The sequence below is a fragment of the Pelophylax lessonae genome (genome assembly GCF_965119305.1).
Source record: "Pelophylax lessonae genome assembly, chromosome: 12".
NCBI classification, from domain to species: domain Eukaryota; kingdom Metazoa; phylum Chordata; class Amphibia; order Anura; family Ranidae; genus Pelophylax; species Pelophylax lessonae.
In genome coordinates, this window is record NC_138779.1 from 2,797,453 (window position 1) to 2,869,541 (window position 72,089).

At 46.7% G+C, this 72,089-nt stretch overlaps 1 protein-coding gene across 1 annotated transcript; it reads left to right on the forward strand.

Moving 5' to 3' along the window:
- Nucleotides 1-6,584: 6,584 nt before the first annotated feature.
- LOC309567779 (coiled-coil domain-containing protein 27-like) lies at nt 6,585-49,953 on the forward strand. The gene is made up of 11 exons (XM_082273229.1): nt 6,585-6,919; nt 9,175-9,298; nt 10,518-10,681; nt 13,000-13,161; nt 16,514-16,744; nt 25,548-25,752; nt 26,073-26,203; nt 36,786-36,863; nt 38,393-38,605; nt 43,045-43,149; nt 49,811-49,953. The coding sequence occupies exons 1-11, from the start codon at nt 6,734-6,736 to the stop codon at nt 49,937-49,939; spliced, it is 1,728 nt and encodes a 575-aa protein (XP_082129355.1). The 5' UTR covers nt 6,585-6,733; the 3' UTR covers nt 49,940-49,953.
- Nucleotides 49,954-72,089: the final 22,136 nt, after the last annotated feature.

The following is a 72,089-nucleotide window of genomic DNA, read 5'->3' on the forward strand; positions in this document are numbered from 1 at the left end:
AAATATATAATGTTGGGTAGATATGTATACCATTTTCTTTCCTTATGTGTAAAGAACTAAATTGTGTCTTGAAACTAAATTACCTAATTTTAGTGCCGGTTCACACTTCCGCGCTTGCGGAGATCGCATGTAATTCGGAGCGCACTGCTCCTAAATACATGCAATCTGATGTGCAGATGCGAGTTCAGCCAAACACTTTGTATGGCTGAATTCGCACTGTAGCCGCACCAAACACGCACATGAGGCTTTTTTTGAGCCACAGTAGAATCGGATCGCATAGTGGTTCACACTTGTGCGATCAGATTCTGTGCGTACTTGCAGATCGCACTGCGATGTGCGATCGCAATTGGGGGGGGTCGTTAACTTTGAATTGACACCCCCTGCATATCGCATATGGCAGCATGAACTGCCAGATGTGCGGATGCGATGCGGGAACACGCTGCATATTCGCAGCCTTTCCGCATCGCAGAAGTGTGAACCGCCACTTAAGGTATGTGAAGGAGGGGTATTCTGAGACGTTGTGGTCATAAACTTTATCCAAGCAAACATAAATCCTACGAGCTAGACACTTTGCTTGACAGGATGGTGGCATGATGGTATCCCACACAAGATTTAATTTTTTTTCCTAGACTAAGGTCAAAAGGTTATCTTTGAGAAAATAATGAAATTAAATTCAATGTCCCAAATGTGATCGTAATCCAACAGTGCCCCCGGGGTGATTGTTCAAAGTTGTGTCCGAGTTATAGAAACTTAGCAAGTAAGCCCCTTTTTAAGGTATTTGTCATATAGGAAACAAGATCTCCTCCTACATTTCCTATAGGATAAAAGTTTTATGTCAGTTAGAGATGGGGGAGAATTGAACAGATCAAGAAAGGAGGGAGATGCTTTGAAGGAGGTTCTGGGACACTGATGAGTGACATTTGATGAAGCTACACCAGCGTGACATCCCAGGCAACAGAAATAGAAGTTTGTTTGGTAAAGTATACATTTCTATTTTTCATACAGGCAATTAATTTGCCTTATACACCTGACTGAACCATTCTCACACTTAAACTTGTAGCATCAAGATTTGAATTTAGATTATTCTAACTGCAGTATGATTGGGTTTAATTTTTCTTATCTCTGAATTTTAAGCTAATTTTGGCTTTAGTAAATGGTTCAGTTATGATGTATTCTTAATAATAGATTAACTTAATAGAAGTTTATTTTACCAAAACTATCTGGACTTTTAACAAGTCTTGATGCATGGTGTAACAATTTTTGTCCATGCATTTCTTTAAAACAGTGAAATTGTGAACATCTGTTGGCTGAGAGAAGTCACGTGTCAAATCTGTTAGAATGGTTGCCATCTTTTGTGTATTCCTGGTAGGCTATAAATCATATTCTAGAAGTCATTGGTTTTGGTTACCTTGCTATTTTGCAATAATATTCTTTGATTACATTTCTCACGTTATTTGTGTGATATTTATTGTATTTTGTTCCACATTTTGTGTTTATCACCAATTATATTTTTGACATTTTATTCTGCACTGAAGTATTTAATAAATATATATATTTGCACAAAATTGTATTCTTCTTATCTTCAGGTTAGTGCCACTTAAAACGATCTTGTATTTTTGTTGATTTATGGAAATAAGTTAAGAATCTCCTTACTTACAGATCTTTGCTTATTTGCATAAATAGACACTGTTTATCAGAGCAGTATAAACATTCTGATAACACACAGGCCAAATGTCAGGCGGATCTAGACAGAGAGGGATGGAGGACACTGAATGGAGGCCAGTGGAGGGATTGGCAGAGAGGGATGGAGGACACTGAATGGAGGCCAGTGGAGGGATTGGCAGAGAGGGTTGGAGGACACTGAATGGAGGCCAGTGGAGGGATTGGCAGAGAGGGTTGGAGGACACTGAATGGAGGCCAGTGGAGGGATTGGCAGAGAGGGGTGGAGGACACTGAATGGAGGGCAGTGGAGGGATTGGCAGAGAGGGTTGGAGGACACTGAATGGAGGCCAGTGGAGGGATTGGCAGAGAGGGTTGGAGGACACTGAATGGAGGCCAGTGGAGGGATTGGCAGAGAAGGGTAGCAGACGCTGAGCTGTTTGTAAGGTAGATGAGCCTGGCAGCAGCATTTATGATGCATTGAAGGGGGGCAGCCTATGCAAAGGTAAGGGAGTTGCAGTAGTTGAGGCGGGAAATAACTAGGGAGCAAACTAGAAGCTTTTTGGTGTCATTGGATAAGAAGGGGCGTATTTTAGAAATGTTGCGGAGGTTGAAGCGGCTAACTTTGGACAGTGATTGGATATGGAGCTGAAAGGATAGTTCAGGGTCCAGGATTACACCAAGGACATTGGCATGGGGGAGGCAATCAGCTGACCCAGGGAGAAGGTGTAGTATGAGAATAGGAGAGGTTCAAGGACAGAACCTTGGGGGACCATGATGGAGAAAGGAAGAGGAGTAGAATTGAAAGTGACACTAAAGTTGTGGTGGGATAGGTAGGATGAGAGTCAGCAAAGAGCACAGTCAAGGAGACCAAAGGAGTGGAGTTTTTTGAGGTGGAGGGGATGGTCCACTGTGTCAAAGACAACAGAGAGGTCCAGGAGTAGTACTGAATAGTGTCTGTTGGTTTTTGCTCTTAGTAGATCTTTTGTGAGTTTAAGGAAAGCAGTTTCTGTGGAGTGTTGAGGGGGAAATCCGGATTGAAGTGGAAGTTTGTTCTCAGCCAGATAGTCGCTGCATCAGTTGTAGACCAGACATTCAAGGAGTATGGAGGAAAAGGGGAGGAAGAAGATCGTAGGTTGTTAGGATTAGTGGGGTCCATTAAGGGCTTTGTAAGTGTGGGGGGACTCGTACATGTTTTAGAGAGTTGGGGAAGATGCCAGAAGAGAGGGAAAAGATTGACAATGATTGACAATGTGATTTAGGGAGTGCAGGATAGAGCCAGAGGGTGACCATAGTATTTGTGAGGGAACTGGGTCCAGGGGACAGGTGGTTAGGTGGATGTTAGAGAAAAGTTTAGCAACCTTGTCTATATTGATGGGTTTGAATGAGGGAAGTATTGATTATAGCTGTGGACATGGAGTGATAAGTGGGGGAGGTATCTGTATAAGGGTGATCTCCTCTGCAATTGTATCAATCCTATTTTTGAACTGAATAGCAATCTCCTGGGCAGTGAGTGAGATAGTGGGTGGAGGCAGTGGAGGACAAAGTAGAGAGTTAAAGGTAGAGAAGAGTTGAGGGGGACTGGATGAGGAGGTGTTAATGAGAGTGACAAAATGAGTCTGCTTGGCAGTGCGGAGGCTGGAATTGTATTTTTGGAGGGCAGATTTATATTGGTTGAAATCTTTCTGAGACGTAGTCTTATGCCTCAAGAGTGTGGTTAAGTTTTTTGAGACTTCTGATGTCATCTGTCTGGCAAAGTTGTAGGGATCGGAGCCTGATTCTGTGTGTAGTGAGGGGGGGTGAGTGTGTCCGGGAGGACAACAGTTGTAGATAAAAGTGGCCAGGTTGGGGCAGGAGGGGGTGAGTCATAGAGTTGTTCAGTAGCAGAGTAGAGTAGTGAAGGGTTAGGATGGGGAAGGTTTCTACGGGGAAATTGTTAGTTGGTTGGAGGGAGTCATAGACAACGTCTGGATGGAACATTCTCATTGTTTATGCTGGAAAATGATGATATAAATGTTTACAGACGGCCTGATAGAACTGGCATGTCCATCAGTCCTCTGATATCTTTTAAAGCCTCCGGACTCACCAATCACATCTCAGTGTTTGTTTTGCAGATCCAGGCCAAACACTCGGCATTATCTCCGATTAATGTTATGGAGACATTGAAAGTCAACAGCTTAGCGGTTGCTGGTAACTAGGTGGTTGACACGGAGTGTAAGTCAATCAAAGCACGGCTAATAGGTTTGGTGTTGGCAGCCTTGACTTGGCTTCTCCTATGTATTTGTTCTTCTTATCTTCTGACCTAAAAGTCAGAGCTGGATGAATGAGAGTGCTAATGACACCATATTCACAGACTGGATTTACACAGAGGGAAAAATTGCAGTTTATATATCAGTGAATGACATTTCCATTTTCTATAGTAAAACACGACATGGTGTAGATGGTTCATGCACCAGACCTCACAGTTGGGCTGCACAATAACAAGTCATTGGCATAATGGAGCAACACATAGGATCCACCCCACCTCAATACCCTTAGAGGGGTCCCAATGCTGTGTCTAACAGAAAAGTAAGCCGGCAGTGAAATATCATTTACAGGCACTTAACAGGTGTTTTTTTTCTTTGTAGATGTCAGTTTTGCTGTAGTAAATCCTACACAAGAATGACAATAAAACAGCATAGGTGCCCCCTTAAAATCCATACTGAACCCTTAATCTGAGCATGCAGCCTGGCAGGAAAATGGGGCGGGGGGAATGAGTGTTTGCCCCCTTTCTGAGCCATTGAAGGCCACATGCTCTCAGCATAGGGGGACACCCCAAGCAGAGCATTATGTCCCCATGTTGACAGGGATAAGGGCCTCTTCCCCACAACCCTTACCCAGTGGTTGTGGAGGTCTGTGGGCTGGGGGCTTATTGGTATCTGGAAGCCTCTTTAAACAATAAAGGGACACCGAGATATCAGCCCCCTTTGTAAATGATGAGAACTTGTACAAGGCTGACACATTGCAATCCTTTCCGCTCCGCATTGTTCAAAACAGGGCTTAACCAGGATCCCTTTCAGAGGTTGCTTGGGGTTCCATAAGCAATGAGCAATTTCTGTCCCTCAGATAAGTTCCCAATGACACCATTGATATTTTTAACTATCTTTAAGGGAGTATTTTTTCCCACTGACCACCGATGTAAGGAGCATTCTTCCCAGGTGTGGAGAATGTTCAGGCTCGGCATTGAGAGAGTTCAGGCTCAGTGTGGAGAGTGGCCAGGCTCGGTGTGGAGAATGTTCAGGCTTGGTGTGGGGAGTGGCCAGGCTCAGAATGGAGAGTGGCTCCTTGGTGTAGAGAGTGGCAAGGCTCAATGTAGATAGTGACCAGGCTCAATGTGGAGAGTGGCCAGGCTCGGTGTGGAGAGTGACCAGGCTAGGTGTTGAGAGTGTTCATGCTCAGTATGGAGAGTGGCCACGCTCGATGTAGAGAGTGGCCAGGCGCAGTGTGCAGAATGTTCAGGCTCGTTGTGGAGAATGGCCAGCGCTCAGGCTCGGTTTGGAGAGTGTTCAGGCTCAGTATGGAGAGTGGCTGGGCTCAGTGTGGAGAGTGGCTGGGCTCAGTGTGGAGAGTGGCCAGGCTCAGTTTTGAGAGTGTTCAGGCTCTGTGTGGAGAGTGGTCAAGCTTAGTATGGAGAATGGCCAGGTTCGGTGTGGAGAATGTTCAGGCTCGAGGTGGAGAGTGGCCAGGCTCGGTGTGTAGAGTGACAAGGCTCAGTGTGGAGAGTGTTCAGGCTCAGTATGGAGAGTGGCCATGCTCGATGTGGAGAGTGGCCAGACTCCGTGTTGAGAGTGTTCAGGCTCGGTGTGGAGAGTGGCCAGGCTCAGTATGGAGAGTGGCCAGGCTCGGTGTGGAGAATGTTCAGTCTAGGTGTGGAGAGTGACCAGGTTCAGTGTTGAGAGTTGCCAGGATCTGTGTTGAGAGTTGCCAGGCTCGGTGTTGAGAGTTGCCAGGCTCGGTGTTGAGAGTGGCCAGGCTCGGTGTGGAAAGTGGCCAGACCCGGTGTGGAGAGTGGCCAGGCTCGGTGTGGAGAGTGTTCAGGCTCAGTGTGGAGAGTGGCTAGGCTCAGTGTAGAGAGTGGTCAGGCTTGGTGTTGAGAGTGTTCAGGCTTAGTGTGGAGAGTGACAAGGCTCAGTGTGGAGAGTGGCCAGGCTCAGTGTGGTGAGTGTTCAGGTTGTTGTGGAGAGTTGGCAAAGCTCGGTGTGGAAAGTGGACAGGCTTGGTGTTGAGAGTGTTTAGGCTCCCTGTGGAGAGTGGCAAGGCTCTGTGTGGAGAGTGGCCAGGCTCGCTGTGGAGAGTGGCCAGGCTCAGTGTGGAGAGTGGCCAGGCTCGCTGTGGAGAGTGGCCAGGCTCTGTGTGGAGAGTGGCCAGGCTCTGTGTGGAGAGTGGCCAGGCTCTGTGTGGAGAGTGGCCAGGCTCGCTGTGGAGAGTGGCCAGGCTCGCTGTGGAGAGTGGCCAGGCTCTGTGTGGAGAGTGGCCAGGCTCGGTGTGGAGAGTGGCCAGGCTCGGTGTGGAGAGTGGCCAGGCTCGGTGTGGAGAGTGGCCAGGCTCGGTGTGGAGAGTGGCCAGGCTCGGTGTTGAGAGTGGCCAGGCTCGGTGTTGAGAGTGGCCAGGCTCGGTGTGGAGAGTGGCCAGGCTCTGTGTGGAGAGTGGCCAGGCTCTGTTTGGAGAGTGGCCAGGCTCTGTGTGGAGAGTGGCCAGGCTTGGTGTGGAGAGTTGCCATGCTCGGTGTGTTCAGTCATAAATCACTTCCTGGCTCTCACCTTCTGCCATTCCTCCAGTGTAATCCTTTTATTGCTGGGTTTGTATCTGACAAGCCTTTCCTAATTTCAGGTTGCACATTGAATTGGGTGTCACCGGGGTAACATGACGATACAAATAGCTTTTAGAGCATTAGATTCAAAAACCTTTCCTCTAATGGAAGCCGGAAAGCTTATCTGGGAGCGTTTAATGGTTTAATTTTACCTTTGTCTTCTGTCTTTGCTGTAACTACAACACGCTGCATAGTGGGGGCGTTTTTTTCTCCTTGCAGGCTGGGATGGTGACAAAACCTTTAGGAGACATGAAAGATAAAACAGAGTGGAAAATGCAGAGTTTTAATGACCTGCAATTTACGGGAGTCCGGAGACCCCAGACTGCAACATGGAGGATTCCCAAAATCAATTCCAAGAGAGAGAAGTACAGCAAGTCAGCCCAGGAGCCCATCTGTACCTATGAAGCTCAGGTAATATGTGTGTGTTTCTATATATAGATAGTATATATTATATAGTATACATGGAATACATTTAAAGGGACCGCACACCTATCGCTCATACACAGGTGCCGTCAGCTAAAATCGTCTGCAATCCCAACATACAAATGATACATAGGTGTGCGCAGCCTATTGCATTTGGGTGTGCACCCCAAATGTATTAAAACATGGATGGTATTACTAGGGCAGTGGATGGTGTCAGTAGAGCAGTGGATGGTGTCAGTAGGGCAGAGGTTGGTGTCAGTAGAGCAGTGGATGGTGTCAGTAGGGCAGAGGTTGGTGTCAGTAGGGCAGAGGATGGTGTCAGCAGGGCAGAGGTTGGTGTCAGTAAGGCAGAGGTTGGTGGCAGTAAGGCAGAGGTTGGTGGCAGTGGGGCAGAGGTTGGTGTCAGTAGGGCAGAGGTTGGTGTCAGCGGGGCAGAGGTTGCTGTAAGTAGGGCAGAGGTTGGTGGCAGTAGGGCAGAGGTTGGTGTCAGCGGGGCAGAGGTTGGTGTCAGCAGGGCAGAGGTTGCTGTCAGTAGGGCAAAGGTTGGTGGCAGTAGGGCAGAGGTTGGTGTCAGTAGGGCAGAGGTTGGTGGCAGTGGGGCAAAGGTTGGTGTCAGCAGGGCAGAGGTTGGTGTCAGCGGGGCAGAGTTTGCTGTCAGTAGAGCAGTGGATGGTGTCAGTAGGGCAGTGGACGGTGTCAGTAGGGAAGTGGACGGTGTCAGTAGAGCAGTGGACGGTGTCAGTAGGGCAGTGGACGGTGTCAGTAGGGAAGTGGACGGTGTCAGTAGAGCAGTGGACGGTGTCAGTAGGGCAGTGGACGGTGTCAGTAGGGCAGTGGACGGTGTCAGTAGGGAAGTGGATGGTGTCAGTAGGGCAGAGGTTGGTGTCAGTAGGGCAGAGGTTGGTGTCAGCAGGGCAGAGGTTGGTGTTAGTGGGGCAGTGGACGGTGTCAGTAGAGCAGTGGATTGTGTCAGTAAGGCAAAGGTTGGTGTCAGTAGGGCAGAGGTTGGTGTCAGTAGTTTTTAAATTTTATTATTTTAATTTACAATTTTTTAGAAGTCCTGTTAGGGGGCTTTGGTGAAATATCAGCAGGGGTAATCTTTGCCTCACAAGGTGATTAAGGCATGCCCAGGCACACCCCATGAAATGACACAAAGTAGCTGCAGCACTCCTCTTCTTTATTAATCCATAGATAATAAAAATATTTAAAAAGAAAAAAAGAAACAGAAACATTTTTGGGTCTATTTGCAGGAACGTTCCTCAGGTCTTTTATCTAACGTTCAGCATCTTACTTCAATTATCCGAAATATGCGCTTTCCGAAAACTGATATTAATTCTCTGACATCTTCCTTTTTTACGGGGGACAAGTCACACAGTAGATCTGGAAGACGTTTATACGTTTAGACCCTGTACCGGTATCTAGAGATTTTACCTATAACAGCAATATCTATCTATCTATCTATCTATCTATCTATCTATCTATCTATCTATCTATCTATCTATCTATCTATCTATCTATCTATCTATCTATCTATCTATCTATCTATCTATCTATCTATCTATCTATCTATCTATCTATCTATCGCAGGGTTGGTGATAGGGTTGGTGATAGGGTTGGTGGTAGGGTTGGTGATAGGGTTGGTGATAGGGTTGGTGGTAGTGGTAGGGTTGGTGGTAGGGTTGGTGGTAGGGTTGGTGGAGGTGGTAGGGTTGGTGGTAGGGTTGGTGATAGGGTTGGTGGTAGGGTTGGTGGTAGTGGTAGGGTTGGTGGTAGGGTTGGTGGTAGGGTTGGTGATAGGGTTGGTGGTAGGGTTGGTGGTAGTGGTAGGGTTGGTTGTAGTGGTAGGGTTGGTGGTAGGGTTGGTGATAGGGTTGGTGGTAGGGTTGGTGGTAGTGGTAGAGTTGGTGATAGAGCTGAAATAGATTGGTAGAGCTGAAAAAGATTGATAGACAAGGAGGGGTTTTGTTATAGAAGAATAAAGTTACTATTTGTGATTCGGATTACAGAGGACACACAGTCACACAGACCTCTTTTCCATATAAAAAGGGCTGGCAGGAATGAAGGATAGTTCCACCCAAAATTCCATTATCTGAGTTCTCTGCTGACATTTTAAATCTCCCCACTGAAAGATCCGTGCCTCTGAGTTCCCAGCTCCGCCTACCCGTTCCCCACCCATTTCGAGGGGGTCTCCACCTTCTTGTTTTTATTGTTTTATGTAACAGAGAATTTTCTTCTTCCTGCAGTCTCCGGGATTTTCATCCAGCGCGGCGTTCTCCTTTGAAAGCATCATCTCCTCTCAGGTCACCGACTTGCACTCCTTTGGCGGGTCACACCACGGATACTATAAAAATGGCGGCTTCCCAATGGGTAACATTTTCCAGATTATTAATAGTGTTCAGTTTTCCTTCTGTCTTCTCTATTTACTGACTCCAGAACTGTCTGTGATTCTGATGGTTTAAACTCCCAAACATGGCGCACGCTCCAGAACGGCGCCCCTCTCGCTAACTGTGGACACCCGGTTGCCGGTTTAAAAAGCTTGTCTCTGCTGGCCATCAATAGACTGCCTACCAATCTCCAATCCAAAATCGATTAACTGTGATATCAAACTGTTTAGCTGCACATGCCTATTCCCCACCCCAGATGACTCTTTCTCAACGCGTTTCAACAAATTATGCATAGCTTTTCAGAGGGGTGGTAAAACCTGACACCCGTGTTAATGTACCCTATCAGAATACTTGTTGGTTCCCATTGATGTTGGTGTAGAGCTGCACATTTTTGGGCTTATTCATTAAAACAGTAACAGCAATGATAATCAATACTGCGATAATTCCTCTGTAAACTGTCGGCTATATCCACTTTCTAGTGCATGCTATATGAATCGCAGAAGTTAGACTCCCTAAAGAGGTACCTCCGAGTATGGACAATAGGCAAAGTTCTTGTGAAGTGGCTATCTGAATGAGCAGTCTTTAGGCCTAGTTCTTCAGCCAGCTAGCACTGGGGCCTAGTCTTTAAGGTGGTGCACATGAGTACAGAGTCCCAGTAAAGTCTGCATGCAGTAAATAATGCTGCTAGTTAGATGGCCATTTCCTTTGTGCTCAGTCTCTGTTAGCAGCAGCAGGTTAATAGAATCTGTGTCTTCTCACCAGTCCCAGCAATACAGCAACAAGGGTCGGTCTCCTCACAGCAAAGAGATTAGATAAATTCAACTCTCTCTCCCCTTATACCCAGCTCGCTTTGGGAATTGTAGTCCAATGGTCCTTAGACTGCCATAGTAAAGTTTCTTTCCCAAACTTCATCTCCCATGAGTCAGTGCTGCCAACCATCAAGTGTCTTGAGCTCCTTTTACCTGTCAGCTCCCCCTGGTGGATAGAGGTAGCGTTACCCCTAAGTTGAAGCCCACTAGGAGCACAGAGAGCACTGCAGCACGGTGGCCTACATCGCTCTCTGTCTCTAGCCAAGCACCTGGCTACAACTATACAGAAGCAGATCTCTGAATTTGCTGATAAATATCTAATTTTTATCCTTTGATACAATGTACCATGATGTGACTTTGTTTCTTGTGTTGCTCTTTATTATAACTTTATAGACCGGAAGCTCCCTCACATTCATAGCTCTGCTGATCACAACAGAAGCAGCATTTGGGACGGCTCCTCGCCGATTCTCCATCACAACGGAACTCAGGGCCCTCAGACATATCTCACCTCTGTAGAGATAAAGACTCCATGGTATATGACGGTGCTCCATGAGAAGGTAGAAGTCATCAACCTCCATGTGTGTCTCCCTAGGGGCTCATAGATGTGACCAAAGTGTGCCCACCAGACTTTGTTTAGATCCAAGGATGTTCATATCTGGGGCCAAGTGGGTCACCTCCAGCTTATTGATGATGGTGGATTTAGCTCTCTGCCATGTTAGTAACTTCAAACCATTTGCCTTTGTTTCCCCAAAGGCAAGCCAATCTCTGGGCATGTCTGTTCATTCATACCCATCCCCTCCAAGCCTTCTTGTGAGGGGGCTGTTTGATTGTGCAAGGGGAAACTCTGCAGACCCTGATGTAAAGGAGAATGCTGCAGACTTTGAGGTAAAAGGGAACTCTGATGTAAGATGGGCTCTGGTCACTAGAGCCCCCCCCCTTGCATCAGAGTCCGCAGCGTTCCCCTTTACATCAGGTTCTGCAGAGTTTCCCTTTACATTATAGTCTGCAGGATACCCCTTTACAGTGCAAGGGGGAACTCTGTGCACCCTGATGTAAGTGGGAACTCTGATGTAAAGGGGAACGCTGCAGATCATGATGTAAGGGGGAATGCTGCAGACATTGTTGTAAAAGGGAACGCTGATGTAAGGTGATCTCTGGTCAGAGGTTACATCAGAGTCCGCAGAGTTCCCCTTTACATCAGAGCTCCCAATTACATTAGGGTCCACAGAGTCTCCCCTTACATCAGGGTCTGCAGAGTCTCCCCTCTACATCAGAGTCTACAGAGTTCCCCCTTACATCATGGTCCTCAGCATTCCCCTTTAGATCAGAGATCCCACTTACATTGGGGTCTGCAGAATTCCCCTTTGCACTGTAAGGGGGAATCCTGCAAACTCTAATGTAAAAGGAAACTCTGCAGATCATGATGTAAGGGGGAATGCTGCAGATCCTGTTGTAAAAGGGAATGCTGATGTAAGGTGATCTCTGGTCACCAGAGTCCCCCCTTGCATCAGAGTCCACAGAGTTCCCCTTTACATCATAGCTCCCACTTATATCAGGGTCCACAGAGTTTCCCCTTACATCAGGGTCTGCAGAGTTCCCTCTCTTTATCAGAGTCCACAGAGTCCCCCCTTACATCATGGTCCGCAGCATTCCCTTATACATCAGAGCTCCCACTTACATCAGGGTCCAGAGAGTTTCCCCTTACATCAGAGTCCACAGAGTGCCCCCTTACATCATGGTCTGCAGCATTCCCGTACACATCAGAGCTCCAACTTACATCAGGGCTGGCAGAATTCCCCTTTGCACTGTAAGTGGGAATCCTGCAAACTATGATGTAAAGGGGAATGCTGAGGACTCTAATTTAAGGGGGAACTCCAGAAACTGATTGGGGGGGGGGGACTCTGGTGACCACCTTCTGCAGAGTAAATACACTAAGGTAAAGGGGGTTACTGATATAAGGTAGAACCTTTATATCAGTGTCCCCCCTTACCTTGGTGTATTCATTCCCTCCCTACATCAGTGAACAGAATCAGACAGTTGGCAACCCTGCTAACATTTAATGTACAGATGTACAGAAAGTCTTCTTTCAGCCTCTCCCCATCCTAAAATAGCTAATACCAGTAATGACACAGCTGAGAAAAAACACAGAGCTTTATCTGAAAGTGAATCAATTCCTCTTCATGGAGTTCTTATTATAAATGTCTGTCCAGCCTCAGTCCATCTGGATGTCAAAGCATATCAATTGATGAGTACAGTTTATTAGAGAAAATATGATTTGTTTAATATATTTTATTTTAAGTTATCACATAGGAATGCATTTAGAAGAAATAGGTATAGCTTTTCCCCCAATGAACCTGCATATAAATTAATTCTGTACAAATGAAGCAAAAGCGAATGTTCTCAGGCTAAATTTTCTGTAGTCTGAATGTGTGAATGCAGGAAATACCCCAGTATGGCCACTAGATGGCACTGAGGACCAAATGTATCTCCTATGGTAGTCAATGACATGTAGCAGTCAATCCGCATTATCATCAGAAATATGTGTGCTTCTCAGCGCCATCAGGTGGCCATAATTCAGTATTCTCAGAATGCACACATTCGAATGACAGAGAATATAACCCAAGAGCATTCAAATGCAATTTGTACCCCTTTGTCTATTATTTTTTTTAAAATTCAGTTTTATATAATACAGTGCTACAAAAATGTCTTACTCCAACCAAAACTTTTTTTTTTTTGCTGGTTTTGGATAGAGCAGGGAAGAGTTAGCGCCCCCATCAGGTCTCTATTGCTGTCTGTGGCCCCCTGTTAGCATTGTTTAAATGACCTCCAGGTCCCTGTATGTGATCTGACGCCAACACCATGCATGTGTTTCTAGGAGCGATGCCTTCTAAAGTTGGGAGAAGAGATCAATCGTCTCTCCAGGTTCGAGGTGGAGACTAAGCGGAAGGATCAGATCATTTCAACCCTCAGAAACGAGATCTCCAAACTGCAGGAGGACCTCCAGCATCTGAGCCGCCCACATACCAGCAGAGAGGAGGTCGGTCACATTCTGGGACATTGTTAGTATTATCCTCCTAATATGGCTAAAGGGAGGAGCCAGTAAGGATTCCGCAGCAGTTGGTGAGAGATCATGTGACCCATTCCATTCCTTAATTTTATACTCCCAGCTGCTGCACATTGGCAGCAGGGCCGCTGATAGGGGGGGGCCCAGCCCTCTTTTAGGGGGCCCGAGCACACAGGGGGGCCCACAAAGAGAGAGGGATTAGTGATGGACAACAAATACAGAAATCTTCCTCCAGCAACTGAATCTGATCTGTCCCTCTGCCTGCTATAAGCTTTTATCTGCTGAGAAAGAGACATTCGTCCCTTCACTAATCCCCCTCCCTGTGTGGGCCCCCTCCCAGCACTGGCTCTAATGTTATCTCTACTCAGGAGTTTATTTGTAACTTTGTTTCTCTCTCTGTGTCTCTTTGATCACTGAGCTCCAACTGCCCAGCCTGTATTTTTTTCTCATATCATCTTCATTTTTATTTAACATCATTTTTTTTCTGGATTTAGCAGGAATTATGCGAGTTATGTTATATTTGTGTCTGCTAATAATGATTTTGTTGTAATTTTAGCTAAATATATCTTTAATATTTTCTTGTAGCTGCAGGAGGAAAATGGAGGAGATTGGTTCCTCCGTATGCTGCCCCCGCCACTCCTCCTATCCAGTTCACTTGTGTTCTGCTGTCTCTGGGCCCCTGTGTGCTCCCCTGCCCCCCCCCCCTACTGTGCTCCCGCCCCCCACACTGTGCTCTCTCCCCTCTCCTGCCGGCTGCTGCAGGGGATGTGTCACAATAGAGAACCAGGAAGGGGTCGGTAAATATGTAATTTACCAGCTCCTCCCTTTTCTGAATGGACAGAGTCATAGTCAGTCACATTGTGAAAAAATAAAATATAATGATAAAAATAATACAATTAAAATACCAAAAAATAAAAACCACTGACACCAGTGGGTGAACTTCCAGGATCGCAAAGGTCACACTTGCGACCGGGCCCTGGCATTCCACCACAGTGGGGAGGCCCCAAGGTGGCAGGAAGGGGGCCCACTGCAGAACTTGTGAAAGGGTCCACTGCAGGACCGTAATAAAGGGCCCCGCAATGAGCGTAAAGGGCCCCAGGATAAGTGGGAAGAGCCCCAGGCTTGAAGGGAAGGGCCCCGGCCACGGGTCCGGGGGGCCCTTCATGGTTTCTTGCACCGGGGCCCTTAGTTACGCCTCTGATGAAAAAAATTTGATTTTAAAAAAATTTTTATTGGCTGTTTGATAGCAGAAAGTAAAAAATATTGGGTTTTTTTTGCAAATTTGTTGATTTTTTTTTATTTTTATACCAAAAGAAAGCGCTATTTGTGGGAGAAAAAGAACATCAGTTTTATTTGGGTACATCGTCCCACGACCGCGCAATTGTTGTCAATTCGAATAATGCAGTGCCTTATGGCAAAAAATGGCCTGGGCATAAAGGGGTGTAAAACCTTCCAGGGCTGAAGTGGTTAAAGTGAGACATTTTGAATGCAAAACTCAATTAAATAAAATGCTGGGGGGGGGGGAGCCTTAAGCTGCCTGTGAGGTGACAACGTATAGAAACTACTACAGCAACACTGACATTGACAAAGAAAAAAGTACCAGCAAAATTACAGTTCCCGGCCTCTTCACAGCCCAGGATTCCATTCATCTATAGGGTCTGAGATATACTGGATGTATTCAATAATGGAGTATTGTGATGATGGTGGTCTATAATTGGTCTATGTACTCAATAATGGAATAATGTGATAAAGATGGTCTACTATAAGTGGTCTACGTACTATAAGTAGTCTACAGTCAGGGGCGTACCAAGGGGTTGGCCAGATTGGCGCCCACAAGGGGTGCAGGCTGAGGGGGCGCAAAAAAATTGGCAGTGTTAGCAGTGATTTTTGCACCCTCCGCTCAGCCTGCACCCCCCGGCGCCCCCAGGCAGCGTGCTACTCCAATCCTGGAGCCCTGTGTCCACTCCAGGCGGCAGTGTGGGCTCTCTGAAGCTCTGTCCGCCCACACATGCGGCCGGTCAGCAGTCACATGACCTTGACATCATCAATCAGCTCCAGCTCGGCGGCAGGCTGGGGATGGGGACTGCACTGGGGCTGTCAGAGGAGCCCATACCGCTGCTCAGCACGGTGCGACTCCTTCAACCTCCTCTCCACTCCCAGGCAAAGCTGACTGGGGCAGCCCCCTCTCTCTCTGTCACTCCATCGCTGTCACCCCCCTCTCTCTTTCTGTCACTCTATCGCTGTCACCCCCTCTCTCTTTCTCTGTCTCCCCCTCTCTCTCTCTGTCAACCCCCCCCTCTCTCTGTCACCCCCCTCTCTCTCTGTCACCCCCCTCTCTCTCTCTGTCACCCCCTCTCTCTTTCTGTCACCCCCCTATCTCTTTCTGTCACCCCCCTCTCTCTGTCACCCCCCTCTCTCTGTCACCCTCCTCTCACTCTCTGTCACCCTCCTCTCACTCTCTGTCACCCCCTCCCTCTCTCTCTGTCACCCCCTCTCTCTTTCTGTCACCCCCCTCTCTCTGTCACCCTCCTCTCTCTCTGTCACCCCCTCTCTCTCTGCTTTCACTCTCTCTCTGTCACCCCCTCTCTTTTTTGTCACCCCCCTCTCTCTCACTGTCAACCCCTCTCTCTCTTTTTGTAACACCCCTCTCTCTCTCTGTCACCCCCTCTCTCTCTCTCTGTCACCCTCTCTCTCTCTCACCCACTCTCTCTCTCTCTCTCTGTCACCCCCTCACTCTCTGTCACCCCCTCTCTCTCTCTGCTCTCACTCTCTCTTTGTCACCCCCTCTCTCTCTCTGTCATCCCCCTCTCTCTCTCTGTCACTCCCTCACTCTCTCTCTGTCACTCCCACTCTCTCTCTGTCACCCCCCTCCCCTCTCTCTCTCTGTCACCCCTCTCTTTCTCGCTGTCACCCTCCCTCTCTCTTGGTCACCCCTCTCTCTCTTGGTCACCCCCCCTCTCTCTGTCATCCCCTCTCTTGGTCACCCCCTCTCTCTGTCCCCCCTCTCTCCCTGTCACCCCCCCTCTCTCTCTCTCTGTCACCCCCCTCTCTCTCTCTGTCAACCCCCATCTCTATTTCTCTGTAAGCCCCCCCCCCTATCTCTCTCTCTTTTGGGGGGGCGCCAATACAGTTCCTCGCCAAGGGCGCTGGAGACCCTAGGTATGCCTCTGTCTATAGTATGTACTCATTATTGGAGTATTGTAATCATGGTGGTCTATAATAATGGTGGTCTATAATAATGGTGGTCTATTGGTAGGCTGTGTATCTTCACAAGCCCAGGAATTCTGTGTCTCTGTTGGTTGCTGACCAGTTCATGTTATTTTAGGACAGTTCTTCGGTGGAGCAGTTGGATGATGGAAGCCTCCATGGTACAAACGGATTCCCTGAACTCGAGGAATGCTCCTCCCCTCGGGATGTGACACGAGAAGTTCTGAATTCACCAGCAAGTCCCCGGGATCTGTTCACAAACTCGGAGAGAAATGTCTCCACTATATCCTTGGCTGGCAGTTTCTCCGAGTTCCATGGAGACGGTCACAGCCCTCAGATGGAGGCCGAGGTAAGGAGTCTTACTGATTTTCAGGTTCTGTATCCTGGAGAAAAACTTCCTATTCACAAACAGATAACATACGGAATATTCATATGTAATGTAGTGTACCTACCTTAGCCCAACTCCAGGTAAAACTATTGTAGTCATGGATGAAGTGTAGAAGGGTAGGAACCTCTGCCAGGTTTTTATTGCTGTCTGTGTCTCCATCGGGGAGGTTATCCCTCACATTTTATCCCTATGACTCCAAGAAAGAAATCAAGAAATGAGGGCAGGAAGGATTAAATAGCAATAAAGACTTTGTTGTTGTCGACTCGCTGTAGCAGTAACTAAACTAAATCCAACATGTTTTGAGGGCTAAAGTTCCCCTTCATCAGTGACGGGAGATTTGTACTCCTGAAGAAGAGGCTGATTACAATGAAACATGCTGGAAATCTCTTTGATCCCCTCCTTTTCATTCCTTCGGCACATAGGACATTTTGTGGGTTATAGGATATCCTGAGATCCATCTTCATTTTCCTCTCTGTTTTACCTTTGTGTTTTGTTTAGCATGGATTGGGTTATTCATTTTAGATAATTAGGTTGGTAGTTACATTAGAAATAGGACTTCAGGACTTCTCCCGAGCCCCTCCCATCCTCTGGAATGCTCTACCCCAATCTCTCCAACTATCTCCTACTCTGTTCACTTTCAGACAATCCCTGAAAACTCATCCTATCTGGCAATCATGAATGTATACAAAACTCAGCCAAGCTCTACTGCCATGTAAATGATGTTAAGACAGAGTGCCGGTGCTCAGGCCAACCAGTCCACTGTAAATAAATCCAACAAAAAGCCGGAAACTCCATGCTTCTTCTTAAAAGAGCCTTTATTAATGCACAACAGCAGATACAATGTTTATTAATGCTAACACATTTCGGCCTCTTTGGCTATGAGGAAGGCTGAGGCCGAAACGCGTTAGCACCAATGGACATTGTTAAAAACAAAATGCACTGCGCTTAATAGATAAACTGTAGAGATATGGTATCAGCAGCTAATATAAAACAGTTGTGGGACCTCAACTATAAAAAGAATAAAACAAGGTATACAGCGCTTGACACAGTGATCTCAATCTCAGCAAAAGCTTAAGATAAAAGTGAATCCATATGGACTATATGTAAATCAATGAATCACTCAATGAATGAAAGTCCATATAAAAAGGAGTCCTAGAGGACATCCTGTACACCAGGTGGTGAATATAAAGATAAAGCCCCCACCAGACACCAATGAGTGTGGCCTCTTACTGGAGTCATATGATCCCCATTACAGGGCTCTCAGTACGCCTTAGAGGAACTCCTCATAGCCCCCAATGGATACACGGATGAAAAAGGTCTTCTCCTACAGGTACAGCTTCAATGATCTTAGATGTAATTCCCCTCACAGGAAATAGTAACAGCCCAGATACCATGTGAGTAAAAAAGGAATATTCCTCATGGTGTAGTATGTCAAACCATAAACTTTAATAAATATAAAGCAAAAAACACACTCACATCTGGCATATATATAACAGGCATCAAGGATCAATCCAGCTGTTCAGCCGTTGTGCTTCTATCTCGGATCAGACAGAATGCTGGGGAGATGCGAACACTACGGACGTTGCCAGTCCCCTACCAGTTTCGTCATAGATTAACATCATCAGGAGGCGTCCCCTGATGATGTCAATCTATGACGAAACCGGTAGGGGACCGGCAACGTCCGTAGTGTTCGCATCTCCCCAGCGTTCTGTCTAATCCGAGATAGAAGCACAACTTTCATTCATTGAGTGATTCATTGATTTACATATAGTCCGTATGGATTCACTTTTATCTTAAGCTTTTGCTGAGATTGAGATCACTGTGTCAAGCGTTGTATGCCTTGTTTTATCAATGGACATTGTATCTGTTGTTGTGCATTAATAAAGGATCTTTTAAGAAGAAGCACAGAGTTGCCAGTTTTTTGTTGGATTTATCTGGCAACCACCTAGCAACTGTACTTTTATTTTCTCCATCAGCCCATCCCCCACAGATATTACCTCTTGTATCTCTTGACCCTCCCTCTTAGATTGTAAGCTCTAACGAACAGGGCCCTCTGATTCCTCCTGTATTAAAGTGTATTGTATTTGTACTGTCTACCCTCAAGTTGTAAAGCGCTGCGTAAACTGTCGGCGCCATATAAATCCTATATAATAATAATATACTGTATATTTTCTCCTTTTGTCTAGGCTATTCCTTGAACCTTCCTCCCCCATTGATCGCTCTTCCTCACATTTCCTGTTGTGGTGTTGCAGGGATAAATACTTAGGAGCCCTCCCCCCCCCCCCCCAATGGCAGAGGCCAGGGGTTCTACCTCTTCCCCACTCATTTTTGTTGCTGTCTGAGTCCCCAATGAGATGCTGTTGCTACCTCCGAAACCTTACCAGGAATCTTACCAGTGAGGACCTTTGGTGGGTTTATCAGAAAGCTTCCGGGGGACCATAGACTTCAGGCAAGATCCACTTCTTCAATGAGCCCCCCTCCATCATTTGCCGCCAAATCATGTACCAGCATGTCATTTGACTAGACCCCCCCCCCCCCGCTCCGTCGTCTTCCGCGGCTCTCTCTGGCTCTCCCGTCCCACTGGCTAGTCAGAGAACCATGCAAAGGTGGAATCAGTTTGATCGGGTCTCCATTATGGTAACCGGAAAGCGATGACATCACATCACTTGTGGTTTACCTGGCTGTCAATGGCGCCATCTTTTGAAAATTGGAATTATTTAAAAATTCCGATCTTTGCGTTTTGAATGCTTTCAAGTGTAAAACGAGGGATTTGGGGTCTTAAAGATCCCAGATCCCTCCATAAAGAGCACCTGTCATCTGCCTATTGCTGACACAAGGATGTTTACATTCCTTGTTACAGCAATAAAAAGAATTAAAAAAAAAAATGAAAGCAACAATGTAAAAATCAAATAAACTTTAAGTGCCCCCCCATGCTAGAGCGCAAAGGTGAATGCGTGCGTCGGTCCCACACACATGCTAACAGCAATCATCCCACACATGTGAGGTATCACTGTGAATGTCAGATCATGGGCGGTAGTTCTATGACCAGACCTCCTCGGCAACCTGTAAAGGCTTTTAAAGAGTTGCCTATGGATAGCAAAATTTACGTTGCTTATCGCTGTTGCGCAGGCATGCGTAATTTTAAAGCGTGACATGTTTGATATCCATTTACTCGTTGTGACATCATCTTTTATATTTTACCAAAATTTTGGGTTATGCATTGTTTTTGTTAGCATTAAAATTCAAAACAATTTATTTTTTCCCAAAAATTGCGTCTGAAAAATACTCTATTAATACTCTAATTAATATTAGATACTCTAATATTATATTCTCTAGGGTCTCTGCTTTAAAAAATAAATATATAATGTTTGCGGATTCTAGGTAGTTTTCTAGCAAAAAAAAAAAAATGCCCGGTCTTCAAGTGGTTAAACACTGCCTAAAGCGGCAAAAAAAAAACCTGTGGAGGAAAAAAAATAATATACTCACCTCTCCCAACTTCCGTAGTGCTGCACAGGGAAAGACTGGGCCAGGGGGCAGGGGGGAAATTGCCCCCCCCGGGCCGCTTTGATGCCCTGTAAAAAGACTGCACCACCTCTGCTACAGACATGCCTAAAGGATTCCTGGTGAAGAGAAGTAAAAAGTCCCCACCACTGACCTACTGAGTGTGAGATGAAGACAAGGACAGAGTGCAGCCCCCCCCCCCCAGCATGGACGGTGTAAATTGTTTCTGAGCAGAGGCCGGTTCCATGCCCCACTGGAGACTCTCCTCCCCTGGCCAACCCCGACCAAGCTGTCCCAGCTCCCAGCAACTGCCCCCTGTTGGCAAGGTCGGGAACATGGATTCAGCTGGTGAGTAGAGAGTACCTGGAGTGGAGCTTCAGCCTGGAATGGGGGTCAGAAAGGAAACCAGGAAGAGGAAGAGTGAGTGGGGGGGCCGAGTTTCTGCACCATGGGCCTCTGGCTTGTACTTGCCTCCTGGGCCGAAAGTTGCCAGTCAGCCCCTGGTGCTGGAGGGTTATGTCATCCTCTTGCCAACAAGATCCATGGAATGCATGGTGGCCCAGATCTCCTGAGAAGATGTTGATCGTCTTCTTGTGAGATTTGGGTTACTTAATGTTCTCGGAGGTCTGGCTGGAAAGAGGATGAGGTCACCCTCACCCAGGTACTGCAGGAGGACACCGGGGAAAGGTAAGTATATTATTTAATTCAAGTTTATTCCAGAATGTTTTACTTCATACTTTCTTCCATCACTTTAGATTGGGTCTTAAATAAGTGGTCCTGGTCAGTGAGGCGGTGTAAGGTCCACTTTCAGCACGACTTGAGATCTGTTGGCAACCCAACTGGAGCTGAAGGTGATTTAACTCCCTTCCCGCCCAGCCGCAGCATCCCTCTATGCACCTAGGGAAGAGGTGGGGGAGCGGGGGCAGGATGGACCTCCTGATCACATGACTACTATAATTTGCTGTCACAATGATCACATAATTGGGAGCCTATCCTGCCAGCTCCTGATCATAACTGGAGACCTAATAGATGACCTGCTTATAGATCACGCGGTCTATGGTGGGGCCACCAGCATACTAAGGAGTCTTTATAAAAAAATAAAATAAATGGCAGGGAATCTTCATGTAAATTCATCCTGTGAGAATTGGGCAAAAATGAATGTTCTTTGGGCTATTTTTCTCTTCTGAATGAATTTTGTTTTATTATGGAAAGCATTGAGGTTGCAGGGGCGCCGCCCCCTATCTATGCGTCCGGCCCCCTAATCTGCATGCAGGGGCGCCGGACGCATGGAGCTTAATGGGTTTTTTTTTTAAATCACCTGATTAGAGCCAGAGGCTCTAATAGGGTGATGCAAAGGGTGGAGCCAGGGCGCAGAGCAGTACGCCCCGAGCCCACCCATTGTGTGACAATAGCGAATGAAAATTCACTATTGTCACACCGATCCTCCTCCTGGCCAATCAGGAAGCGCGTCCGATACTCGCTTCCTGATTGGCCGCAAGGCAAACCCCATGCCATTGGCCGAGGAGGAGGCGGGAGCAGGAGGACTGGAGGAGACGCACTGCCGGGACTGAGAAGAAGCCGCGCTGGAGGACTGAGGAGAAGCCGCCCGCCGCCGCTGATGGAAAGGAGTCAAATTCTGCGTTACGGCCTTTAGTTGGAGCTGTAAAGAGTAGGAAATTTAGGAACACTAAGGCCTCGTTTACACTTGCTTTGCTCTCTGAAGAGCAAATTGCATTCAGTTCACTCTTCAGAAGCATTTGGCAGGTGGTATCGCCTCCTCACCACCAATTTTAACCCCCTAAATGATGGACCACCACGCTGTGTTGTGTGCAGTTGCAGCACAGCCCCATTCACTTGAATAGGTCACATTTGGCAGGCAGTAGTTCTTGCCAAGCGTGACAGAGAATATAATTCCTGATCAACTGCTTGGTTTTACCTCCCTCCAACTGCTACTGTAAACGAGCCCTGAAGGCAATGGTCAAACAAATGTAACCACTTTTTTTGTTAATTCCCTCTAGTGTTCTCTAAAACTGATATTATGCATTTCTTGTTACAAAGACAGATGTATTTCCTTTACTCCCCAGCTCCATCTAGTTTCCATAATTTGGTATTTTACTACTGTAATAAAAATTGTCAATATGATGCAATGGGTGCCGCCTGGGCTGAGACAAACTACATTGATGTACATTGTGGTTCAAATCCTCAGAATAAATCCTATGGCTGAAGAATCCAATCCAGCACACTTATTGCAGCACTTCTGAGACACTGAAGAGATCTCTAAGCGATAAAGAGACAAAAAAAAACAACAAAGTGTACAAACTAAGTGTAGTGGGTGTGTAAACATTTATAAAAGAAAGACAATTAGCAACTCACATAAAATAAGACAAATTATGCTTATCATGGTTCTCAAAATGATTCCCGGCTGGGGAGGACACCAAGAAAACTGTCACGATAGATACACTGGATATGGTCTGGTTGGCCCCTGCAGTAGAGAGACAGAAAGGGGGCGCCAATCTAAGTGCAGCAAGGTGGAGGGGTGGACACAGCACACAATAATTGGCAAATCACAGTGTGTGGATGTTCTCATGCATTGCAATCATTGGTGCATCTGCAGCTAGAGGAGGAGTCATCTAAGATCCCAAGATGGAGCTGCTGCTGCAAAAAGTGGAGTGTGGTATATAGGGTGACCAAGGCAGCCTAGAGATAGAAAGCTGTAAGCAGCGTGTGTGGATCTATGGAGCACATGCAAGGACAGGAAGTGATGAAACAGGAAGTGATTTTAGGGGTATGGCAACATGTTTTGAACCCGATTCCTCTTTGTCAAGCCACTGTGGCTTGACAAAGAGGAGTCGGCTTCAAAACATGTTATCTCTACCGAGGTCATTGGTACATCTGCAGCTGAGAGAAGGAGGCATTCAGGATCCCAAGATGGAGCTGCTGCTGCAAGGAGTGGAGTGTGGTAGCACATGCAAGGACAGAAAGTGATGAAACAGGAAGTGATGTCAGGGGGATGGCAACATGTTTTGAAGCCATTACTTCTTTGTCAAGCCACTGTGGCTTGATCTCAAGATCCCAAGATGGAGCTGCTGCTGCAAGGAGTGAAGTGTGGTAGCCAGGGTTACCAGGCAGCCTAAGGATAGAAAGCAGTAAGCAGCGCATGTGGATCTATGGAGCAGATGCAAGTACAGGAAGTGATGTCAGGGGGGGTGGCAACATGTTTTGAAGCTGATGCCTCTTTGTCTAGCCACTGTGGCTTGAAAAAAAGGCGTCGGCTTCAAAACATGTTGCTCGATTCGCACAGGATGACTGTAAATGCAGGTCCTGAATAATAATAATAATATTATCATAATGTTATCCCTATCGAGGTCATTGGTACATCTGTAGCTAGAGGAGGAGTCATCTAAGACCCCCAGATGGAGCTGCTGCTGCAAGGAGTGGAGTGTGGTAGACAGGGTGGCCAGGCAGCCTAAGGACAGAAAGCAGTAAGCAGCGCGTGTGGATCTTTGGAGCACATGCAAGGACAGGAAGTGATGTCAGGGGGGTGGCAACATGTTATGAAGTCAATGCCTCTTTGTCAAGCCACTGTGGCTTGAAAAAGAGGTGTCGGCTTCAAAACATGTTTTCCAGTTCGCACAGGATGAATGCAGATCCTGAATAATAATAATAGGAATATTATCATAATGTTATCCCTAGTGAGGTCATTGGTACATTATCTGCAGCTGAGAGGAGGAGGTATCCAGGATCCCAAGATGGAGCTTCTGCTGCAAGGAGTGGAGTGTGGTAGCCAGGTGACCAGGCAGCCTAAGGATAGAAAGCAGTCATTGGTGCATCTGCAGCTAGAGGAGGAGTCATCTAAGATCCCCAGATGGAGCTGCTGCTGCAAGGAGTGGAGTGTGGTAGACAGGGTGGCCAGGCAGCCTAAGGACAGAAAGCAGTAAGCAGCGCGTGTGGCTCTTTGGAGCACATGCAAGGACAGGAAGTGATGTCAGGGGGGTGGCAACATGTTATGAAGTCAATGCCTCTTTGTCAAGCCACTGTGGCTTGAAAAAGAGGTGTCGGCTTCAAAACATGTTTCCCAGTTCGCACAGGATGAATGTAAATTCAGATCCTGAATAATACTACTAATAATAATAATATTATCATAATGTTATCCCTAGCGAAGTCATTGGTACATCATCTGCAGGTGAGAGGAGAAGGTATCCAGGATCCCAAGATGGAGCTTCAGCTGCAAGGAGTGGAGTGTGGTAGCCAGGGTGACCGGGCAGCCTCAGGACAGGAAGCAAGAAGCAGCTTGTGTGGATCGATGGAGCAAATGCCAGGACAGGAAGTGATGAAACAGTAGGTGATGTCAGGGGGTGGCAACATGTTTAGAAGCCAATGCCTCTTTGTCAAGCCACAGTGGCTTGAAAAAGAGGTGTTGGCTTCAAAACATGTTTTCCAGTTCGCACAGGATGAACGTAAATGCAGATACTGAATAATACTAAGAATATTATCATAATGTTATCTTTACCGGGGTCATTGCTACATCTGCAGCTGGCAGGAAGAGGCATCCAGGATCCCAAGATGGAGCTTCAGCTGCAAGGAGTGGAGTGTGGTAGCCAGGGTGACCGGGCAGCCTCAGGACAGGAAGCAAGAAGCAGCTTGTGTGGATCGATGGAGCAAATGCCAGGACAGGAAGTGATGAAACAGTAGGTGATGTCAGGGGGTGGCAACATGTTTAGAAGCCAATGCCTCTTTGTCAAGCCACAGTGGCTTGAAAAAGAGGTGTTGGCTTCAAAACATGTTTTCCAGTTCGCACAGGATGAACGTAAATGCAGATACTGAATAATACTAAGAATATTATCATAATGTTATCTTTACCGGGGTCATTGCTACATCTGCAGCTGGCAGGAAGAGGCATCCAGGATCCCAAGATGGAGCTTCTGCTGCAAGGAGTGGAGTGTGGTAGCCAGGGTGACCAGGCAGCCTCAGGACAGGAAGCAAGAAGCAGCTTGTGTGGATCGATGGAGCACATGCCAGGACAGGAAGTGATGAAACAGGAAGTGATGGGGGGGTGGCAACATGTTGTGAAGCCGACGGCTTTTTTTCAAGCCACTGTGGCTTGAAAAAGAGACGTCGGCTTCGAAACATGTTGTTGGGCCTTTGCCCAGTTCGCACAGGATGAATGTAAATGCAGATCCTATATAAAAATAATAATAATATTATCATAATGTTATCGCTACTGAAAAATAATATCAATAATAATATTAATAATAATAATCAGCAGATCCTTCAGGACGATGAGAACGCGGCACAAACATTAGATAGAGAGAATGAAGTATCAGAAAAAACTGCGGATTTCACAGCTGAACCAGAGGAGGAGACGCACAATGTCGGATCTGTGGATGAATCTGAGGAAAAAAATCTGGAACTGCAGAAACTTCAGGAGGAATTGGAGGTCATCAAGAAGGATTATAACATTTCACAAGGTACAGTAAAGCAACATTTAAGATATTAAAAAAAAAAAAAAGTTCACACTCAGACGGAGGCGGAGCAAAAAAAAAAAGTTGATTATTACATGTAGGAGCAAAGTATGAGAATAAGCGCGGGAAGGAGGTGGTTAAAGCGTGCATCCGCTCAAAAGTGGAGCCTTCGGGGTCAGATGCCTTCTTTTTATGTCCTTTATACTCCAACAATGAGATCTCCTCCCCACTCCTGGCTCTGGTCACCAGGGAGGGTTCATGTCAGGCTCAGACGGAGGAGTGGCCGCACACAGGAGCAATAATTGTCATCTCCTTTATCTCCTCAGGCGTCATTTCCTCTCTGCAGAGAACGATCTCCTCCCACCAATCCAAACTCAGAAAATCAGAGTCTGAAAAAGAAGATTTACAGAGAGAGCTGATAGAGAGAGGAGTGCAGCTGCAGGCCATGTCCAACAAGGTACAGACCGGGGGCGAAGCTGTGACCTCACTGGGTAATATGGAATCCGTTCTAATTTCCTTTTCTAAACGCCATTCCTCGCCTCTTCTTCTAAAAAGAAGGCGCAGTGATCCAATCACAAGGTGTTGCACAGCCGTGCGCTGATCGGCTAACATATTTCAGGTACTTGGAGCTGGCTGGGGAGGAGTTAAGGTGGAGCACAGGAAGGATCCTCCCATTGGGGGTGTTGCTAATTAAGGGGCGGGGTTGTTGTTGCGACACAGGAAGCTGTTAAGCGTCACAAAACTTGCTGAACAGAATCTCACATAAAAGGGCGGCACCCATTCATATTTTATTTGTGATTGTTATTATTAATGTGAATATTGTCGAGGTGCACAAAAATGAAAATTTCAGTGCCGAAGCCGAAAATTCAGGATGTCCGGGCCATAAAAATACAGTTTTTTAAAATAAATGCTTTTATATATTATTGTATTATATTAAAACAATAATATATAAAATTACATTTAATATAAATTAAATTTATATTTATATCTTTGATTAATACTTGTAAATGACTATGAATTTATTGTCGCCCATTATCGGCACCTTGAGTCCTTTTTCACACTAATGCCATGCGGGAAACCCAGCGAATTCTGTGCGTTTCCCACACCGCATTGAATGGCGTCCATGCGATCTGCAGCAGGTGTCAATGTTAGATTAAGTACTTCAGCCCCGGAAGGTATTAGCCCCCCCCCCCCCCCCCCCCCATGACCAGGCCATTTTTTTTTTTTTGCGATACGGCACCACGTTAGTGTCAGATCTGTGCACCGCAATGTCGCAGACCTGCTACAAATTGCTGATCGCCGCCATTACTAGGAAAAACAATACAAAATAAAGAAAAAGTCCATAAACGTATCCCATATTCTGTAGATGCGATTAACTTTTGCACAAATCTAGCTCCCTTGTCACCTCTTCCCATGCGCGCCTCCAGGATTTCTCCAGAGCTTCTCCCATTTTTTGGAACTCTCTACCCCAATCTGTCTGACTGTCCCCTAACCTACCCATCTTTAGACCATCCCTGAAAACCCTTCTCTTTAAAGAAGCCTATCCGGCTACTAATACATTGTTTCACTTGCTCCATCAGCCCATCCCCCACAGCTAATGCCTTTTGTATCAATTGACCCTCCCTTAGATTGTAAGCTCTAACGAGCCGGGCCTTCTGATTCCTTTTGTTCCAAAATGTAGTGTAACTGTAATGTCTGCCTTCATTTTTTTAAGCGCTGCGCAAACTGTTGGCGCTATATAAATCCTGTATAATAATAATAATAATATACGCTTATTAGTATTTTTGTTACCAAAAATATGTAGCAGAATACAAATTGGATGTTACAAGTTCAATTTTTTTTATTTTTTTTAATGGATGTTTAATAGCAGAAAGTAAAAAATATTGTTTTTTTTTTTTTCAAAATTATGGTTCCATTTTTTGTTTAAAAATAAAAATCGCACAGGTGATCAAATACCACCAAAATAATTCACTATTTGTGGGGAAAAAAAGACAAATAAATAAATAAATAGATAAAAATGCTATAAATCTTTCCCATAGTTTGTAGACGTGATAACTTTTGCACAAACCAATCAATATACACTTATTGGGATTATTTTTTACAAATATGTAGCAGAATACAAATTGGAATAAAATGATGAAGAAATTTGATTTTTACATTTTTGTTATTGGGAATGTTATATAGCAGAAAGTGAAAAATATTGTTTTTTTTTTTTTTTCAGAATTGTCGCTGTTTTTTGGTTTATAGCGCAAAAAATAAAAATCGCACAGGTGATCAAATACCACCAAAAGAAAGCTCTGTTTGTGGGGGAAAAAAGGTCATTAAATTTATTTGGGTACAGCGTCGCACGACCGCACAATTGTCAGTTAAAGCAATGCAGTGCCGAATCGCAAAAGATAGCCCGGTCATTAACCACTTCTGGTTTATAAGATTTTACCCCCCTTAATGACCAGGCCATTTTTTGCTATTTGGCAATGCATTATTTTAACGGACAATTGCGCGGTCGTGTGACGCTGTACCCAAATAAAATTGATGTCCTTTTTTTCCCACAAACAGAGCTTTCTTTTGGTGGTATTTGATCACCTGTGCGATTTTTATTTTTTGCGCTATAAACAAAAAAGGAGCGACAATTCTGAAAAAAAAACAACAATATTTTTCACATTCTGCCAAGTGACATTCCCAATAAAAAAAAATGTCAAAATCAAATTTCCTGACAGACTCCATGGCAGCACACGTATGGGTAGGCTCCGCCTCCTCTCCTACCCTATAGGACCCCACTCCCATAAATTTTTGCTCAGAGCCAGGAGCCGTGTTCCTTTTTTGTCCTCCTTCCGCAAGAGAAGTCTTACCTTATAGGATGCGTTTTCTTACATACCTGGTGGCGTGTGGCTTTCCTGAATGATGCTTTTCTACCTTAGTCCAGCAATCTCAGTACTACTGGGTGGACCCGGGCAATTTGAAATGATGCCGGAAGATGCCGTAAATCCTGATTGAGAGGTGGGCTGCATCGCTTGGCCAAACGTCCTTGCTACTAGCGGGAGGCCCTTATGCCCTGATGCACATGCCAGTCTCCGGTTGAGGAGCATTCCAGGTCCTTCTGTCGGTGTTGGTGGTAATGTATTGCTTACTTTTATATTTTGTATCGTTTTGCTTCCTGGTTAGTATGGCGGCTGGAGCGCTCCTGCGTTCCAGACCGTCGATCTCGGCTCCTCCCCCTGCCTCCTGAATCCTAGTTGGGTGTTCAGTGTGAGGCTTGGTTTCCAAGTGGTCTGCGCATGAGCGCACGCCATTTCCGGTCCTCCATGACGCGGCGTCGTCGGGGGGGGCGTGGCCTTACGGCTCCCCGGAAATTTAAACAGCTGATGGAGCTGTCATTCTTGGGATGTCTGTGGGCTTTTGCGGCGGCCTCCCCACGCTGTGTCTCTGCCTGTGTTTGGTAAGTCCTGTGCTGGGTCAGTCCTGCTTGAATGAGTTCTTACATCCTTCCTATTGCAGGTTATCTCGCTGTGATTTGCAATGGATACCTCACCGCCCCCCGGTGGCCAGTCCCCACGCAACAGGTGAGTTTTTGGTTTTAAACTCTCGCTTGTCTGCCAGCTGGCTTACTGTAGCCTGAGCTTTCTTTCCTTTGTTTTTCAGCCCATTTAGGTCTGACCAACGTCCTGCATCAGGATCAAAGGATAGATCACCTTTAGGCCATCACCATGCATCATCCAAATCCAGGCACCGTAGATCCAGGTCTAGGTCTAGGCGCCATGAAGATTGTCCAAGCCGGTCTTCCCGCCATACTGACCGCCCCGCACGCAAATCTTGCTGGGGTTGTAGGGCTGTAGTCCCTGAGGATAGATCCTTGTGTGATGCCTGCTATTCTCGGGCAATCAAGGAAAAACAGGTCCCAGATCAACCAGTGGAAACCCTGGTCAGGCGGATCGTGCAAGAATCCCTAAGGGATTGGGATCCCAGCCGGCTGTCTGGTCATGCAGCTGATACTCCAGTTCCCCCTCAGAGGGAAGATGTAGAGCCAGGCACTTCCCAGCCAAGTCGCTTCTCGGATTTCTCTGAAAGTGAGGATGACCTAGAAGACCAAAGTTCAGGCTTTGATTTTGCCATGATCTCTCCGCTAGTGAGAGCGGTAAAAGAGGCGTTAAAATGGGAAGAGCCAGCAGATTCCCCAGCAAAACAGAAGAAATACTTTAAACACCTCAAGAAAGAACGGGATCATTTCCCTTTTCTGAGTGAGCTGGAGGAAATCATTACAGACGAATGGCAAGGAGTTGAAATAAAGAATTCCTTATCGTCCAAGTTTTCCAGGTTATATCTGTAATGTTCTGGTACCTTTGGGTACCCTAATTACTCTTTCATAAGTGTATGCGCCCCACCATTCTCTTTTGGTAAGGTGCGCATACACCTTTAAGACTGATGCTGTCATCACTGAGCGCCGGACTGGATGGCTATTTAGATCGCCGGCTCTCACTCACATGTGTTCGTTCAAACTGCTTTGTGCCTTGATGCTAACCTGTCTTGAAGCTCACATGCTTGCAAGCATACCTCGCTGTCGGAACCACGCTGCGCTGATCCCTGTATCCCGCTACCGGATCATCCGCTCTTGCCGAACCTCTCCTCTGCTACATTGCTATTAGTGATAAGTACCCCACAGGGGAAACCTCTATAACCTTTATACTAAAGCTTACACTATCTAGCTCTGCATACTAAGGACTATTACTACATCTGCATTATCTAAGATTGCTAGCTCTTGAGCCTACTACCACCTGTTCTTGCACTGGGTTGATCTCTCTTGTATGTCCACCTGCTACTCTGTCATCTACTACCATACATGATTGCTAAACCTATCTGCATCCCATCTGCTACTATCTTACTTTCAAGAACATTTCCTTTCAAGTGTCTGTCATCTACCATCTCTACCCAACCTGTCTCTTCAGCCTATCATCACTGTGTTACTATATACATAAGTCACTCTAGGAAACCTCTTATTGAGTGTGTGTATTTACTTGCTGAATTGAGATCATCCACACATGATGAGTCATTGAGAGTTGGGAATGGTGTCTCAGCGTTTCTCTACATGACTACTGAAGTGGAATATTTCTGCAGCTGAAAATCCACATCATACGTAAAACGCAGGAGCGTTACAATATCCTTTTAAGACCGACAATGTGAAACATCTTGATTCGGCACCTACAATTGACGCAGCCTTAATGAGGCTAGTCAAACACGTTACCCTGCCTTTGGAGGATTCCGTCTCATTTAAAGATGGTCTGGATAGACGAATTGATACGGATCTCAAAAAGATCTATCTGTTAGCTGGTATGACCTGCAAGCCAGCCCTGGCCTTAGCAGCCACATCCAAAGCTATGGAGGCTTGGGTAGATAACGTGGAGACCACACTGCAAAGTGTCTCAGAGGAAGCAGCCAGAAACTCGGCTGTGTATGAACTAAAGTTGGCAACGGCCTTTTTGGGAGAGGCTTCCATTGATATCATTCGCCTGGTGGCGCGGGTCATGCTCTCTTCTGTCACGGCCAAACGTGCTTTGTGGTTACGTCCCTGGCTGGCCGATCCTGCTTCCAAACAAGCTTGGTGCAGGATTCCGTTTGAGGGTGCGTCCCTTTTTGGTAACAAACTGGACAGTGCCATTACCCGTGCCACTGGTGGTAAATCAGGTTTCCTCCCTCAAGATCGCCGTTTGCTTGACCGCAGAAGATTTCAGCACAAACCAAGTTCGGATCGATCCAGAGAAGCCCGCTCTTACAGGCCTGGGCGTGAGTTCAGAAAGAATTGGAAAAGATCTCAACCTACAGGTCAGAAGTTCAACAAGGGGACACCTTCAAGTGGTCGGGAGACCACGAAGTCTTTTTGATATCAGGCCTGCTCAAGCGTTGCGAGTAGGCGCTCGTCTACGTCAGTTTGCGCACGTTTGGGCAGCCTCGATTACAGACCAATGGACCGTCAAGACCGTGTCTCATGGTCACGTTTGGTCTTTCGAAGAAACTCCAATTCTGCGGTTTATCCCTACGGCTCTACCTCGCGTGGAAGAAAAGAAGTCAATTCTTCTGTCATACGTAGATTCCCTAATCTCTCAAGGTGCTGTCATCCCAGTTCCGGCCGAAGAAAGGTTTCAAGGCCTTTATTCACCTCTATTCATGGTGCTAAAGAAAAGCGGTTCCTGGAGGCCGGTCATAGACCTGACTCATCTAAACTCTTTCATAAGGAAAGAGAGGTTCAGGATGGAGACACTCTTCACTATCCCCCAAGTGGTGCAACCAGAAGATTGGATGATCTCCATAGATCTAAAAGATGCCTATTTCCATGTCCTAGGGCCGCAGAACTACAAAAATTTCTTCGCTTTGCCGTAGGTCAAGTGCATCTCCAGTTTACCTGTCTCCCTTTCGGGCTTACCACCTCACCTCGAGTCTTTTCAAAGATCTTACTGGCTATTGTAGCCCTGATCAGATCGAAAGGGATCCGACTGTTCCACTACTTAGACGATCTGCTTCTTCTTTCTCAAGACCAAGCACAGATTCTACAACACAGGTCTCGGGTAATCTCCACCCTTCAAGAATTCGGGTGGCTCTTGAATCTGGAGAAAAGCCATCTGGATCCGACAAAATCCTTGATCTTCCTGGGGGCACTCTTCAACACCTCCAGAGGCACCATCTCTCTTCCAGTGGAGAAGATTCCGGTGATCCGCAGCAGAATACAACCGGCAATGTCAATCCCTTATCTTCGGGCCTCACAGTGTCTAAAAATAATAGGGACTATGGTCTCCACGGCCCCCATGGTCAAATGGGCACAGTGGAGGATGAGGCCTTTTCAGATCGGATTTCTCCGTCAATGGAGCTCCGGGAATCCAGACACTCCTGTGCGGATAACATCCTCTATGAGGGCGAGTCTGTTTTGGTGGTTACAACGGGAAAACCTCCTGAATTGTCATTCGATCGTTCCAGTTCCTTGGATCGTTGTAACATCGGATGCCAGCCGGACAGGCTGGGGCACGCACTGCCTGTCAGAGGTGGCCCAGGGCAGGTGGAACTTTCCCACCCTTGGGTTGGTCTCAAATGTCCTGGAGCTTCGGGCAGCTTTTCGTGCCATCCAGGCTTTCCATCACTTGGTGAAAGGGTCCTCGGTCCCCCTACGGCTAGACAATACGACGGCAGTCGCATATATCAAGAGGCAAGGGGGCACCCGCAGTTCCTCCCTTCTGGAAGAAGTGAAACCGATCAGGGCATGGGCCCAACGGAATCTTTCCAATCTATCAGCTGCTTATCTTCCAGGAGTCCAGAACGTTCAGGCAGATTTTCTGTCAAGAACCGATCTAGACAACAACGAATGGTCTCTTCATCCAGAAACCTTCAAGTGGGTCATCTCTCTGGGGATTCTTCTGGAGGTAGACCTGTTTGCCTCTCCAAACAATGCCAAACTGATGAAATTCTACTCGAGATGGCGTTATCCCCAAGCCTACGGGGTAGATGCTCTGACAGACCACTGGAAGTTCCACAAAGCATATGCTTTTCCCCCGGTCCCAGTGATATTCAAGTTCCTGCAGAGACTCAGGAGAGAGAGGGTAGAAGTCATAGCAATTCTTCCATTTTGGCCAAGGAGGCCCTGGTTTCCCCTATTGTTCCAACTGAGCTTTCGGGATCCTGTTCCCCTGCCATTCAGGCCGGACCTTCTATCTCAGGGTCCAGTGCTGCATCCATGCCCAGCGCAGTTACATCTCATGGCATGGTCCTTGAGAGGGAAAGACTAAAAGCTCTTGGCTGTCCAAGTGCGGCAATGTCCACAATGATGAGTGCCAGGAGACCGGGCACCAACAAAGTCTAAGAGAGGATCTGGTCTAAGTTTGAGGATTACATGTCTAATGAGTCTGATTCCATCACTAATCCTAAAATTCATCACATTCTGGGGTTCCTCCAGACAGGCTTAGACCTATCTCTGGCGGTTGGCTCTCTCAGAGTACAGATCTCAGCAATCTCTGCCTTCACGGGGACCTCATGGGCAAAACACCCTTTGGTCCGGCAGTTTTTCAGAGGTGCGTCAAGAATGAGACCTCCCAGGAAACCCAGGTTCCCCAAATGGGACCTTCCACTAGTCCTTGAGTTCCTCTCAGCAACAGTTTTGGAACATGGAGATTCCTTCTTCCTTAAGAATCTGTCTATGAAGACGGCCTTTTTAGTAGCCATCACATCGGCTAAACGGGTCTCTGAAATTAGTGACTTGGGTTGCAAAGAACCATTTTCTGACATTTTTTCCTGATCGGGTCGTCCTGGTCCCTATGCTAGGGTCCAATCCGAAGGTAAACTCAGTTTTCCATGTCAACCAAGAGATTGTTTTACCTACATTCAAGTCTCAAGATGACCAGAGTACCCATCCGTTGGATGTGGGCGAAGTCCTTCAAACATACTTGGAGTTCACAGCTTCCTTTCGCAAGTCAGACTATCTATTTGTTCTCTTTTATGGAAAGAACAGAGGCAAGAGGGCTTCTTCCAGAACAATTTCTAGCTGGATAGTTCAGACCATCCAGTGGGCATATAGAGCCAAGGGACTGACTCCTCCGGAGGTGGTGACGGCTCATTCCACCAGAGGGATTTCTACGTCATGGACGGCTTCCCTTCACGTTGCACCGGATGTCATTTGCAGAGCGGCCTCATGGTCCTCAATTAACACTTTCATGTCACACTATTGTGTCGAACCTGCTTCTTTATCCTCAGTTGATTTTGGTTTAAAAATTTTGTCTGTTGACGGTGCAAATGAAACCTATTTCTGTTTGACCAGCAGTTGCCCACCCGGGTGTGTATGGCTAGTTATTTCCCATACGTGTGCTGCCATGGAGTCTGTCAGGAAAACGGAAAATTTATATCAATACTTACCGTAATTTTCCTTTCCTGATAGAACTCCATGACAGCAGGATTTCCCTCCCATCTGCTGGAGTAGTCTATATATGGAACACGGCTCCTGGCTCGGAGCAAAAATTTATGGGAGTGGGGTCCTATAGGGTAGGAGAGGAGGCGGAGCCTACCCATACGTGTGCTGCCATGGAGTTCTATCAGGAAAGGAAAATTATGGTAAGTATTGATATAAATTTTCCGTTTTCTTCATCATTTTATTACAATTTGTATTCTGCTACATATTTTTGGTAAAAAAAAAAAATCCCAATAAGTGTATATTGATTGGTTTGTGCAAAATTTATCGGATCTACAAACTACGGGAAAGATTTGTACCATTTTTATCTCTTTATTTATTTATTTGTCTTTTTTTCCCCCACAAACAGATATTTCTTTTGGCGGTATTTGATCTCCTGTGCGATTTTTATTTTTTGTGCTATAAACAAAAAAAGAGCGACAATTCTGAAAAAAAAAATAAATAAATAATTTTCACTTTCTGTTATATAACATTCCCAAAAAAAATTTAAACGTCACATTTTTTCATCATTTTAGGCCAATTTATTTAAAAAAAAATCCCAATAAGTGCATTTTGATTGGTTTATGAAAGAGTTATCACATCTGCAAACTAGGGGAAAGATTTGTCATTTTTATTTATTTTTTTGCTAGTAATGGCGGTGATCTGCGATTTTTAGCGGGACTGCGACATTGCGGTGGACAGATGGGACCCCTAACTGACACTTTTGACACTTTTGGGGGTACCAGTGACATTACTACAGTAATCAGTGCTAAAAATATGCACTGTCACTGTACTAATGACACTGGCAGGGAAGAGGGTAACACCAGGGGCGATCAAAGGGTTGTGTGTCCCTAGGGGGGGATTTCTAACTGTGGAGGGGGATGGGCTCACAGGATGACCATAGAGATCCGTGTTCCTAAATCGGAGGATCCCTGTGTGCATCACTGACAGAATGGCGGTCTGCCTTGTGTACATCGGCAGACCACCATTGTGTCTCCATGGGGAGCGATCGCAGTTGGCTGGCAGACATCGTAGCCGCCTGACCTGCTGATTGGCTCCCCCCTCTGGACAATTGGCGTGCACGCCCCCTCCCCCACTGGCTATTATACGAAACAACATAGAGCTGCGTCATTTCATGCAATAGAGTCGACTTGCCGCAGTTTATGTACTGCTGGCGGTCGGCAAGTGGTTAACGACATCCCGAAAAAAAATCGCAAAACACGGTGCGATTGCCAGAACCGCACTGCATGGGTGCGATTCAGTGCGGGGAAAAAAAAGAAGGACCTGCACCATTTTTGTGCTGATACAGTGCGATTTGAGCCATGTATGGCTCAAATCGCACCGCACAGACATCGCATGTGATGTGCAAAGGAATGCGGTGCGATTCCTGTGCGAATCGCATGCGGCATCTGTAACGCACAAGTGTGAACCCAAGAAAAACGCAAGAAAAATGCATCCCTTTAAATTCTATGTACAATAAGTCTTCACACTGATCCGTTGCGATTCCGCTGCGGTGTCAGCCTGGAGTCACACTGTGCGATACAGACACCACATCTGATTCACACAGGAATCGCACCAATCACATCATATGCAATGTCTGTGTGGTGCAATTAGAGCCATATATTTTGTATGACTGAAATCGCATTGCATCCGCAGCAAAATGGTGCAGGACCTTTTTTTTGCCGCACATGAATCGCATCGCATGGGTGTGGGGGATCCTCCTGTGTGTGAACACCCATGCGATGCGATTCTGGCAATCGCACTGCAATTTTGCAGTCTGTTTGGGGGTGTGGTTAATCTAACAATGAGCCTGCGTTCACACTGCTGCGGTACGGGAGACCGCATGTAACTCGCACAGAGGGATCGCAGCAGATTTCTGCTGCAAATTACATGCGGTGTCACTGAGGTGCGATTTAAGCCATGACCTCAAATCACACCAGACTGGCGCAGGACCCATTTTTTTGTTCGCATTAGAATCGGATTGCACCCACCCGTGCGTTTTCTGCACCATTATCGGCACCTTTTTCTCTGTAAGCAGAATGCGATAACCCTTTTTTTCGGCCAATCATTTTCAGCGGTGGAAATTTCGGGATATCTGTAGAATAACGATTCATTATTTTTTTAGTTTTCCAGCATGCGGGAAGAAAGGAAACACGAAGAGATGATGGCGGCGATGGAGAAGGAGAACTATAACCTGAGAGAGGTGACAACCCCATCATTATTTCACCCGTCCAAGAGTCGGATAAATCTTCTTTTATGTCCATCTGAGGTTTACTGACTGTGACAGCCAATCAGATCACTACAAGTCTCAGCCCCGCCCACTTATTGCTGTCGGTACAACGGGAATCTGATTCTCCCTGTTGGAATTTTCATTTACGGCGTATTCACCCCAGAATATATGTGATAACGGGTGTCAGGTTTACTGCATTGTGGCCACTAGATGGCGCTGAGGATCATAGGAAATAAACATATTAGGCAATTAATGGGGATTACTTGTGGCGGGTGTGTAAATGTCTCATTTATACACCCGCCAAGAGTGATCCCCATAATTTCCCCAATGTGTTAATTTCCTATTATCCTCGGCTCCATCTAGTGGCCATAATACGGTACTTTCCTGATTGAGGTATTTCAAGAGTGCATTATGGTCACTAGAGGGAGCTGACGGACACCGGAAATAAACATATTGGGCAAATAATGGGGACTACTAGTAGCGGATGTAGAAATGATAAGTACATGGGTAGAGATTAGTATGAGGGCGCCATGTACATGGGTAGGGATCAGTATGAGGGTGCCATGTAAGGATGGGTAGGGATCAGTATGAGGGCACCATGTAGGGATGGGTAGGGATCAGTATGAGGGCGCCATGTACATGGGTAGGGATCAGTATGAGGGCACCATGTACATTGGTAGGGATCAGTATGAGGGCGCCATGTACATGGGTAGGGATCAGTATGAGGGCACCATGTACATGGGTAGGGATCACTATGAGGGCACCATGTACATGGGTAGGGATCAGTATGAGGGCGCCATGTACATGGGTAGTGATCAGTAAGAGGGCACCATGTAGGGATGGGTAGGGATCAGTATGAGGGCGCCATGTACATGGGTAGGGATCAGTATGAGGGAGCCATGTACATGGGTAGGGATCAGTAAGAGGGCACCATGTACATGGGTAGGGATCACTATGAGGGCACCATGTACATGGGTAGGGATCAGTATGAGGGCGCCATGTACATGGGTAGGGATCAGTAAGAGGGCACCATGTAGGGATGGGTAGGGATCAGTATGAGGGTGCCATGTACATGGGTAGGGATCAGTATGAGGGAGCCATGTACATGGGTAGGGATCAGTAAGAGGGCACCATGTAGGGATGGGTAGGGATCAGTATGAGGGCGCCATGTACATGGGTAGGGATCAGTATGAGGGCGCCATGTACATGGGTAGGGATCAGTATGAGGGCGCCATGTACATGGGTAGGGATCAGTATGAGGGCACCATGTACATGGGTAGGGATCAGTATGAGGGCGCCATGTACATGGGTAGGGATCAGTATGAGGGCACCATGTACATGGGTAGGGATCAGTAAGAGGGCACCATGTAGGGATGGGTAGGGATCAGTATGAGGGCGCCATGTACATGGGTAGGGATCAGTATGAGGGCGCCATGTACATAGGTAGGGATGGGTAGGGATCAGTGTGCAGCACTCACAGGTTTTATCTCTATCCTCTCCAGCTGGTATCTGAGCTGAGATCGGAGGTGAGTCGGAGGAACGATCTGATTGGTGAGCTGAAGAGCGACGTTCAGAGGCTGCAGAGGGAGGTCCTGGAGGTGCAGACAGAAGTGAGGAAAAATGAAGGAGAGAAAAACCAAATAGAGAGCAAAGCCGGAGAGCTGGAAACGTCGGAGCAACACCTGAGAGTGACCCTGGAGGCATTACAGTCCAGGGTGAGTTTGATTTGCACCAAAAACGCACCGCATTCCTGTGCTCATCACATGTGATGTCTGCGCCATGCGATTTCCACCAAAATGTTGTAGGACACTTTTTTCTCCACACCTAATCGCATTGTAGGAGTGTGAACACCCATGCGATGCGATTCTGGCAAGCGCACTGCATTTTGCAATCTGTTTTGGGGGTATCGTTCATAGAACATGTGCTGATTTGGCATGCGATTTGTCATGTCGAATCGCATGTCAAATCAGAGCCTATTGCCGGCAACAGCACCGGTTCACACTGAGGGTGGGTTTGAAACCATTCAGCTGAACGCGCACGATTCCAAACTCGCCTGTCAGTGCAACTTCGGGGGGGGGGGGGGGGGGGTGATTTGACAGACATCTGTACGGGTTCATGCACAGATGCCTATTGAAGTCGCCAAAAGTAGTGCAGAAACTACTTTTGGGAATCTGTGCGGCGCCACAAAGTCAGGGTTGCACCAATTCGGGCGTTGCCGGCAATAGGCTCTGATTTAGCATGCGATTTGACATGTCAAATCCGTCCAATGTGGAGGGGGGCTTAATATTCTATAAAGGACACCCCGAAACAGATTACAAAATGCAGTGAGTTTGACAGAATCGCACCGCATGGGTGTTCACACTCATGCAATACGATTTTGATGCGGGGGGAAAAAGGGTCCACATTTACACTTCTCAAAACCGTCTCTTGTCATTATTTACATACACTGCATTTTTTGGGGTGAATGGGTAGGGGTACAATGTACCCCATACTCATTCACATAGGGAGGGGGTCTGGGGGGCCCCCTTGTTACAGGGGGAATCCAGATTCCGATAAGCCCTCTGCCTGCAGACCCCCACATCCACCGCCCAGGGTTGTCGGGAAGAGGCCCTTTTCCTCATCATGGGGACAAGGTGCTTTGGGGTGGGGGATGCAGAGCCCCCCCTGCTCCAAAGCACCCACTCCCCCATGTTTAGGGCGTGTGGCCTGGTATGGTCCATGAGGGGGTGGGGCAGCTCGATTGTCCCCTCCCCGTTCCTGACCTGTCGGGCTGCATGCTCAGATAAGGGTTTGATATGGATTATTGGGGGGGACCCCACACTGTCTTTTTGCATGGGGTTCCCCTCAAAATCCATACCAGACCCGAAGGGCCTGGTTTGGCACCTGGGGGGGGGGACCCCCACGCCGTTTTGTTTCCATTTTGGCGTGGAGTTCCCCCTCAAGCTCCTCAGAGCACAAGTTGGATCATCCCGATCCGACTTGGATGTGACTTCCATTTAAATCAATGGGCTCCCATAGGGAACCATTGATTTTCACACAAAAAAAAAACCTATGATGCGGCTTAACGCTGTATGAGGAACGCTTAGCAGTCTTTAGCGGCGTCAGGCATTTTTACAGCTCTAACGCGACCCTCAGAACGCACCGGCCCGGCTTTTTTGCAGCTTGAAAAGGCCTATGCCACTTATAGCTGCAAAACGTCTGTGTGTGAATGAGGCCATAAGATAACATGGAGGGCGTTTTAAAGCTGCAAATAAAAAACGTCTGACGCTCCTAAAAGCAGCTTCAAAAACGCCCCCCGTGTGCACGAGGCCTAAAGTCAGAACTCCGGACCTGCATGCTTGTTCTGGGTCTGTGGATGAAGCCAGAGGATGTGGATGATGGCCAGACACAGATATAAGATAGTGGCATCGGCGCCCATATATCCGACACAACGGGTTCCCTTTAATAATGTGCCATGGATACATAATGTGATACAATGTAACTTTCCTGGCGAGTTTTGTACTTTTTTGCTCAAATCACTTTCCAACAATTAATGACTGCAATGGAAATATAAACCACAAGGTGGTGCTATAGATACACAGAACAACTCTCAGGACTAAACTATGGAAGCTGCAATTTATAAATAAAATGGACTGTCATCCTAATCCCGGACTGTCATCCTAATCCTGGACTGTCATCCTAATCCTGGACTGTCATCCTAATCCTGGACTGTCATCCTAATCCTGGACTATCATCCTGATCCTGGATCCTTACCCTGGACTGTCATCCTAATTCTGGATCCTGATCCTGGGCTGTCATCCTGATCCTGGACTGTCATCCTAATCCTGGAATATCATCCTGATCCTGGATCCTTACCCTGGACTGTCATCCCGATCCTGGATTGTCATCCTGATCCCAGACTGTCACCCCGATCCTGGACTGTCATCCCAATTCTGGACTGTCATCCTGATCCTGGGCTGTCATCCCGATCCTGGACTGTCATCCCGATCCTGGACTGTCATCCTGATCCTGGATCCTGGGCTGTCATCCTGATCCCAGACTGTCATCCCAACCCAGACTGTCATCCTGATCCTGGGCTGTCATCCTAATCCTGGACTGTCATCCCGATCCTGGACTGTCATCCCGATCCTGGACTGTCATCCTGATCCTGGGCTGTCATCCCGATCCTGGACTGTCATCCCGATCCTGGACTGTCATCCTGATCCTGGGCTGTCATCCTAATCCTGGACTGTCATCCCGATCCTGGACTGTCATCCTGATCCTGGGCTGTCATCCTAATCCTGGACTGTCATCCCAATCCTGGACTGTCATCCCGATCCTGGACTGTCATCCCAATCCTGGACTGTCATCCTGATCCTGGATCCTGGGCTGTCATCCTGATCCCAGACTGTCATCCTAATCCTAATCCTGGACTGTCATCCCGATCCTGGACTGTCATCCCAATCCTGGACTGTCATCCTGATCCTGGATCCTGGGCTGTCATCCTGATCCCAGACTGTCATCCTAATCCTAATCCTGGACTGTCTTCCCGATCCTGGATCCTGATCCTTGACTGTCATCCTAATCCTGGGCTGTCATCCTAATCCTGGATCCTGATCCTGGACTTTCACATCCTGATCCTGGATTACCATCCTGATTCTGGACTGTCATGCAGATCCTGACTTCTTAGTAAATGACTGCCCAGGAAGAAGAATGTAGTGCGGAGGTCGGACCTAAAGTGACACAGATCAATATTCTCCATAAATAATCCATTCTCATTTATTAATGTCCTGTAAAGTCCTGAAATGTCCTGTATTCGGCTTTTCATGAAACTTTTTCCTAATGTAATCTTCTGCCTCCATGTAACATTCTCTGTGAGCTCCCAAACCTCTCCTTTTCCCTCTCATTTCTGTTTGTTCATTGCAGTCATGTGCTTTGCTCTATACACACTACACATCCCATCACCCCACCGTCCCATAATCCCATCATCCCATAATCCCATCATCCCATAATCCCATTCCCATATTAATCCCATCATCCCATCACCCCATCATCCACAGTCCTCATCACCATGGCTACCAATTAGAGTGCAGAAGGATGAGTAGATAATATAAAGTGGAGATATTGGATGATGATTGGATGATGATTGGATAATGATTGGATGGTGATTGGATGGTGATTGGATGGTGATTGGATGATGACTGGATGATGATTGGATGGTGATTGGATAATGATTGGATAATGATTGGATGGTGATTGGATGATGACTGGATGATGATTGGATGATGATTGGATGGTGATTGGATGATGACTGGATGATGATTGGATGATGATTGGATGATGATTGGATAATGATTGGATAATGATTGGATGGTGATTGGATGATGACTGGATGATGATTGGATGGTGATTGGATAATGATTGGATAATGATTGGATGGTGATTGGATGATGACTGGATGATGATTGGATGGTGATTGGATGATGACTGGATGATGACTGGATGATGATTGGATGATGATTGGATGGTGATTGGATGATGACTGGATGGTGATTGGATGATGATTGGATGATGATTGGATGATGATTGGATGATGATTGGATGATGACTGGATGATGATTGGATGATGATTGGATAATGATTGGATGATGATTGGATGATGATTGGATGATGATTGGATGGTGATTGGATGATGACTGGATGATGATTGGATGATGATTGGATGATGATTGGATAATGATTGGATGATGACTGGATGATGACTGGATGGTGATTGGATGATGATTGGATGATAACTGGATAATGATTGGATGATGACTGGATGATGACTGGATGATGATTGGATGATGATTGGATGATGATTGGATGGTGATTGGATGATGATTGGATGATGACTGGATGATGATTGGATGGTGATTGGATGATGATTGGATGATGATTGGATGATGATTGGATGGTGATTGGATGATGACTGGATAATGATTGGATGATGACTGGATGATGACTGGATGGTGATTGGATGATGACTGGATAATGATTGGATGATGACTGGATGATGATTGGATGGTGATTGGATGGTGATTGGATGATGACTGGATAATGATTGGATGGTGATTGGATGATGATTGGATGGTGTTTGGATGATGATTGGTAATTTGTTTCCTTCTTATTGCAGTTTGAGAGATTCCGCAGCAAAATCATACAAGCCGCCTACACAGCTCCGGGGTTCCGGGGTCCGCAGGTGGAGGTCCCCGATAAAGAAATCCTGGAAACCATGCAGGTAAGTACATTGCTGGATAATAACTCCGAGCCTATAGCCGATCTCCTTCTATTGTCCTGATAGAAGCTCACAGCTGATTGGTCAATCCACAGCGCGTACCACTGACCCCCGACACCTCGTGTGTATATATGTGAGGCGTGTTGTAGGACTTGAACCCCTTGCAACCTCAGAAGGAACCCCTAGCAACTGTTGGAGGAACCCCTAGCAACCTCAGGAAGAACCCTAGCAACCTCAGGAGGAACCCCTAGCAACCTAAGGAGGAACCCTAGGAAACTCAGGAGAAACCCCTAGCAACCTCAGGAGGAACCCTAGCAACTGTTGGAGGAACCCCTAGCAACCTCAGGAAGAACCCTAGCAACCTCAGGAGGAACCCTAGCAACCTCAGGAGGAACCCTAGCAACTGTTGGAAGAACCCCTAGCAACCTCAGGAGGAACCCTAGCAACCTCAGGAGGAACCCTAGCAACTGTTGGAGGAACCCCTAGCAACCTCAGGAAGAACCCCTAACATCCTATGGAGGAACCCCTAGCAACCTTAGGAAGAACCCTAGGAAACTCAGGAGAAACCCCTAGCAACCTCAGAAGGAACCCCTAGCAACCTCAGGAGGAACCCCTAGCAAATCCTGGAGGAACCCCTAGCAAACTCTGGAGGAACCCCTAGCAACCTCAGGAGGAACCCCTAGCAAACTCTGGAGGAACCCCTAGCAAACTCTGGAGGAACCCCTAGCAACCTCAGGAGGAACCCCTAGCAACCTTAGGAAGAACCCTAGGAAACTCAGAAGGAACCCCTAGCAACCTCAGGAGGAACCCTAGCAACCGCTAAAGGAACCCCTAGCAACCTCAGTAGGAACCCTAGCAACCTCAGGAGGAACCCCTAGCAACCTCTGGAGGAACCCCTAGCAATCTCAGAAGGAACCCCTAGCATTATTATTACGGATTTATTTTTGTATTATTATTATTAGTAATATTCTTCAGGACATATAATAATAATATTGCCCATTGCTCAAGAAACCCCTAGCAACCTCAGAAGGAACTCCTAGCAACCTCAGAAGGAACCCCTAGCAACCTCAGGAGGAACCCCCCTAGCAATCTCAGAAGGAACCCCTAGCAACCTCAGGAGGAACCCTTAGCAACCTTAGAAGGAACCCCTAGCAACCTCAGGAGGAACCCCTAGCATCCTCAGGAGGAATCCTGGTTGAGAAACCCTGCCCTACAATATATAATGCCTCGCACACACGATCACAGATATGGTTGGCATTTTGTTGTATGATATTCGTATTGAATTCAGCAATGAGTACGGAACGTTGGATTCTGGAAATGTTTCCTGGTTGCGTCGCTCCGTATCGGATGGTGCAAAACAAAAACAATGGCGGCCGGGCTTTTTCTGGGTTATTTTCGTGCTTCTGACCATGCGTAGTCCTTGTCTAGCGATTTTTAGCGGACGCACACTGTACTGATTAAACGATTGTCGTTCGCTAGGTTATCATACGACAAAAGTTTTCGTGTTTGTCCCTCCGCATTTTGTTGGAGGAAATGTCATGATTGGCTGTCGCAGGCTGTGTACCATCAGATTATTGTGCCATCAATTCGAAAGCGACTTTTTTTCGTGCGATTATCTGTTGGTGTGTAGGAGGCGTTATATAATGATTATCGGAACACACGGGGCTCATTATGTAATACACACAATTATTAGAATGTAACCCCTCCCCCATTATACAACCAACAATAGCTGACATTCCGCACATTCTGCTATTCCATAGTCTGCAATGTGGATGGAAATAATCTCCGATCATACATGTCATGGGGGAGGGGGGGGGGGGTATTATCAGCAATAATCAGGCCTGGGAAGAATCCGGTATCACCTCTCTGTAGAAGAATAGAGTCGGATTCTGGGGATCGGATGACGGGGATTCTATAGCGGGGGACACTGAACACCAAATGTATTACATGTCACATGGAATGTAGGAAATCCCCCCCCCCCCCCCTATATATGGGTCATTGGTGTTGGAGAATTTCTCACGCTGTGTAATCAATGCTGGGTTTGGGATGAATGGATTGGCTGTAATCAGGGCGGTCCGGAGTGGTTATTAAATGTTGCTGATCTTTGTTTTTATTGGATGATCTCCCGGGAGAATTTATTATATGGAGATTTTCTATTTCCTGATCTCCAATCTTATAATGACTGGGGGGGGTCATTGTTAAAGGGAAACATACATTGTATCTGAGCACCACAAACCAAAAACACGATTTCATTAATTTTTAATATCCATCCACCCCCCCATCCATGTCTCTCTCCATCCATGCATCCATCCACCCCCCCCATTCATTCATGTCTCCATCCATCCACCCCCTCCCCCCCCCCCCAATTCATTAATGTCTCCATTAATCCAGTGGTGGCTGGTGCATTGGGGGCGCCGTCCCCCCCCCCTATCCATGCAGGGCACCGGACGCATGGAGTTCAATGGGGTTTTTTTTTTTTTCGGAGTCACCTGATTAGAGCCAGAGGCCAGAGCAGTGCGCCCCGAGCCCACCCATTGTGTGACAATAGCGAATGAAGATTCGCTATTGTCACACGGATCCTCCTCCTGGCCAATCAGGAAGCGGGTCCGAGACCCACTTCCTGATTGGCCAAAAGGCGAACGCATGCCATTGGCCGAGGAGGAGGTGGGAGGACTCGAGGAGACGCGGGGGACTGAGGAGAAGCCGCCGCTATAGGTAAGGGCACTGACTGGTCTCTCTGCATTGAAAGGGGGCACGCTGGTCTCTCTGCATTGAATGGGGGCACGCTGGTCTCTGTGCATTGAATGGGGGCACGCTGGTCTCTGTGCATTGAAAGGGGGCACGCTGGTCTCTCTGCATTGAATGGGGGCACGCTGGTCTCTCTGCATTAAAAGGGGGCAGGCTGGTCACTGTGCATTGAAAGGGGGCAGGCTGGTCTCTCTGCATTGAAGGGGGCACGCTGGTCTCTCTGCATTGAATGGGGGCACGCTGGTCTCTCTGCATTAAAAGGGGGCAGGCTGGTCACTGTGCATTGAAAGGGGGCACGCTGGTCTCTCTGCATTGAAGGGGGCACGCTGGTCTCTCTGCATTGAAGGGGGCACGCTGGTCACTCTGCATTGAAGGGGGCACGATGGTCTCTCTGCATTGAAGGGGGCACGCTGGTCACTCTGCATTGAAAGGGGGCACGATGGTCTCTCTGCATTGAAGGGGGCACGCTGGTCACTCTGCATTGAAAGGGGGCACGATGGTCTCTCTGCATTGAAAGGGGGCACGCTGGTCTCTCTGCATTGAAGAGGGCACGCTGGTCACTCTGCATTGAAGGGGGCACGCTGGTCACTCTACATTGAAGGGGGCACGCTGGTCTCTCAGCATTGAAGGGGGCACGATGGTCTCTCTGCATTGAAGGGGGCACGCTGGTCTCTGCATTGAAAGGGGGCACGCTGGTCTCTCTACATTGAAGAGGGCACGCTGATCACTCTGCATTGAAGGGGGCACGCTGGTTACTCTACATTAAAGGGGGCACGCTGGTCTCTCTGCATTGAAGAGGGCACGCTGGTCACTCTGCATTGAAGGGGGCACGCTGGTCACTCTACATTGAAGGGGGCACGCTGGTCACTCTGCATTGAAGGGGCACGATGGTCTCTCTGCATTGAAGGGGGCACGCTGGTCTCTCTGCATTGAAGGGGGCACGCTGGTCTCTCTGCATTGAAGGGGGCACGCTGTTCACTCTACATTGAAAGGAGCTTGCTGGTCACTCTGCATTGAAGAGGGAGGGCACGCTGGTCTCTCTGCATTGAAGGGGGCACGCTGTTCACTCTACATTGATGGGGGCACGATGGTCACTCTCTACATTGATGGGGGAACACTATACTTTGATTACTGAAGGCCCCTTTCACACTTTTGTGACCTCAAAGTCTCGCAATTTTTTACAGCGTTTTTTGCCGCAAAGTAATGCCTATTAAATTTTTCTGTTTATGCCCCCCCAAAAAATTTGAGCACCAGCCGCCACTGCTATCCACCCCCCCCCCCCTCAACCACGTCTCTATCATTTCATCCCCATTCATTTAGGTCTCCATTAATCTATCCACCTCCCCCCATCCATATCTCCATCAATCCATCTACCCCCATTCATTCATGTCTCCATCCATTCATCCAACAGCCGCCATCCATCTCTCCATCAATCCACCCCCCCCCAATCCATCCATCCATGTCTCCCTCAATCCATCCACACACCCCCTCCCCATTCATTCATGTCTCAAACCAATCATCTAACCCCCCCTCTCCCATCAATGTCTCCATCAATTCATCCATCCCCATTCATTCATGTCTCCATCCATTCATCCAACACCCCCCATCCATCTCTCCATCAATCCCCCCACCCCCCCCCCCAATCCATCCAACCATGTCTCCATCGATCCACCCCCCCCCCCCATTCATTCATGTCTTCATCCATTCATCCAACCCCCCCTCCCCCATCAGTGTCTCCAACAATCCATCCATCCACCCCCCCCATTCCTTTATGTCACCGTCCATTCATCCAACACCCCCAATCCATCTCTCCATTAATCCACCCCCCCCCCTAAATCCATCCATCCATCCATGTCTCCATCAATCACCCCCCCCCCCATTCATTCATGTCTTCATCCATTCATCTAACCCCCCCTCCCCCATCAATTTCTCCATCAACCCATCCGCCCTTATCTCAGGCATGGAGACAGGAAGGTGTGCTTAGCTTAGAAAACCCCTCCCCCTTCCTGAAGACTCCTGGGATGTATGACATCATTTTGGCCTAGGCCAGAAACCAGGAAGTAACTGAAGAAATGGGGAAAAAAAAAGGTTTAAAACAAGTAAATGTAACCACTTGCGGACTGCCCTATGCAGATACACGGTGACAGAGCGTACATGTATGTGTTCCCGCATTCCCAGGTAGGGGGCGCAACAGATCTGTGCTGTGATTCGGTACATTACAAGTCAGTCTGCAGGTCCCGGCCATAAATCATTGGGGATCGGCTTAGCGAATCGCAGTACAGAGCAGAGATGTGGCATCGATTAGTAAAAGCAACACTCATTACACATTTAACCCCTTCCCAGCCAGTGTCATTATTATAGTGAACATAACAGTGTCAATTTGCTGTCCCCTCAAAATAACTCAACACACAGCCATTAATGTCTAAACTGCTGGCAACAAAAGTGAGTACACCCCTAAGTGACAATCTCCAAATTGGGCCCAATCAGCCATTTTCCCTCCCCGGTGTCATGTGACTCGTTAGTGTTACAAGGTCTCAGGTGTGAATGGGGAGCAGGTGTGTTAAATTTGGTGTTATCGCTCTCACTCTCTCATACTGGTCACTGGAAGTTCAACATGGCACCTCATGGCAAAGAACTCTCTGAGGATCTGAAAAAAAGAATTGTTGCTCTACATAAAGATGGTCTAGGCTATAAGAAGATTGCCAAGACCCTGAAACTGAGCTGCAGCACGGTGACAGAGACCATACAGCGGTATAACAGGACAGGTTCCACTCAGAACAGGCCTCACCATGGTCCACCATAGAAGATGAGTGCCGTGCTCAGTGTCATATCCAGAGGTTGTCTTTGGGAAATAGATGTATGAGTGCACGTGTTCAGCAATCCCAAAAAATGGCCTGGTCATTAAGGGGACGAATCCTTCCAGGTCCAGAAGTGGTTAAAGATGATGATTTTTGCATGCCAATGGGAGCGATCGCACATTATTTATTATTTATTTTTCCAGCAGACTTATGATTAATTAATGATGCACACGGATTAATTGAAATTTTTATGTATTTGAATATAAAAGGGAAGGTGGAGCTTGCATCCATTGAAGTTTGGCTGTATGTGTTGTGTTTAAATATTCAAATTCCAATCACGATTGTTTGTCTTAAGCCAGAGGCGTAACTAAAACCTTCAGAGCCCCGGTGCATGAAACCACGAAGGGCCCCCCAAACCCCTGGCCGGGGCCCTTACCTTCAAGCCTGGGGCTCTTCCCACTGATCCTGGGGCCCTTTACTCTCTTTGCAGGGCCCTTTATTATGGTCCTGCACAGGAACCCTTTCACAAGTTCTGCAGTGGGCCCCCTTCCTGCCATCTTGGGGCCTCCACATGGTGGTGGAATGCCAGGGCCCGGTTGCAAGTGTGACCTTTGCGATCCTGGAAGTTCACCCACTGGTGTCAGTAGTTTTTATTTTTTGTTATTTTAATTGTATTATTTTTTTATCATTTTATTTAATTTTTTTTACAATGTGACTGACTATGACTCTGTCCATTCAGAAAAGGGAGGAGCTGGTAAATTACATATTTACCGACCCCTTCCTGGTTCTCTATTGTGACACATCCCCTGCAGCAGCCGGCAGGAGAGGGGAGGGAGCACAGTGGGTGGGGGACCAGGGGAGCACACAGGGGCCCAGAGACAGCAGAACACAAGTGAACTGGATAGGAGGAGTGATTTCTCTACATGCTGCCCTTGCCGCCCCCCCCCCCCATCCAGGTGTACAGGGGAGCCGCACAGGCCCCCTGGAGCATGGGGCCCGGTTGCAATTGCAACCCCTGTAGTTACGTCCCTGTTTTAAGCAGTGCAATTTAATAAGGATTGGACTGCAATACAAAGCAAAGCATCCATTCATCCAGACGTTTGTCTTCTTCCTTGTAGAAAATAATCGCGGAGAGGTCAGATTTTCACCAGCAGCTCAAACAGAAAGGAGTGAAAGTTCCGCCATTACACCAATCAGAGACCTCCCACATTGCCAAACATTCGTCCTCCAGGAAGAAAGCGCAATGAAGGACATCCTCGGGGGCGTGTGACATCCTCGGGGGCGTGACATCCTCGGGGGCTTCTGGTCACATGACTGACAATGGACACTTTGTACCACTATAAGTGCCTGTGCTGCTTGCAGCAACCAATCACATCGCTCCTTTTCTAAAGTAAATTGCTGGTATCTGGGTGATTAGTAAATACAGGAATTAGTATAAACCCTTCAGCCCATTGTAAATATATGCGATCAGGTTGTGTCTTTGTAACATCCTACTAGTAGTGAATCATTGAAAGCAGGCATTTCCTATTGGATGTGGAAGCACAAATCCCAGCATGCCCCAGCTGAACACTTATGGCTGCTGAGAAGTTCAATGAAAGCCATGAAGATGTTCCCCGTCCCAATATAACATCATTTGTACATATGTAAAAAAATAAGTAAAATATAAATAACAGAATTCAATGAAGAGTTTTCTGAAATGAACATCCACTGAACCCCCCCCCCCCCCCCCCACTGCTTAGCCTGTCCTCCCCCCACAACTTATACTGAATACAACTTATATTGAATGTACAGTATATTAACTCTCCTGCTGCGTCATTCAGCTGCCGGAGCCATATTTGAAAGCCGCGATGCATTCAGCATGGTCCGGGCTCACCAGGGTAACCGTCTGTCTACCACGGCAATATTTTCATTTTTCACACACAGTAAAATCAGCATTTTTTTTAGCTAGGAAATGACCTTTACAGTTTTTATATCTGTTTAAAAAAATGCATATTTGTAGGAAATAAATACACTAAAATGAATTGTTAGGGAAATGCAAACACAATATAATGCCAATTTTTTGGGTAAAAAAAAATATGGAGTTGTTTCAAGCAAATAGATACCAAACGTGTCATAAAACGGCAAAAAAACTACAGTACCTTGTTTTTTGTTTTGTTTTAAACCCTCTGGTTTTTTTTTTTTTTTTTTTTAATTTTTGAAAAGACAAGACAAAAACAATTAAAATCACCAGAAGTAATACTGAGATAAATATAAGAATGCATTCCAAGTGCCCCACAATCTACATATAACTACCTATTCAACACATGGGTACCTTTTCCAATCTTTCTTCTCCTTACATTCAAGAAACCCCCCAACTTCTCCATCCAACAGACAAAAAAAAAAGGGGGGGGGGAGTACAAACAATACATAACAATAATGAGGGTACCAGGAGGGCCTATATTTGGCTGCCTCCCAGATTTGCCACCATCACCTCCAACCCATGACTTCCCTAAAAATAACCCCTCATAAATTATCAGTAAAAAAGAAAAAATGTTCCCTTTTGATGAAATTATTTATTGTGAATAGTGCCCATTATTGGTGTCAGTGGGAGGAATAGTGCCCCGTCATTGGTGTCAGTGGGAGGAATAGTGCCCCATCATTGGTGTCAGTGGGAGGTATAGTGCCCCATCATTGGTGTCAGTGGGAGGAATAGTGCCCAACATTGGTGTCAGTGGAAGGAATAGTGCCCCATCATTGGTATCAGTGGGAGAAATAGTGCCCCATCATTGGTGTCAGTGGAAGGAATAGTGCCCCATCATTGGTGTCAGTGGGAGAAATAGTGCCCCATCATTGGTGTCATTGGGAGGAATAGTGCCCCATCATTGGTATCAGTGGGAGGAATAGTGCCCCATCATTGGTGTCAGTGGGAGGAATAGTGCCCCATCATTGGTGTCAGTGGGAGGAATAATGCCCCATCATTGGTGTCAGTGGGAGAAATAGTGCCCCATCATTGGTGTCAGTGGAAGGAATAGTGCCCCATCATTGGTGTCAGTGGGAGAAATAGTGCCCCATCATTGGTGTCATTGGGAGGAATAGTGCCCCATCATTGGTGTCAGTGGAAGGAATAGTGCCCCATCATTGGTGTCAGTGGGAGAAATAGTGCCCCATCATTGGTGTCATTGGGAGGAATAGTGCCCCATCATTGGTATCAGTGGGAGGAATAGTGCCCCATCATTGGTGTCAGTGGAAGGAATAGTGCCCCATCATTGGTGTCAGTGGGAGAAATAGTGCCCCATCATTGGTGTCATTGGGAGGAATAGTGCCCCATCATTGGGAGGAATAGTACCCCATCATTGGTGTCAGTGGGGTGAATAGTGCCCCATCATTGGTGTCATTGGGAGAAATAGTGCCCCATCATTGGGAGGAATAGTACCCCATCATTGGTATCAGTGGGAGGAATAGTGCCCCTTTATTGGTGTCAGTGGGAGGAATAGTGTCCCATCATTTTTGTCATTGGGAGGAATAGTGCCCCATCATTGGTGTCAGTGGGAGTAATAGTGCCCCATCATTGGGACGAATAGTGCCCTATTGTTGGTGTTGATGGGAGAAACGGTGCCCTATTGTTGGTGTCAGTTGGCAGAATAGTTTTTTGTATCAGTGAGAGGAATAGTGCCCCAAGGGCCAGATGAAGGCAAGCAACGGGCTGCAGTTTGGAGACCACTGATTTAGCCTGTGGAAGCTCAGCATTCTATGTGGGTGTTACCTAGGGTGGTCTTATGCAAATACAGTCTGCCTCAGAAACATTCAATCATCAAGGAATTTTGATATTTCATTTGGGTACAGCATTGCATGACTGCGCAATTACAAGTTAAAAGTAGCGCATTTAAAGTAAAATAAAAGTAAAAACAGCCAAAAAATGGCCTGGTCATGAAGGGGGTAAGAAGTGGTAAAGCGTACTTATACTTTTATAGATAAATTTGAGAAAACCCCCCACTATGTGTTTGTTATGTGTTCCAATTCACATAACACACCTAAAATAATAATAATAATAATAATAATAATAATCAATTAGAGATTACAAAACGCTGGAATTGAGCTACAAAGACCTGTTTATTATTAAAGGAAAAAAATGGAACTGTAGCAGAATATATATATCATCGATGTATTGTATCCATGAAGGAAAATGTTTTAATGAAATCTGTTTTATAAGGAAATGAATGTTGATAAATAAAGATATATTCTTATTTTTGGGAGATTTGTTATTCATGACTTTGGTGAATTGTTTCAGGAATAAGCGCATCTTGGGGAAAAAAAGTAAAATGAAAGGAAATGTTCATATTTGCCCCCGGTTACCCCCAGGAAGCATGAAATGATGATTTCTATGCAGCGCATGCACCTTGTCCAGGGTATAGAAGCACTTGGAATGGAAACAAAGACACGGAGAAGAAGAAGGCGCTCCCAGAGACACTTGCCAACCGCCTAACTGTAAATCTACATTATTACTTTGACCCCAAATACCGGGGTTATGGAAGCAGCTACCCCGGTACTTTTATTTACAGCAGGAAAGCCGGCTTTCCGGTAAAAGTGGTCCCAGCAGCGCATTCACCACAGGATCTCTTTTATAGGTGGCGGGAGAGGCCCCCCCCCTCCCTGCCGATTCCTGGTGTCTTCAGGATATACCAGAGCTGTTGGAAAACCCAGAAGCGATCCGGTCTGATCTGTGGCTCGGAAGGAAGTTAAGAGAGGGCAAGTTGGCCCTCACTTGGCTCCATGCCCTTGGAGGACCGGAGCGACCTCTGACGTCACTTCCGGTCCTTGGCCATCAACTTTTTTTTTTTTTAACCACTTTCCGACCAGCCTCTGTAGTTTTACTGAGGCAGGTCGGCTTTATTATGCAAAACTATGTACCTGTACATCGCTTTGTGTAACAGACAGCGGGAGCGCACACACGCCGCCGGAGGCACGCACATGCATTTTTCCTGGACAGCTAGGCCCGCATGTGTGAGGCCAAAGAATAGAAATAAAGGCATTTGAAACAAAAAATAATTTATACATTAAATGCTGTCATTACATTTAATATATACAGCTACCGAAATAAATATTTGAAATCGCTTTATCAAAGCCACAGATAGCAGTAAACCCTGACAGGGGTTCTAATACTTTCCCAAATTATCCAAAAGTTTTGGCTGGAGATAAACTTTAACCACTTAAGGACCGCCCGCTGCAGTTTTACTGCGGCAGACAGCCCCTCCTGCGTGAACCAACGTAGCCCTACCTCGGTCGCGCGCCTGCTGCTAAGGGGCACTGCGCCTGCCACCCCCACTCAGCAGCGGGGACTCCAATTGCCGCCAGCCACCCGCGATCGCTCCCCGCTGAGAGAGAAGGACGGTCGGATGTTGTAATCACAGCTGACCGTTCTTCTCCCTGGAATGAGCACAGAGCACCTGTGATCCTTGTATATAGCATCACAGGTCTCTATGATCATTTCACAAGTCCGCCCCCAAACAGTTAGAAAACACCCCCTAGGCTCACATTTAACCCCTTGATCACCCAATAGGTTTACCCCCTCCCTGCCAGTGTCATTAGTACAGTGACAGTGCATATTTTTAGCACTGATTATTGTAGTAATTTCACCGGTCCCCCCAAAAGTATAAAAAAACGTCAGTTAGGGGTCCGATCTGTCTGCCACAATGTCACAGTCCTGCTAAAAATCGCAGATCACCGCCATTACTTGTAAAAAAAAAAAAAACAATAAAAATGACATAAATCTTTCCCCTAGTTTGGAGACGCGATAACTTTTGCGCAAACCAATCAAAATACACTTATTGGGATTTTTTTAGCAAAAATATGTAGCAGAAAACAAATTGGACTAAAATGATGAAAACATTTTTACATTTTTTTTTTCTTTGGGGAATGTTATATAGCAGAAAGTGGAAAATATTGTTTTTTTTTTCAGAATTGACTATAGCACAAAAAATAAAAAAAATCGCACAGGTGATCAAATACCACCAAAAGAAATCTCTATTTGTGGTAAAAAAAAAGGACATCAATTTTATTTGGGTACAGCGTCGCACGACCACGCAGTGGTCAGTTAAAATAACGCAGTGCCAAATCGCAAAAAAATGGCCTGGTCATTAAGGGGTCAAATCCTTTCTGGTCCAGAAGTGGTTAATAAGAGGGTCTATCAGTGGCGGCCGGTGCGTCGGCCCCCTATCCATGCGTGCGCCCCCCCTAATCTACATGCGGGGCGCCGGACGCATGGAGTTCAATGGGGCTTTTTTTTTTGTATCATCTGATTAGAGCCAGAGGCTCTAATAGGCTTCAGCAAAGGGTGGACCCGGGGCGCAGAGCAGTGCGCCCCGAGCCCACCCATTGTGTGACAATAGCAAATGAAAATTCGCTATTGTCACACGGATCCTGCTTCTGGGCAATCAGGAAGCGGGTCCAAAACCCGCTTCCTGATTGGCCGAAAGGCAAACCCCATACCATTGGCTGAGGAGGCGGGAGGACTGAGGACTCGAGGAGACGCGGGGACTGAAGAGAAGCCGCCACTACAGGTCAGTCCATTGGGGGGGGGCTTGGCACGCTGATCTCTGCATTGAAGGGGGCACGATGATCTCTGCATTGAAGGGGGCACGCTGGTCACTGTGCATTGAAAGGGGGCACGCTGGTCACTGTGCATTGAAAGGGGGGCATGCTGGTCACTGTGCATTGAAAGGGGGCACGCTGGTCACTGTGCATTGAAAGGGGGGCACGCTGGTCACTGTGCATTGAAAGGGGGGCACGCTGGTCACTGTGCATTGAAAGGGGGGCACGCTGGTCACTGTGCATTGAAAGGGGGCACGCTGGTCACTGCGCATTGAAAGGGGGGCACGCTGGTCACTCTGCATTGAAGGGGGCACGCTGGTCACTCTGCATTGAAGGGGGCACACTGGTCACTGTGCATTGAAAGGGGGCACGCTGGTCACTCTGCATTGAAGGGGGCACACTGGTCACTCTGCATTGAAGGGGGCACGCTGGTCTCTCTGCATTGAAGGGGGCACACTGGTCACTCTGCATTGAAAGGGGGCACACTATACCTTGATTACTGAAGGCCCCTTTCACACTTTTGTGACCTCAAAGTCATGCAATTTTTTACAGCATTTTTTGCCACAAAGCAATGCCTATTACATTTTTCTGTTTGCTGTCAGCTTACAGAGATAATGGTGAGAATTTTGACGCATGAACGCCGTTTTCTCTTGCGTGTTATCAGCCGTCGCACACTCAGCTTCTCAGCGTCTTATCTCAGCTACAAATTGCTAATTATCTGCACGTTGCTGCTCTTGTCTGGAAGACGGAAAACGTTCGTTGTAAATAGGAAACTTCAACCGGCTGCGGAGGGGCGGATCCACGTTACCATCCGGGTCAATCATTACACTTCCAAACTTTCCAATATTAACGGGATGAGCCGAATCGTGTCTGCGACTGTCGTGAATGTTATATATTATGCGGAACATTTGCCGAAGAGTAATGTTCTCATGTGACCGTCACATTGCTCGCTGTTCTGGGTTTTTTTTAGAATTCTTTAACGATCTTCAGCTTGACATTGTACACAGATCACATGAATAATAAAATAGACAATTCACAAAGGATACATACAGTACACACACTATATTACCAAAAGCATTGGGACGCCGGCCTTTACACACACATCAACTTTAATGGCCTCCCAGTCTTAGTCCGTAGGGTTCAATATTGAGTTGGCTCCGCCCTTTGCAGCTATAACAGCTTCAACTCTTCTGGGAAGGCCGTCCACAAGGTTTAGGAGTGTCTATGGGAATAGTGAAAAAAGGTGTATAGTGAGCAGGGCGCTGCTTTACATATATTATATAACCTTTATATAAAGAAAAGTGCTTAAATATTGATGTGAAAATTCATAGTAATACAATCAAACTTATAAGTATTAGGCAAATATCTAACAAGCAATATCTATTAATGTGACCAAAATTCAATATATCAAATAGAAATTAATCCGTGAGCACAAGAAAGTTTCCAGTGCTCTTTAAAAGTGCTGAGTGCTGTGCAATAACATACAGTATCTCACAAAAGTAAGTAAACCCCTCACATTTTTGTAAATATTTTATTCTATCTTTTCATGTGACAACACTGGAGAAATGAGACTTTGCTACAATGTAAAGTAGTGAGTGTACAGCTTGTATAACAGTGTAAATTTGCTGTCCCCTCAAAATAACTCAACACACAGCCATTAATGTCTAAACCGCTGGCAACGAGTCTTTTAAAAATATCAATATTCCCCGCTAACACCACCAATTGCGGAAGAGAGTTCCACATCCTTATCACCCGGACAGTGAAAAGCCCCCTACACAGCTTAAAGGTTAAACCACTTCTCCTCCAATTGCATTGTGTGGCCCCATGTCCTCTTACACTCCCTGAGACTGAATAGCTTTTTTCCTATGCTGGGATCACCATGGAGGTATTTGTAAGTTGCTATCATGTAACCTCCCAAGCGTCTCTTCTCCAACGATAATACATTTAGTGCCTGTAGTCGCTCCCCGTGATTGAGGTCCTCCAAACCCCTTATTAATTTTGTTGCCTTTCTTTGGACTCTCTCCAGCTCCAGCACATCCCTTCTGAGGATTGGTGACCAGAAATGGATGGAATGCTCCAGGTGTGGTCGGACAAGAGTTTTTTAAAGTGGCAGAATTGTATTTTAGTGATTAAATAATTGGGTGTCACCACAGAGAGGCACTGTGGACACTATTAGAGCCGGTTCACACTACCGCGACCAGAAAGTCGTCCCATGAAGGAGCGACTTTTTAGCGTGACTTTGAAGAGACTTTGAAGACACTTAAATGATAGGCGACTTTGTCTGTGGGGAATGCCTGTAATCTTTTTCTTCTTCCTGGAAAGTCTGATCACAGTAGCTTGAAAATAGATAAGGATCCAACTTAGAGGCGACTCCCATTGAAGTCTATGTGCACAAGTCGGATAGAGGTCGCCTTGAAGTAGTACAGGACCCTTTTCTGAAGTCGGAGCGACTTCAGTAGTGCATATTAAGACGGCTCTCATACATTTACATTGAATTTGTGATGACAAGAGACTTGGGGCGACTTGAGGAGTAGGAGTAGTGTGAACCGGGTCTTATGGTCTTATGGTAAACTGTGCCTCATCCTAAATTACACAGAGGAGAAAACAAAAAAGAATGGACTGTGGTGGCACAACATAGTCTTACAAGACACTAAATTCCATAAAAATTATATTTTATTATAAATCCATCACATAAAAAAAACAGCTTTGATTGTAGAGAACCCTAATCCTCCAATGAGTTCTGAGCCCAACACAATAATGAACCATTGTCAGGAACCAGGTGGGAGGCTGAGGTGACGAGAGGGCTCCCCTTGTGGCTGAGTGCAGAGCACCCCTGGAGATGGTGACAGAGGGTGCTGTGCCGGAAGGTGTACGGGTTGCCTGCAGGTGTAGCTGCTTCAGGAATCTGTAGTGGATAAGGTGGTCACCGCCACTGGATGACTAAAAGTGCAGGCAGGTCAATGCAATCAAGGTCAGTAGCCAGGCCGAGGTTCAAACACGGGAGGTCAATCAGGAACAGAGGCAGGTAGAGTAGTCAGGATCAGGCCAGGGTCAAACACAAGGAGTCTATCAGGAGCAGGTGGGAGAAAGTCCGTAAAGCAAGCCGGGTTCAGAGCCAGGAGATAAGCCAGAGCAGGTCAGGTATAACCGGGTCAGTAACGGGTAATCAAGCTGAAGTTCAAGGCACAAGGAGATCAGGTACTAGCTGAAGATAATCCAGCAATGATTGATAGCCAGTGCTGAGTTTGTATAGGCCAGTGAATACTGGTAATTAGGACGCACCGCGGCGTATGCCAATGCACCGTTGCCTGCGTCAATACGCCATTGCGTACTTTTTGCTAATGCGCATGCGCACGTTCGCTCGGCCATCTTGGGCATTGGTGTATCTGCATGTTCTCTTCAAAGTTCTTTCCTGACAACCATTTAACCTGGATATTGAATGTCACACTCAAAAAATAAAAATCACACAATACTATAACCTAGAAGCTAAGGCCATCTGCATGGGGTGAATATAGGTGACCAGTATCCAGTTGATGGGTCCAATAGTTGCTTACTAGTTTAGCACAACATTTTTCGCGCCACATCGCGTTTCTTCAGGAGCTTGCTAAAGTGGGGCAGAACACTGCTTCTCTAGGAATAGAAAGGGAAATTTATATTCTAGTCATAGGTTTATATTTTACCCTAGGTTCACATCTATACGGCTATAGTTGATGCGTTTTTCTAGCGCGTTTTGCATTTTTAAACCCACAATTTTGATGCATTTTTCTTTTCTGTTTAACAAACCGTGAGTAGCTGGTTGTTAAGGAGGTGGCTAGAAAGCCGGTCGCCGTGTCCTTAAAAACCGATGTGTCATCAGCTGTCAGTGGGGACAAGGGCCTCTTCCCCACAACCCTGGCCGGTGGTTGTGGGGGTCTGTGGGCAGGGACTTATCAGGATCTGGAATCCCCCATTAACAAAGGGACCCCAGATTCAGCCTCCCCCCCATGTGATCAAGTAAGGGATACATAGTACCCCTACCCATTTATTAAAAAAGTGTAAAAAGTCAAACAAAGACACAACACCAGTTTTTGACAATTCCTTTATTAAAAAAAAAATTAAGAAAACAATGTCCCCCTATGTAGATCCTTCAGCAATCACAAAGCCCACCGCACCTGCCACCGCCAGCCCCCGAAAAAAGGAAAAAAATACAAAACACTTGTAAAAAAAAGCATCAAAACGCAACACTAGCCTTTTTGGTGCGGGTCCTTTGAAGTCTATTACACACAAAATGCAATCTGCTGAGGGAAAAAAAAAGTCCCTGATCCTTTAAAAAACGCACCAGCTGAAAAACGCATAGATGTGAACGAGTATCATAGGAAACCATGTTAAATGGACTATAGTGCGTTTCTGCAAAACGCACTAAAAAACGCATATCTACATATGTGGGCAAACGTTTGTTGACACCTGAACATCACAAAACACCTATATAAGCTTGCCGAATATCCTTTTCCAAAACCATGAACATTACTATGGAGTCCCCCCTCCCCCTGTGACGGTACTCACCATCACTGGAAGTGAAAGACAGATACTTAATGAACACTGAGAATATGGCTTGGATTGCTCCAAATGGGTTCTGTGTTTACACGTATACTAATGTCTATTGTACCTCAATGGCAGAGACATGCTCTCCCTATTGTCTGTCTATTGAGGTGTGATGTGGATTCTGTTAAGCCTGTCTGTCCCATTGTTAATTGTTAATGAATTCACATATTGTTTCTGTACAGATGTCACGGAACCATGAACCAGACGTACAACAACAGATAAGTGAAAATAAGAAAGCTTTATTGAAAAACAAGCTGTAAAGCAAAAGTCCAAACGGATGGCGAAACTAATGCAGAGTCTTTTGCGAAGCCAGGGGGTCAGGAACCAGCAGGGTAGTCAGACGAAGCCAGGATCAGGAACCAGCAGGGTAGTCAGACGAAGCCAGGATCAGGAACCAGCAGGGTAGTCAGACGAAGCCAGGAACAGGAGCCAGAAGCAGCAGCAGTCTTAGAAGCATGTGAACTCAGGAGGACCAAGCAGGGAACTGAAGCCACAGACCTCCTATATATATGAGCTAGGCATCCAGCTCCTCCCAGTGGGAAGGAGGAGCCGCAGGGTAGGAGGCTACAAGAAACCCAGAAACCAAGATGGCCGCCAGCACATGTCAAACGAAGGAGAACAGCAAGAAGGTAAGACCATGACAACAGATGGCTAGATAATTAGTTCAGGTTAATTCTATTTCTATATACAATTTCATCTGCATATGATAATGTAATCAGGCAACCCCTGACCTGTGTATGGTAATCTGATCAGGAGGGGGAGGTCCATGTTGTATATAAATTCTGTGTAACTGTTCAATAAACAGATGATTCCAGTACAATCTAAGTTATCGGTGTTAGCTCAAATCTCGTCAGGAGGCAATTTACAAGATGATATACGGCCCTTTAGTTGCTAACCCCCCTGGATAGTGAATTCCCTCTCTCCAGCTGGGAGATGCGAGGACACATCGTACTCAAACAAGGTGTAGACACATCTAATTTTATTACAAGTTTAGCTCATATTTAAGGCAAGTTTGAGCGGGAAAAACTGCCTTAAACTGGTTATAATTCATCAGTCAATTTAACAATAGGACATATCTCACAGAAACAGTTACATGAAAAGGATTTTGTTTCCCTATACACCTGTGTAAGTGTGGGGTGTCGTGTGTTGGAGATTGCGTTTGTGGGAGAGCCGCTCTGTCTGTGTTCAGCTGTCATGTGTTAATGTAAGCAATTGTCAAATGTGTTTAGGTGGTGTCAGTAATCTCTATGCGCAGACTTAACTTTGTCAAGTGTCTAAATGAATGAATGAAAAGGTGTTTGACATGTAAACTCCTATCAATGTCTTGTCGTCTAAATGCAAAATATGGCTGTCTGATGTCCAAGGTGTATGAATGAGGTGTGTCAAATGGCTCGTTAATGACATTAGCAAGGGCCCACATTCCATCATAGAATGGGCCCTAGCTGAAATGTAATATTTTAGTAAGGCACGTTGATACACTCTTTCAATCGGCTAGCTTTGTATGGGGGCGGCTGGAAAATCTGATATCTATGTTCACGACTGGGAGGAAGCCGCATACTGACGGAAGTCCACAAGTACAGTGTGGGTTGCGGTTCTGTTACACCCCCTTTTTGGCTATACCAGTCCCTTCTCTTCTAGGAAGGCTTTCCATGACCAACACTGGCGGGATTGATGCCTATTCAGTCAAAAAGAGAGTTTCTAAGGTCAGGTACTGATGTTGATTTACTTCCAATTCATCCCAAACGTGTTCAGTAGGTGTCAGTGCATGGAGGTGTCTGAAGATCTGCACATCTGAAAGTGGTTTTTGGTGGCCAGAGCCCTGTTAAAAGCTCAGGACAACTAAGAAGAACTGATGAGTGTTTGCTGGCTTCTGGGGCTCATACCCTGACCTGCATCCTGCTATCTTGTGTTTAATGCGGCTTGCTCCTGATCCCTGCTGTATCCAGATCTCCTGTCGCTGACCCCGGGTTGTGTCATGACTTCATCCTTTTCCTGCTATTTTGGTACTTGTGCTTCTCGTCTGATATTGACCCGGGTCTGACTGCTGACCCTGCTAGATTTGGCACCTCTGCTTCGTTTTCTTTTATTCATGCATCTTATGGCATATGATTAGATGACCGAGCCACTCATGGATTAATTTGTAAAGACTCACCCTGAGACTGTGAGACCCTTTAGAACCAGCTCATGTTTCCAACTACTTCTGGCCTTGATAAGCTGATCTTTCAGCAATGATATATTCCCTGGTGGGGGATCTTTTGGATCTATATTGCCATATGTGACAACCAGCAAATCCATGGTAAGGTTGATACCCCCATTCTCTTGTTCAATCACTCCCCTACTGGGAATCTTCACGGGAACCTGGGAAGCTATACACATCTATATCTCTTGACTCATATGGTGTTTTGGGTTCTGGTGATTTGGATTTGGCTCTCACTTCTCCTCTTTTTACCATTGCTGGTAGTCTCATTTCTCATTTAATTTTAATTTTGTTGTTTATATCTTTTTCCTTTCCCTTTCCCCTTTTTCATCCTCTTATTTTTCCTTCTCCATTTGGTTCTCAGAGGCATGATGTGTCTGCTTTCTCAGGGCTACTATCTTTCCCGTCCCACCCTACCTGGTTGGGTTTGGTGCGCACCACCTGGGTTCCCCCACAATTCATGTATATTAAACTCTTCCATCTCAAATTCCATTAATATCACGTGGAGTCAAATTTAACTTTCAAACCTAGTGTCTCCCATGTTCGCCGGTGAGAGGATTTGATGGTTGCACACCGTGATCCGTGATCCTTGCGAGCCCAGTCAATTAGGTAAAATGGTCCTCCCATATTGATGTCTACTGTATGTGCAGATTGATTGTATACTGGTTATGGGTTATATGATACCTTCATATACTAACCAAATGTTTTTTGTCATTATTAGAATGAGCATTGTGTGTATACATTAAAAATCCTCCTGATGAAGTGGTCCGCCACGAAACATGTTGAGGTAGAGGTAGACACACCTTGAAATTTGGAAATCCATACCCTTTTGGATCACCAAAACTATATGTATACTCCTTTAATTGCTGATTGGCTCTGACACAGCACTTTTTTCCCTATTTGTTTTCCTTGTTGGATTGTTTTTAACATTGTATATGTAATAAAATTGTTATATTTTATCTTCTGACTACTCAATTTATACTGTACCGTGAAAGTCCCAAATCTCATTTCCCCCTTCCCCCTCCCCCCTTTTTTTCCCCCCTATTGACCACACTGGGAGGTTGGTTTTAGGTATACTTCCCACATTTTATGTATACCACTCCCTTCTCTTCTAGGAAGGCTTTCCATGAGCAACACTGGCGGGATTGATGCCTATTCAGGCAAAAAGAGAGTTTCTAAGGTCAGGTACTGATGTTGGTTTTGCTTCCAATTCATCCCAAACGTGTTCAGTAGGTGTCAGGAAGATTCAGTGCATGGAGGTGTCTGAAGATTTGCCCGTCTGGAAGTGGTTTTTGGTGGCCAGAGCCCTGTTAAAAGCTCAGCACAACTAAGAAGAACTGATGAGTGTTTGCTGGCTCCTGGGGCTCATACCTTGACCTGTATCCTGCTATCTTGTGTTTAATGCAGCTTGCTCCTGATCCCTGCTGTATCCAGATCTCCTGTCGCTGACCCCGGGTTGTGTCATGACTTCATCCTTTTCCTGCTGTTTTGGTACTTGTGCTTCTCGTCTGATATTGACCCGGGTCTGACTGCTGACCCTGCTCCTGTCTTTAGATTTGGCACCTCTGCTTCCCGGTTGTTGCAGACTCTGGCTCACCTTGATTAAGGCTTTACTCCCTGGAACTGGGGGTTCCCGTTCTACACCTATGTGCTACCATTCTGCCCAAGTTCTATTCAGAGGTATCCAGTAGGGTTCAGGTCAGGGCTTGGAGCTTGTTGGACATCTAATTCCAAAACCATGGCCACTAATAGGGACTCCAAGATTTTGGAGGATGTCTGTGGAAATTTGTGCCCATTTGTGAGGTCAGGTGCTGATGTTGGACGAGAAGACCTGAATACCCATCGGTATTCCAATTCTTCCCAAAGGTGATGAGTAGGGATGAGATCAGGGCTCTGTGCAAGACACTCAAGTTCCTCCACACCAAACTGGTCATCCATGTCTTTATGGAGCTAGCTTTGTACAGGGGTGGGGGGGGGGGGGGGGGGCACATTAATGCTGGAACAGAAAAACAATAGATGAAGATGTCTCCATCTATTGATTTAAGGTATAATGGATTCCTGGTCACCTGGAACTATGGCTGGCACATTTAGGCAGATTGTGTGGTTTTCAGGGGACCTGGAAGTAAAGATATTGAGTATTATGCAGGGCCGGGCCAAGGGGTGGGCAGGAGGTGAGGCTGCCCTGGGTGCAATGGTTTATTGCAGGGATGGGGGCGCCCTGTCCCTAACCTTAGAGAGGGGGGGGCAGTTTGGCATCTTTGCCCTGGGCGCTGGATGAAGTAATCAAAGAGAGAGTTTGACCGCACTCAGAAGTAGATGAAATGGAAGTGTTTTATTCCCCATAAAACGTGAATACATACAGTGCATCACACAGACATGGGACAGGTTGATGCGTTTCACGACTCTACAGATCGCTTACTCATAACCAACCTTGGGATAGCTGCTGTAGTGAACACAAGGTTAAGGTTTCCTGACCATTTACAACTGTTCAGGTGAGAGCCCTCAGGACCCCTGGAGAGACGAAAAGGGAACGAGAGACTTTGGTACATTTCAGTTAGTTAGTCAGTTAAGGGCATTAGTTATTAACAGAGATCTGCATGAGCAAGTTCCAGCCACTGCGGCTGCAACAGTGGTGAACTCCTTCTAAAACCAGTTCATTGGTTGTCAATTAAAAAAAGGCTCCTTTCATTGGTGGTCAGTGGGAAGAATTTTCCTTACATTGGTGGCCAGTGGGAAGAATGTCCCTTACATTGGTGGCCAGTGGGAAGAATGCTCCTTACATTGGTGGTCAGTGAGAAGAATGTTCCTTACATTGGTGATCAGTGGGAAGAATGTCCCTTACATTGGTGGTCAGTGGGAAGAATGCTCCTTACATTGGTGGTCAGTGGGAAGAATGTTCCTTACATTGGTGGTCAGTGGGAAGAATGTTCCTTACATTGGTAGTCAGTGGGAAGAATGCCCCTTACATTGGTGGTCAGTGGGAAGAATGCCCCTTACATTGGTTATCAGTGAGAAGAATGCTCCTTATATTGGTGGTCAGTGGGAAGAATGCTCCTTACATTGGTGGTCAGTGGGAAGAAGGAGGAGGACACACCCAAGGAGCTCTCTGTGAGATCCAGCCCTTTTCAAGCCTGGGCCTTGCCTGCTAGCTTGGCCCAGGAACAATGCCTGATCCTGGGGGAGGCCCTGGGAGGGATCCCCCTGATGACACGGGGCCTAGTGAGGAGGAGGTGGAGGACCTGTCTGTGGGTCCAGGCCCTGGTGAGAATGCGGATGTCTTCAGCCAGAAGGTTATCAATCGTTTTAGGGCGATTGGAAGAGCTGAAGAAAAGCTTAAAGTTTTGAAGGCTGAACACAAATCCTTCAGAGCCAAATACTGCCAGGCCTGGAGTAAAAATCGTACAGCCATGAAGCCTGAATTACAGGATCTGGAAGATAAGGTAAAGAAACAATCTTTATTGTTGGAAAAGTTGAAAGATAGAAGTGGAGCATTTAAAGAAAAATTTGACAATGAGAGGAGATTTGCCAGCCAAGCATCAGCAAGTTCTGTGGATCAGCAGCCTCAGGTAAGGGATGACCCGGCTCCATCTGCCTCTGCACCTCTCCCCCCATGCCAGAACTGGGAATCGCCAGCGGCAACCAGCCAGGGGGTTGAGAGTGGACATGGATCCCTGACATTCATCCAGGAGATGGAGTCCCCCCTGAGAGCAGATAAGTTTGCATTCACTGATGATCCATCAGAAATCCCTGAGGATGGGCAGAGGAGATACAAACCAGCAAAGCCAGTACTGGTGGAGAAATCCCAGTACACCGTGCTGCCATCCAACATGTCTGCCCCACCTGCTGTAGTGGATGGTGTCCCAGGTGAGAAGGAGCTCTGCCTACAGCTACCTATTGGAGATTCTGCTGTGAACACAACCAGTACAGACATGCAGGGAAAATCCCTGACCGTGGAATCCCCGGACCATCAAATGCATGTGGATGGATCTGCATCTAACACCCCAGGCATGGATTTTGCTGGTCTGGCTGAGACCAGTAGTCCCACAGCAAGCAAAATGGCTGCCAGCTCCAAAGAGCCTGTTTCATGTTCACCTGAGCCTCCCAGTCTTCCAGTGCTAATTGACCAGCTGATTTCTGGTGGGGGAGGGGATCAACATAGTGCTGGAAGTGTAGTGGAAGCAGCTATGGAAGTTACCTGCAATGTTTCACCTGTTGCTGTGTTAAAACAGGATGCCATTTCTACAACTGAAAACTCTGTCACAGTGGAAGAGAAGATGTCAGCTGGAGTTCTTACCAGTGCAGCAGCAGCTATGGATTCTGCTGTGAAGACAACAGCAAAAATAAATATCCCAGCAAGTATAAAAAATGACATTAATGTTAAAGCAATGAATGTGGTGGGTGGTGGTGAAGGGGTTAGTAATGCTGGGAAAAATAAAAATGACATTTCTCCTCCTGCTCAGCAGAGGAAAGATTCGATTGCACAGATCAATCCCGAATCTGTGCAATCGTTATCTGCTAAGTGTGTGTCAGATAATTTAAAAAAAACTGATGGATTTTCTGCTGGGAGGAATGTTGGAAGCTATGCTTCAGCTTTGGGAAGTCACACCAGGGTGGGTGGTGGGAATTCTGTTATTAGTCAAAATTCAGGGAGGTTTGGTGGGTATAGGAGGAGGAATGTGGTACAGTTGAGGTGGGTGGGGGATGGAACTCCACCAGTAAGGGGGAGGGTGGCTGAGTTGATTTTGGAAATGGGGTTTAAAGCTTGTGATATTTTTGCTTTAATTTGCCCGGTGGGGAGTTATGAATTTGATTTGTCGTTTGTAAAACCTGAAAGTTTGGATCTCTTCTGGGAGAGATTTAGGAGGTGCAAGGGCCTTCAGCAGTGGAGTGGTTTGGTGCCAAAGGTGATCTCAAGGCAGCCTCTGATAAAATCAGTGACCATTTTGGTGCGTAACGAATCCATACCAGAGGCTGATTTATTAGTATGGCTACGCCGATATGGCGAGGTCCTCACTCCACTGCGGAAGGTCCTTGATGAGCATGGGATATGGACAGGGGCCTGGACAGTGTCACTAAAATTGGGGGTGCTGGGCGATGTAGTTCAGCACCTTCCCTGCTCAGCCTTTCTGGGTAGGGATAGGCTGACCATTTTCTACCAAGGTCAGCCTAAGGTGTGCAATAAATGTGGTGATAAAGGCCACTTTGCATCGTCCTGCACCCACAAGAAGTGCTCACTGTGCCAGGATTTAGGCCATTTGGCCAGAGAATGCACCCAGATTCGGTGCAATTTGTGCCAGCAGCTCGGTCACCCATATAGCCAGTGCCCAGAGGCACTGCATAACCTGCCAGGATTGGAGACTGAGCTGCAGAGGCTTGATAAAGAAGATGAAGCAGCTGAAGTTAGAGAGGAAATTGTTGTTGCCCCTCCTGTGTCTGTTGTGTCAGATTCTGTTTCCCCTAGTGAGGTGGTCCCTGAGTCTGTCCTTCCTGTGTCTGTTGTGTCAGATTTTGTTTCCCCTGGTGATGTGGTCCCTGAGTCTGTCCCTCCTGTGGTTGTTCCTACATCTACTGTGCGTAGATCCTCCAGACTAGCGGAAGCTGCTGGGGGGGCGGGTATAGTGGATCTTCCCCCTCGGCCTACTCCACCTCCAGTCCCTGTCTCTCGACACCGCAAACGCGGCCAAGAGGGTACAGGGGTGCTGGATGGTGGTGGGGTCGATGGGGTTGAGGGAGGGGTGTCCATGTCCCATGTCTCACCCTCTGTTGTGGAGGATTCGGAAGAGGAGGGGTGGGAGAGGACAAGGAGGAAGAAAAAGAAGAAGAGGAAGACCAGTAAAGCGGTCGTTTCCTCCTTACAGTTAGAGCCAGGAGGGGTTCCTCTTGGCAACACATTTTCGGTTTTATCAGGGGAGGAGTTAGTATCCGATTTATCCACTTCTTTATCATCTATGGATGAGGGGGAGTCACATAGTGTAAAGAGAGCTGTTTCGGGTGATGAGAGTGTGGTGGAGGTTAAGAAGCGACTACCCCAATCATCCTGATGGCAGTTCCCGCTCTGATAAAGGTGGCGACCATTAATGTCGCCAGCGTGAAATCTGCAAGAGCTCGTGATATTGCCTTATTTTTGCTCAGTGAGTTTGATGCTGAGATTTTATTTTTGCAAGAGACCTGGCTCAATACTTTGGCCGATGTCCATCTAGCAAAAAGGGAGTGGAGATGCGGTCCCTCCTTTTGGTCTCTTGCGGCTGAGCCTTGCAGCGGAGTTGCGGTTCTTTTTAAAACCGATATGGTAACGTGCCGGCGGATAATTGAGGTAGAAATGGGGAGATGCATGGTCTTAGACGTCTCTGTTAGGGGGCAGGACCTGCGCCTGATCAATATCTATGGACCGCAGTCAAAATGGGACAGGAAATGCCTCTTCACAAAGATCAAGCCCTTCCTTTTTACATCCCAGCAGGTTGTCTTTGGAGGTGACTTTAACACCATAATTAGGCCTGAAGACAGGAGGGTCTCCATAGACAGGCTGGGTTATGATAGCGTTTTTCTTAGAGATATGGTTAGACAAGCAGGCCTGGTAGATGTGCACATTAAGCACTGCCCTGGCAGCACGGGATTCACGTTTCAGAGAGGGAATAGTCAGAGTAGGATAGATAGGTTTTTTTTAAAGGAGAACTCTGCTTTCTCGGCTCCGGAGTTGAGGGCGGTGGAGTTCTCTGACCACTGTATGCTGTCTGTGACTCTGAATGCCTCGGACACTCCACCCAGGGGAAGGGGTACCTGGAAACTGAATTCGGCTCTCCTGGAAGATGTAGAGGTAAGACAATCCTTTGAGGATTTTTTTCAGGCACAGGTTTCTATTCTGGACTTTTGCAGCAGTAAGTCAGAGTGGTGGGAGCTTGTGAAACAAAGGGCGATTGGACTTTTCAAGGCCATAAGTAAGAAGAAGCAGCTTGGTATGTATATTGCCTACCAGCATTTGCGGAGGAAGCTTGATCGTCTTGTCTCGTATGGAGGAGATCCAGGGGAGATCTCGGAGGTAAAGCTTCTTCTTAGGAAGTGTCAATACGACCGGCATGCCTCCTTGGTTCTGGAGAGAGATTATGGGAAATATCACTCGCCTGATCCTTACCAGAACTGTAAGCAAGGCATAGCAGTTAAGACGGTCATAGGTCTGAGGGATAGTACGGGTTCCCTGGTGAAGTCCAGATCAGGGATCCTGGAGATCTTCAGGTCATATTACGCAGACCTTCTGGGAAGAAAGGACCTTAGTCGGGACAGGATGGAAAGCTTTCTGGATTCTACTCCAGGATTGGGAAATGGTACATTGCCTTTGATGGATTTGACAGAACCAATTTCAGCGGATGAGGTAGTTCGTGCTATAGAGAAGCTGGCTACCAAAAAGTCGCCTGGGCCAGATGGGTTGACAGCTGAATTTTACAAGTGTTTTAAGTCCATTCTGGCTCCCTTTTTAGCAGAGGTTTATAACAGCTGTTTAGAAGAGGGTTCTCTCCCTCCCTCCATGAGGCAATCCGCTGTGATTCTTCTGTCAAAAGGTAAAGACCCCTCAATAATTGAGAACTGGCGCCCCATCAGTCTTCTCAATGTTGATAGAAAGATCTTGGCGAAGATTCTTTTTTGGCGCTTGTCGTCAGTAGCAGGCGATTTGTTGTCCAATCATCAGCACTGCTCGGTCCAGGGCAGAAGTACCTTTTCAGCAATTTTAGCTGTCCGGGAGGCTTTGGAGCGATGCAGGGCTGCTGGATGGAGAAAGTACTTGCTGGCATTGGATCAGGCGAAGGCTTTTGATCGAGTCAATCATGAGTACCTGTATTTGCTACTTGGTAGATACGGCCTGCAGGGGAGGTTTATTGATTGGCTGAAAACATTATATAAAGGGGCTGAGAGCTTCCCACTTGTTAATGGTTGGGTTGGACGGCCTTTTGAGGTTGGCTCTGGTGTGCGCCAGGGGTGTCCTTTGAGCCCCCTGCTATATGTATTCGCAATCGACCCCTTCATAAGAAGGTTAGAGAGTGGATCGTTGTGTGGGGTGCCTTTGGGCATTGCTGGTGTGCCGCCTTTGAAGGTCGTGGCCTATGCCGATGATGTGTCTGTTATTATCTCTGGGATGGAGGAGGCGCAGGAGGTGGTCTCTGTGATAGAGCAGTACACTGAGGTTTCTGGCTCTAAAATCAATCATGAAAAGAGTGAAGTTTTCTGGATGGGTGAGGAGGGTGAAAGCTTCGAACTTCCGGATGCCTTCCCAGAGCCCCAGCAGGAAATTAAAGTGTTGGGCATCAAATTTGGTCCTGGTAACTATGGTCATCGAAATTGGGAAAGCAGGTTGTTGAATGCCAATGCCAAGGTGGCAAGCTGGAAGAAATGGAAACTTTCCTTGAGGGAAAGGGTTGACTTGATTAAAACTTACCTGATCCCAATCTTTTTATATGTCAGCTTTGTCTGTATCTTGCCGGAATCTCTCTATGCAAGGGTGTACAGCTGCTTTTTCCAACTGTTATGGGGAAATAGGCTGAACCTGATCAAACGCAATGTAACTTACCTGTCCAGGCGGGAGGGTGGTCTAGGAATGGTCAACCCTATAGTTTTCTTTTCTCTGCTTTTTTTAAAGTATAATCTTGGTAATATGTTAGCAGAGACCCCGCCGGGATGGGTGGGTATTTTTCAATCTTGGTTTAGGCCTTTTCTGCGATGCTGGGAAGATGGCGGGCCAGTGAAAAGTCTGAGAGTCCGACATGGCAAGCTTCCGGCTTATGTTGCCCCGTGTCTGAAAATACTTAGGCAGTGGCAGGTGACAGTGGGGGATATCAAGTCCCTCCCCAGAAAGCTTCTGGAGAAGAGGATTTTGGGCTCTGCTTTCAGTGTGTCGCTGACCTTAAGGGATTGCCCAGGCCCCGTAATGAGGGAGGGGTTGCGTTTAATTAACTTAGGGAGAATCCCTTTGAAGTTTAGGGATCAAGCCTGGCTCGCTTTCCATGGAAGGCTCTATGTGAGAGGGAACCTGAAGCATCGCCCTGTGGATGATCGGGATTGTCCTAGAGCGGAGTGTGTTGGTAAAGTGGAGTCTATGGACCACTTTTTGCTCCAGTGTCCCTTTAACATAGAGGTGTATAAAAGGGTGGGGAGGGCTCTAGGCATCCCCTTTCTCTATCGCATGAGTTATGCGGAGTGGGTGTACGGGGCATTCCTGACTCGCTGGGATTTTGATTTGGATACACTTTTTCTAGTTAGTATAGTTGTCCGTTACTTCACGTGGAATGCACGGTGCCAGATTACCCTGCGGAAGAAAGTCCTCCCTGTCGAGGTGGTGGTGTACGATATTCTGGGTGAGGTTGGGAAGATTCGGGGTCTTGAGAAGGGCAGGGAGCCTCGAGCGGTCTGGATAAGGGTGTGGAGGAATATCAGACCTGCTTTTGGTGAACTGTCCATCTCTGGGTGAAAAGCTTTTTTCCTATGCTATTTCTTTCACGCCCTTAGCTTTTGTTGGTTAATATCTTCATTTTTGAAGAAGGGCTGCATGCATAATGGGAGTGGTTTTGTTTCTTGACCTCGCAGGTTTGATGTCTGGTGTGGTGGTGTGAGTTTTATTAAGATTATTTTTCCCGGTAATGATGTTTCATGATGTGAGTTTTGTTTTTGCTGTAAAGGCAGTCTTTTTTTGAGAGCAGAATTTGCTATGTATTTTTTTTCCCCTTTTCATGTAAATATGTATATATATATTTATGTATATTGTTTTTATGCTTATTGATTGCAAGACTTTTAATAAACAAAATTGGGAAGAATGCTCCTTACATTGGGGGTCAGTGGGAAGAATGTTCCTTACATTGGTGATCAGTGGGAAGAATGTCCCTTACATTGGTGGCCAGTGGGAAGAATGTCCCTTACATTGGTGATCAGTGGGAAGAATGTCCCTTACATTGGTGGTCAGTGGGAAGAATGTCCCTTACATTGGAGGTCAGTGGGAAGAATGTCCCTTACATTGGTGATCAGTAGGAAGAATGCTCCTTACATTGGTGGTCAGTAGGAAGAATGTCCCT

What these genes read in the sequence shown, in the direction of transcription:
- LOC309567779 (XM_082273229.1), top strand. Translation starts at nt 6,734, where the DNA reads ATGGTGACAAAACCTTTAGGAGACATGAAAGATAAAACAGAGTGGAAA. An exon ending in AAATGGCGGCTTCCCAATGG is followed by an intron (nt 9,299 to 10,517) that starts GTAACATTTTCC and finishes ATAACTTTATAG; the next exon opens with ACCGGAAGCTCCCTCACATT. An exon ending in AAATCCTGGAAACCATGCAG is followed by an intron (nt 43,150 to 49,810) that starts GTAAGTACATTG and finishes TCTTCCTTGTAG; the next exon opens with AAAATAATCGCGGAGAGGTC.